The sequence below is a fragment of the Podarcis filfolensis genome (genome assembly GCF_964270895.1).
Source record: "Podarcis filfolensis genome assembly, chromosome: 16".
NCBI classification, from domain to species: Eukaryota; Metazoa; Chordata; class Lepidosauria; order Squamata; family Lacertidae; genus Podarcis; species Podarcis filfolensis.
In genome coordinates, this window is record NC_139620.1 from 1852941 (window position 1) to 1911296 (window position 58356).

Genomic DNA, 58356 nt, shown 5'->3' on the forward strand with positions numbered 1-58356 from the left:
AAATCTCACTCAGGGTTCAGCAAACTTTTCAGCAGGGGGCCGGTCCACTGTCCCTCAGACCTTGTGGGGGGCCGGACTGTATTTTGAAGGGGGTGGAAATGAACGAATTCCTATGCCCCACAAATAACCCAGAGATGCATTTTAAATAAAAGCACACATTCTACTCATGTAAAAGCAAGCTGATGATGATGATGATGATGATGATGATGATGATGATAATTTATTATTTGTACCCCACCCATCTGGCTGGGTTTCCCCAGCCACTCTGGGCGGCTTCCACAGAGACCAAAAATACACTAAAATGTCACACATTAAAAACTTCCCTGAACAGGGCTGCCTTAAGATGTCTTCTGAATGTCAGGTAGTTGTTTATGGCTTTGACATCTGGTGGGAGGGCGTTCCACAGGGTGGGCGCCACCACCAAGAAGGTCCTCTGCCTGGTTCCCTGTAGCTTTGCTTCTCGCAGTGAGGGAACCGCCAAATTCCCGGACCATCTGCGGGCCGGATTTAGTAGACAATTGTCCCAGATCCGGCCCCTGGGCCTTAGTTTGCCTACCTATGAACTAAATGTTAGTAAGGACTGTCTGATGGTAAGGGCTGTTCATCAGTAGAAGAGACTACCTTGGAAGGTGGTGGACTCACCTTTACTGGAGGTTTTCAGAGCTTGGATGACCACCTGTCCTTAGCCGTGATTCCTACATTGCAAGGAATTGGACAAGTTTATCCTTGGGGTCTCTTCCAAATCTACAATTCTATGATTCTATGACTACATGATATGAGCTAAAAGACTCAATGGGCAACCTCTCTCCCCAATGCAATTATCTAATTCAGTGACCTGGCTCTCACTACATGCTGAGGAAGTTGAACTCAGGTTTCTGTTTCTGCCAAATTCTTTGATGCATAAATATGAGCGGTGCCCAAGCAAGGCCAGGACTAAAGGTGCTGCAGGTGAATTGGGAGGCAAAAAGGGAGCTGAGATGTTGACTCACCAAGATCCACTCTGCCTACCTCTGCCTAAGGAAGGGCGGGGCAGCCACAAGCCTTAGCATGGCAAACAACAGGCATTTCTACTCTGGGCAAGCCAACCAGAATTTCTGTGAGTGCCCTGGGCCTGTAAGGCTTGTTCATGCCCGTTCTGGTGCCTCCGTATTCTTGGCAATGGAAGTGCTGGCTCAGTACCTGACATAGACTCTCAGGTGTCTCCTCTGGAGGAGACTCCCTAATGGCAGGAGGGCCTGCAGAGGCTGCTCTTTAAGAACTGCCTGACAAGAGGTGTCTGATATGACAAGGCCATGACGTGTTTCTTCTGACTCTCTTGATCACTGGCCTCTTTCACCAGTTCCATCATAAGAACCTAGGAAGAACCTTTTGGATCAGGCAAAATGGCCCATCTAGTCCAGCATCCTATTCTCACAGTGCCCCACCACCACCTGCCAGATGCCCAAATGTTATGAAAGTCTCATTTTATGCAGGTGCCAAGTTGTGGAATCAAGATGTTTTCGAGTAGGTCTGTATATGGCAAATATGGCTATTTACTCATTTACAGTGGTACCTCGGGTTACAGATGCTTCAGGTTACAGACTCTGCTAACCCAGAAATAGTACCTCGGGTTAAGAACTTTGCTTCAGGATGAGAACAGAAATTGTGCTCTGGCGGCGCAGCGGCAGCAGGAGGCCCCATTAGCTAAAGTGGTGCTTCAGGTTAAGAACAGTTTCAGGTTAAGAACGGACCTCCGGAACGAATTAAGTTCTTAACCAGAGGTACCATTGTAATTATAAATGTGAGTTACTCATTTTCTTGTCCTGCATGGCAATGACCTCTCCCCACATTAAATGGGGGGGTGCCCTTTGTGTGGTCGCACGCAGCCCCCTGGACCCTATGCAGCACCATTAGCACAGGCTTGGCTTTGCCTTCCCCAGGTGGGATACCTGGAGGTCTCCGCCTACCTCAGCCAGTTGCCCAATCCCACCTGGGGAGGCATTGCCAAGGTGAAACATAATAAAGTTGTGGTCAATATTCATCCCATAGCACGTTGTCTTGAGTCGTTATTCCACATGGGGGCCGCCCAGGGTTTGGGGGGACTCCGCCTGTCCACGCAATGAGCTGTGAAGGTGGATTGTATGGTCCCGGAATTCTTGAACTGAGGACTCTCTTATGAGTGATTTGGGATGAAAGAAAAGCTGTCCGGGGCTCAATTATAATAACATAAGAAGAGTCACCTGGATCAGGCCAATGGTCCATCTGGTCCAGCATCCTGTAATCACAGCAACCAACCAGATGCCTCCATGGGAAACCAACAAGAAGGATTCAATCCATAGACACGGGTTCTTTTCAAAGCCCCCCTCCCATTTTTGAGGCCAAATGCAGAGCTGAGTGTGGAGCGACATCAGGACATTGAGCGATGTTGTGCATGAGACGTCAGCACATCGCGTCAGGCCCCCTCAATGTTCTTTAGAAGATGGTGCCTCTGATTCAAGTACAAGAACACTCTCCCCTCTCGTGGTTTCCAAAATAATGAATGGCTAGCACCCATACATGAATGGCTAGCACCTCTGCTGCAGGGATTTGTCCAATCTTTTTTTTAAAAAAGCCATCTAGTCTGGTGGCTATCGCTGCTTCCTATGGGAGTAAATTCCATAATTTGACTATGCTCTGCATTTCTTGAGGTGCCAATTTCACCTCCCTCATCCTGCACATACCCTCCCTTGGGTCATCTAGCTCCCATTCCCCAATCTCTTCCCCCCACCTTTTTGGAATCCATTCATCTCCACGGGGCTCATGGCATTCAGGAATGGGGAACCATTAGTCTTGTGGATCTTCTAGGACTCCAACGTCCATCAATCCCGGGCAGAGTGGTCAATAGTCAGACACAAGAGCATAGGAAATCACCTTATATTGAGTCAGATCCTTTGTCTATCCTGCTTGGTACTGTCTACAGTAACGGGAAGGAACCCTCCAGGGTTTTAGCCACAAACCTTTCCCAGCCTTCGCTAGAGATGACAGGAATTGAAGTCAGGATATTCTGCATGCAAAGCAGATGTTCTACCACTAGGCTGTGCCTCCACCCCACCCCTGAGAACAAGCCCAGATGCAGGGATTCTGATGCAAGGAAAGGTTTATTGGAGGGGAGGAAGAATGAAGACAAGAGGTCCAGCTGAATGAAATGCCAATGCACCAAAACCAACGAGTATGAATGTCTCAATAGTCCACCATTCCTTGAACATGCAGAGGAACAAGGAAATTCTTGCAAAAAGTACACAAGGTCTTGTGGTGTTATCAAGATAATTGCACAGGTGTAAGTGCAGGGCAGGGGAAATATAGGATATGAATGGCCAAGGTCATTTTTCCTCCCCTCCAAATATTGTTGGACTACAGCTCCCATCAGTCCAAGCCAGCAGGGCCAGTGCTCAGGGGTGATGGGAGCTGTAGTCCATCATGTTGGCTAAACTTGACATAGAGTAAATCATAGATCCATCAGGTCTCGACTGGTGTTGAGGACCCTCAGCTTTGACAGTCTTCGGTCAGAAGCTCAGGTGCTCAGCATTTCTGAAGGACAGGTCCTTAAGCTCCATCAGGTGTTCATATCATGATTGTCAAAACATAGCTGAGTCTAGTCTTTCCGGGCTTAACAAAAAGACCGCAGATACTGAACCTGTTTTGGCTGGCAAATGCTTTTGTAGCCCCCACCAAGATACCCTCCATAAGACCCCACTCCATAGCCAGAATATCCAGAAGCACATGGACTGTAGCCTCCAGATGCCTCAGTGGGAGAGCTGGAAACAAGATCTGAGCTCAACAGCACTCTCCTCTATCACGATTGCTGACCACTTGGATAGCTCAGCTGGTTAGAGCATAGAGCTGGTGAGTTGCAGGTTTGATCCCCTTATGGGACAGCTGCACATTCCTGCTTTTCAGGGGGCTGGACACTAGATGGTCCTCAGGGTCCCTTCCAACTCTACAGTTCTTTGATTCTATGAATCCACACGGCCTCCAATGGATGCAGATCATAGTGATCATGTCTATTAGACATCTAATCTTCTTTTATAGCCATCCAGGTTGGTGGCCATCAATGCTATTCATGGGGTTGAATTTCCCAGTTTAACTGTCATTTTAATTCCTTCCGTTTGCAGTCTTCAGTGTCTGAGTGCCACGCCTCATGCAGAGAAGTTTAGCACCCACATGCAAGAGGGAAGTGGAACAAGGCTCGTGGGCAGGGATGGTCTATACTGCCTTTTCTTGTCAGGTTTCAGTTTTACTGGCACTCCAATTATTGGTCTAGCTTTTCCTGTGGAGTTTTTGAAAGAATGTAGAGAAACTCCACACTTAAAAAGCATGCCTGGGGTACCCACCTTTTACATAACATAAACATCTCCAAACCTTTTCAATATACTTCATATGGTAGAATACCTACTTTCTTTCCATATTTACTGCAAAATATGTGCAATGTGTAAGCACTTTCTGTGTTGCAGAATCCAAAGGATGTGCACACTGACTAGGAGTTGCATTCTGATCTGCAAGCATGTTTGGAAACATCAGATTGGGTCAGTCAATAGTATTTGTGGTTCTCTACCTTCTATATGGCCACTGCTCTTCACGTGACCCTTGCGATTTGGGGCAGATCTACTTGACAGGGCACTGCTGGGAGTTTGAGTAACAGAGGCATCAGATCATTCTTCCTGGCGAATGAGGAGGCCCCCTGCATGTGTCGACCCTTTGCCAGGATTTCTGAACTCCACTATGGGTTGCTCCACTCCAAGGAAGCTCTAAGGCTTTAGAACCTTTCCACATGAACGTTGGCAGAATTGGGTATTTCTGCACTCCTTTGTGGCAATGGGACACTTCTATTTTGAAATCCCACATTGTGGACCAGACACCTGACTTTCTTTGTTTCTCTCCTACTCTTCCCTCTACCCCATTGTTGTTTTTGGTGGAGTTGAGTGAATCATTGTTCTTTTTTTAAAAAAAAGATACAGGAGTGATTATTATGATGCTGCAAAAGCTTTAATAGTAAATAGGGAAATCAAAAGGATACATATTCCAACAGTAATTTATACAACAAGAACAAGAACAGTGATCAAGCAGAAGGAGAAATAAATTGATGTGCTGTGCTTTGATCCTCTGGCTCTAGCGAGTGCAAGCAAGTTGTACAAACATATTCTAGTAGGGGTGGCAGACACCCGTTCAAGGACAAGCTGTAACCCCTGTCCCCAGGATTCCACCAATTTTGGTGGTGACAGCAAACACAAACATTTGGACGCTGGAGCTAGGTCACTCTGTGTGCCCCATGTTTGTGTGTCCTGTCTATTTTTGTATCCTGTGTGTGTCAATGAATGTGTCTATGTGTAAGCGGGGGTGTTGCCACAACTACCATGGGCATGGAGCCCTCCCACCCTAAGGTGGGGTTGGACAAGGTTGAATGCAGCCCCCACACTGAAAGAAGCAGCAAGGTTATCCACCACTGTGTGACAGGATGAAATAGCAGAGAGCAAGAGACAGATACCTGGGCTTGGTTCACACAGGTGAAGAACACCTTGAACTTCAGCCAGAATTCCAGGTATGTACAACATCTGAAACGCTATGGATTCTTCTTTGTCTTGACAGTTCCTGGTTGTTCAGACCATCATGGCTGAGCTTGAGTTTAGCAGGGGTACTTGCAGATGCTTTGTCTACGTCTTGGTCCACAGATGCTCCCAAGGCGTCCATAGCCCCCTCCATAACCTCCGTAACCTCCATAACCTCCAGAAGCACATGGGCTGTAGCCTCCCACAGCTAAGGGTTCACAGCTGGCAGAGAGGATGGGCCCAGGGATGGTCAGAACATATTGAGGTGGCTGGATCACAACTTCGGATGGTGGGATCTGGGTGGTGCATCCAATCTGGGCACCAGGATAGATGCCGAGACTGCTTGCTGACACACCACCACCACCGATGATGCCGCCGCCAATGAGGCCACCGCCGATGCCAGAGGTAGGCCCACACGGACCAAGGCCAACTACTGGAGTAGAGGCACAGGATGGGATGGCGCAAGAAGGTCCACAAGATGGGATGCAACAAGACATGTTGAGTTCTGGGGATGAATCTGGGGGGAAAGACGCAAACATTAAGGAAGAGTTAGGCTAATTTGGGAAAAACAACAACTAGGGGTTCTGTCCCTGCTTGTGGCACTCTCCAGTCCCCCTTAAATAGCTTGCCAAACTCCCATGTCTATGCAGACCCTGATGATTTGTTACATTCTTATGTATATAAGGAGAAAAAACAGTGTTTCAGTGATGCCACACCAAAACAATACTACTGCTTCCCACCAGGTGGGGCTGTTGGGCTCTGCAAAATTGTTGAATGAAGTGGATTAAGGACATCCACTTTCTCATGAATGGACTACCTTGTTGCTTAAGATCATATACAAAGACTCTTCCTTGCATCCCTGATTGTTTGGACCCTCTTCTGTAGCAACATCTGGACCCTAAGCCTAGAGAGGCCCAGCATGCCTGTTTCTCAGTAGCTGCTGCCCTGACTAATTCTAAGCCCTATTTGGGGCAGTCCCTTAAATAAAAAAAATTACAAAAGAGAGGGGGCAGTCAGTGCCTAGTAAAGAGTGGCAATCTTTTCCAATGTTTCTTGGCTGCATCTCCTATCATCCCTGACAATTGACCTGCTGGCTGGGGGCTGATAGGAGTTGCAGTCCAAGAATATCTCAAGAGTGACAGGTTGCCTACAATTGCCTTAACTCCTCACTCTGAAAAACAAAAACCCGGTGTTTTCACATTCTTGCAAGTTTAATTAGAGTTTTGCCTAAATACCACTTAAGGGGGAAGCTGTTTTAAAAGCTTGCCTATGGTAAGTTTGTAAGTTTATAAGTGGAGCTTGCCCTTTTAATATTTCTGCCAGGTGAAGCAGCAAGAGCTGAAGAAGAAGAAGAAGAAGAGTTTGGACTTGATATACCGCCTTTCACTCCCCTTCAGGAGTCTCAAAGCGGCTAACATTCTCCTTTCCCTTCCTCCCCCACAAGAAACACTCTGTGAGGTGAGTGGGGCTGAGAGACTTCAAGAAGTGTGACTGGCCCAAGGTCACCCAGCAGCTGCATGTGGAGGAGTGGAGACACGAACCCGGTTCCCCAGATTACGAGACTACCGCTCTTAACCACTACACCACACTGGCTCTCAGCTACTATGCTCTCTAGCTACTATGCAGCTGTTAAAATCAGAGGAGCTTGGTGGTGGTGGTGGGTTTATCACAATCATCATCTATTTATTAATAGGACATATAAATATAATATAAAGAATTGTCTAAGCATTTGCTACTTTTGTTGGATGGTATTGTTAATTTTTTTTAGATGTTATTTTTTCTGGAAGTAGTTTTTTCTAATTGTAAGAGTCCCGCCCCCCGCAATTGCTTTTTAATGTTGCATTTTAAATTGTTGTAAACCACCATGGATTATAGGATGAAGGGCAAGTAATAAAGTAAAGCAATACTAAGAATAGTAATAATCACCTTCTAAACCATCGTCACAATGCAATTTATGTATAAAATAATGAAAAGTGTTAAAATGCTATTAAAAAATAACAAGAATATAGACTCAGTTACAGATAGGTAGCCGTGTTGGTCTGCCATAGTCAAAACAAAAAAAAATTATTTTTTTTCCTTCCAGTACTGGAAGGAAAATATTTTTTGTTTTAAGAATATAGACTGAAACTCTGAAATCTTGGCAGACAGAAGTTTTCTTTTTCCTTAGAAAGGGAATGTGAGTTTATCTAGGGAAAACCTTCACACAGTTCAAGGGGAGTACAATATAGCCCTCTCTAGCTGTTACTGGAGTCCAGCTCCCATTGCTCCCAACCAGTAGGGCCAATGGCCAAGGATGATGATGGAAGCTGTAGTCCATGGACTGCAGGAAGGTCTGTCAGCTTCCCCCAACAGTGCTTTATATGGAGACAGGACCTGTGTTCTACTACTGGGCTTCACAAAACAGCATCTGCAACAGGGATGATGAACGCTCTCTGCCAGTATCTGCTGCACATTTACTGAACAAGAAGAATTATGCCGGGGAATATGGGAGGCAAGTAAAGAATCCTAAGGAAATCGCATTACCAGCATAGAAGAAGACCCACAAAGGTTTCTGTTTAGCTGGCAATGAGGCACCAGGATTGGGCAACCAGTGGCCATCCAAGTGTTGCTGTGCTCCAGCTCCCATCAACCCCAGCCAGCCTGGCCAAATGTCATGGGAACAAATGTCCAGGAACAATTGGAGGGCCACAGGATCCTCAATGCTGCCCTAGACATACATCCAAACCAATCAGGGACCACATATTAAATGTGCTTACAGAGGTGTAAATCCTGTGGACCTCCAGAGGTGGTTGGGCTCCAGCTCCCATCCACCCCAGCTAGTGTGGCCAACAATTGGAGGGCCAAAGTTTCCCAGAAACCAATGGCCCCACTGTGGAAGGATGTGTGGATCCAGAATTGGATCCACAGTCACTTACGGACTCATTGTTAAAACCGTATTTATGGAAGACAATCTTACTTGGCTAAGAGGGATTGCCGAAGAAGAAGAAGAAGAAGAAGAAGAAGAAGAAGAAGAAGAAGAAGACTTCTGCTATAAACGCAAACACACCAAGCTAAAGATGGAATGAGAGTGAGCAAAATATGGACTTACCTAGTCGACCGAAGAGAAGGAACGAGTGTCTTGTGGTGAGCTGTTGCTGAAGAAATGGAAAAAGATGGAGTGCTTTTATAACCGTTCTGTGACAGGTTAATGATAGGTGACAACATTTCTGCCCAAGGATTTAATTACTTTTTGGCTTGTTTTGCTATCTGTATCTTGATTTCCCCCCTGTGCTAATTGAATAATTTTCTGCTATTAGTTGTTCATCAGGTTCACATATTTTAAACTTCCTTTAATTTCATGTTCAATTGTCCCCTTTCCCATCATTTAAATCATGTCGTAAACAGGAAACGCACACTGGTGAAACTATCTATTCAGCAAATACATCATGAGCCAGAAGCAAAGCTGGTGTTCAAACCAGAGTTTTGCATTCAATGCATTTATCAAACATTCAAAAATAAGATTTTAATTTAGATCTCTCTTCATTTATTTATTGCATTTTTATGCCACCTTCCTCCAAGAAGCTCAAGGCGGCATGTGTGGCTCTCCCCCTCCTCATTCAATGGCCACAACAACCCAGAGAAGTAGGTTAAGCTGAGAGGCAATGGCTGGCCCAAGATCACCCAATGAGTGAGGATTTGAACTTTGGGTGAGCTCCTGTTGCTCGGTCCCTGCTCCTGCCCACCTAGCAGTTCGAAAGCACGTCAAAGTGCAAGTAGATAAATAGGTACCACTCCAGTGGGAAGGTAAACGGCGTTTCCGTGCGCTGCTCTGGTTCGCCAGAAGCGGCTTAGTCATGCTGGCCACATGACCCGGAAGCTGTACGCCGGCTCCCTTGGCCAATAAAGTGAGATGAGCGCACAACTCCAGAGTCGGCCACAACTGGACCTAATGATCAGGGGTCCCTTTACCTTTACCTTTACCTCTGCTAGGTCCAACACTCTAGTCACTACATCACATGCTAGGACATTGTACAGATGAAATGAATATTCACAGAGATTCAGAATTTGCAGGAATGAGGAGGGATGAATCCAAAATTGAGCTCTACATTCAATTTTTTATTTTGCATGTAGCAATTTTGACCTTGAAATGCAAGGGCTTTAAACTTGAAGGGATCTGTTGATCATTCTGGCAGATATTCAATACCTCATCTAATGCTATCATGGATGGACCTGCATTTCTAAACCCAGGGTTTACCGGGATCCAACTTTACCCTACACCAGAACATCTGTTACTATATAGCAGTGGTGAGCAATCTGTGGACCTCCAGATGTTTTTGGGACCCAGCTCCCACCAGTCCCAGACAGCATAGCCAATTGTCATGTAGGAGGAGAGATGGGGTCCTGCAACACCCAGAGGACCACAGGTTGTCTACCCTGGCCTAAAACTAATACATGCAACTGCTGAATAAGTATGGTTTTGTCAAGGCCTAGGTGGAAGTTCAGCTGGGAACCTTCAGCACCTTTCAAAGACCAGAAGCGTTGTCACATTCTCTGCCGCCATGGAGGGCACAGTTAGATCTAATGGGTGGTGTCCAACATTAGTGACACCCAGAACAGACCCATTAAAATTGGGTGGGAGGCAGTAACGCTTCTGAATATCAGTTGTCCGAAGCCATCAGAGGGGAGACTGGTTCTTGTACTTGGGTTCTGCTTGACAATTTCCCAGAGGCATTTGGGTGGCCACTGTGAGAACAGGATGTTGGACTAGATGGGTCATTGGCCTCATCCAGCATTTATGTTCTTAAATTAAGAGGCATCACTAACTAATCCATCAATGTCAGTGAGTCAACTCTGAGTAGAATTAAGCTGACTACAACCCCAGTTGCACATGGCTTCCTCTGAAGAATCCTGGCAGCGTGTTAAGTGCACAATGAGGACGGGACGTAGCTCAGAGTGAACCTTGTTTGCATGTAGAATGTCCCAGGATAAATCTCTAGCATCTTCAGGTATGGGTGGAACACTGAGGAGCCACTACCAGTCAGTGTTGGTTAATACTGAGCTGAATGGAGCAATGTTCTGGCTCAATATAAGGCTGCATCCTATGTTCCCAAATGGAGAAGATACCTGAAATAATCCATAATAGCAATCAAGCTTAACAGAATGGATTGGATTGTGGGTCACAATTGTAGAATGATAGAGTTGGAAGGAACCCAACGTGTCAGCATCTAATTCAACCCCATGCATTGCAGGAATCATAGCTAAAGAATCCCTGACAGATGATTGAAGCAAACTAAGTTTCATTCAGGAACGTGGGTGGCGCTGTAGGTTAAACCACAGAGCCTAGGACTTGCCGATCAGAAGGTCGGCGGTTCGAATCCCCAAAATGGGGTGAGCTCCCGTTGTTCAGTCCCAGCTCCTGCCAACCTAGCAATTCGAAAGCACGTCAAAGTGCAAGTAGATAAATAGGTACCGCTACGGCGGGAAGGTGAACGGCGTTTCCGTGCGCTGCTCTGGTTCGCCAGAAGCGGCTTAGTCATGCTGGCCACATGACCCAGAAGCTGTACGCCAGCTCCCTCGGCCAATAAAGCAAGATGAGCACTGCAACCCCAGAGTCGTCCATGACTGGACCTAATGGTCAGGGGTCCTTTTTAAGTTTCATTCAGCCAAGTTCTACTCCAAGTTAGGGATGCATACAAAGTTCACCCTTTATGAAATCACTTAGGAACTATTGCACGATTCGCTGTTCCATGCCCTCAATGAAGCGATTGAACATTGAAAGAGTATTTGTGAGATTCCAGAGCCCTGGACCATACTTTCCTCCAAAAATTATGTAAATATTCTAATGTCAATTCTGCTATGGTAGGCTCCCTTTATGCCTCTGAATCACTTGGCTGTTCTCACCCCTCTAGGCACACACAAGGATTCTCTCTGGTTTTCCCAGTAGTGATGTATGGAAGTGAGAGCTGGACTATAAAGAAGGCTGATCGCCAAAGAATTGATGCTTTTGAATTCTGGTGCTGGAGAAGACTCTGGAGAGTCCCATGGACTGCAAGAAGATCCAACCTATCAATTCTGAAGGAAATCAGCCCTGAGCGCTCACTGGAAGGACAGATCCTGAATCTGAGGCTCCAAGACTTTGGCCACCTCATGAGAAGAGAAGACTCCCTGGAAAAGACCCTGATGCTGGGAAAGATGGAGGGCACAAGGAGAAGGGGACGACAGAGGATGAGATGGTGGACAGTGTTCTTGAAGCCACCAGCATGAGTTTGACCAAACTGTGGGAGGCAGTGGAAGACGGGAGTGCCTGGCGTGCTCTGTTCCAGGGGGTCACAAACAGTGGGACACGACTATGGTGTGTTTGCTCATAAATGTGAAACTCATTTATCTGTTTATTGCATTTATATCCCACCTTTCCCCCCACGGTGCTCAAGGCACTCATGGTTCTCCCCCCTTCTCATTTATTCCCCCAATGAGCCTGTAAGATAGTTTGGCCTGAGAGGCAGAGGCTGGCCCCAAATTCACACCCAGTGAGCTTCATGGTTAAGTAAGGATTTGAACCCTGTTCTCCCAGGTCCTAGTCTAACACTCTACCCATTCCACCACACTGAATATACTAAATTTAAGGACTTTAATGTTTAAATTACTTGGCAAGTGATTGCTATATAGGTGGGTATTACTTCTGATAGCAGTTATGAATCCTATCTCAGTGCACTGGGACAAAAGACCACCAGAATTTCTCAAGAAATATGAAGTGGGATAAGTTCACTAAATCACAGAAACTGAACAAAGTGAGATGAGATCTCTAATTACATCACTACTGAGAATAAAACCATTGAAATGCATGAACCTAAGTTAGTCATTTCAACTAGAGTTGCACGCAACCCAGTGGGTTTAAGACACCAATGGGTAGATTTCAGTTTGAACGTTACAAAACACCTTCTTGATATGTGCTGATTGATATTGGCATCGCCTATCTAGAGGAGTGCTGGATTTGCCCTTGTTGAAGATCTTCAAACAGAGGCTGTGCAGCTCTAGCTAAGGATCTTTCTGAATTCAGGAGAGGTTTAAAGAGTATAAGCTACAAGGACCTCTCCAACTTACTGGTTCCACATAAGCCACTTTGAGGTCCATGCTGGAAAAAAGTGGAATATAAATCTTGTAAATTATAAATGGTACTGTAGACTTAGAATTGTATCCAATGTTAGTCACACGCATAGTAGATCCAGGAGAGGGCCATAGCCCAGTGGTACAGCATGTGTCTTGCATGCAGAAGGTCTCAGGTTCAACCCCCAGCATCTCTAGATAGGGCTGGAAATGCCTGCTATCCGAAATGATGGAGAGACACTGCTAGAGAATATTGAGATAGATGGACCAATGATCTGATTTGGTTTCAGACAGGTTCCTATGTTCCTATAGGTACATCTTCTCTTGTACATGAATGGATGTATACATTTTATTGTGAAATCTGTTAACTAGGTCAGTAATTGGCTGGTTGATTCACAGGTTGTTCTGAGGAAGCCATCAACAGCTCACTAGGCTAACTGCCTGGTGAAATCAGAGACGCAGAGAATGTCTTTCAGTTCTTTTATTTAAATCAACAGAAATACATGGAGACCATGGAATGTGCTTCCCCAATCTTGAACTGTTGCTCAGAGTGCCTGCTCCCCATCCCCTCAGGTACTTCCTATCTCTCAGACCCGTCCTGCTGTCTATGGTGGCCACTAAGGGAATCCCTCTGTCTCTGTTTGGCTTTCTGCTCTGTGACATGCAGGAAACGCCTGGTTCTAGGGTTCTAGGGTAAGGTCTAACACAGTGTCCAGAGAAAGCATGTGACTTGGCTGCTGTACTGTTTCTAACACATCTGACTCCTGTCTCTGTTCAGGGCTAGTGCACCTGCTACCCCTTCTCCTGTTCTTCACCTGACATTGTTTCCCAGCTCCTTTCGTCTTCTGAGGTTTGACCTGTCTCAGACCTTCTCTGGAAGCCTCTTGAGGTGGCAGTCTCCACTAGTCCTCCTCACCTGCCCAGTCCCTGACACAGGTGGGATTCTTTCTGGGTCTGCACCTGCCAAGTTTTAAGCTGTCATTCAGTGGTCTCCCTTAGGAGGTTGTGGACTCTCCTTCCTTGGAGGTTTTTAAGCAGAGGTTGGATGGCCATCTGCCATGAATGTTTTGGTTGAACTTCCTGCATTGCAGAGGGTTGGACAAGATGACCCTTCCAACTCTACAAGTCTGTGATGTAAATGGGATCAGAGGTCATAATGATAGAATCCAGCAAGGCCATCTAACAAAGATGAAAGTTGGAAGATACAGAGAAAACACAAGAAACACAACTCATAAGGAATTTGGTTCCACATGAGGCAGTGATGGCCACCAACCTGGATTGCTTTAAAAGAGATTCAACAAATCCATGGAAGCTAAGGCTACTGGTCATGATGACTAGATTCTACCTCCACGGTTGGAGGCAATATGCCCCTGAATGCTAGTTTCTGGGGTTCACAAGTGGGGAGAACACTGTTGCTTGTGGTCTTCCCATGGACATCTGGTTGGTCACTGTGAGAAACAGGATGTTGGACAAACTAGGCGTTTGATCTGATTCATCAGAGTTCCATTATGGACTCCCAGAAAAGATGTTTGTCTTGAGTTTCACATAACAGACAACCCATTTGTGCTGTCGTGCAAAAAATTATGCACACTCCAAATCCAGGATGCGGACAATGGTTTTGGTTCCCAGAAGATGTGGGCCGTATAGCCAGTTTGACTTGTAACCTTTTTGCCAAAGGCCAGGATGGATGCCGCACTTTTACGGGAACATCCAAAGCTTGATCATTTAAAAACAGAGAGATAAGCATGGTATAATAGAGGGAAAGAAATAGGTTAGGGTGGAACTAAAATGAGCAAAGGTGGCAAAAACAAAAATCCCCACCGCATAATAATTTGTAACGTACCATTATTTAATGCATAGGGGTTTAAGATTAAACATGCAGATAACATTTTCAGGAAACAACTAGTTGTGAAATAATTAAATCCTCAGGCACAGATCATGTATCACACCCATTAGAATTCCTCTGGAAGGATATAAAAGGCACCATGACATGTTCAACAGCATCCCTGAGCTCTCTACCACTTCTCTTCATTTCAGCACTCTCAAGATTCAGGTAAGTCCATTCACATTCTTTCTATCAGTGGCTGTGATACATTCTATGTTCTATGAATTGGGTTCTGTTCTCTGAAGGTCAAAGCAGTCCACCCAGGGCTGGGGAAACCTGCGGCTCTCCGAATGTTAGGGGCATAGCAAGCTGCTCTATACTGAGTGAGACCATCTGTTTTGATATCATCTGCACTGTCAGTGGCTAGCCAGGATTTCAGGCAAGGGTCTTTTTGTGGGGCAAACCCAGCCTCATATAATCAACATGCTCAACTCTAATTAATGCATGAAGGGGTTAAGACCATAGAGTAAGCTGTCCTGCCAGGCTTAGATAGGTGACACCCCCCCATCTTGGAAGGAAAGGCTCTTTGTTCTGGGCACACAGCTCAGATGGTGTGCCTTTAGCAAGTCATCTTTGTGTTTCTATACAAATAATTTAGAAACTCTTACCATTTTTGAAACTAAGTTGCACTGCCTGCAATTTTTTTGCTGTTGTATGGAAAAGCACAGCTCTGACCTTTTGAAGAGTTTGTAAGTAAAGCATTTTAAACTTATAAAACATGTGGTCTCTTTCTATATTAAGGGAAGTGAAATTTTTTGGAAATAACTTAGAAGGGGATATTTTAAAGCTCCAACAGCCTTTATTTCCATGCTTTACTTTGCTTCATGTTTTCTGATTTTAAATCTCTGCTGGGGCTTTCTCACTAAATAGTACCTGTCCCTAAACCTGGAACTAAGCATCCAGGGAATTTTCATTTTATTCTTTACCCAAATTTACTGCTTTTATTATATACTTGTTGTTATTTACTGTGCCGTTTTAAACTGTTTTTAGCTTATTTATTATATTGCGAGCATTGCCTTGTGACATATATGTGGAAGGTGATGTTGTTGTGGTTTATTTTAATGCATGCATTTGCCCCCTCCCCCCCAATTCTTGTCTATTTCACTGTACGTTAGATCTACTGGGTTGTAGACAACGTTAATTCTACTCAGAGTAGTCCGACTGAAATTAATGACCATATTAGGAGTACGGAGAGCTAAAGAAAAGAAATTAATCAACACGACTAACTTAGATGCAGTAATTTCAATGGCTCTGCTCTGAGTAGAATTTTGTTGGATACAGACTATTGCAGTTCATACTGGGAGCTTTGTTTAGGGGGTGGAAAACAATTACCACACATACACAAAAAAAATCAGGGGTGACTTGATCCATCATCAGCCTCAAGCATTTTGCCTCCTCTTCCCCAAGGACCACCAAATTTGGTGACAGAGGCAAAAATAAAACCAATTTCAAGCAGAAACAGAGTTGGTGTTGGACAAAACCAAATGCCCTGATGAGGATAGAGTCCTCAATTACTTGATGAGGAACAAGGGATGGTTAATGTTGTGCTTGGGAAAAGAAGGAAGGTGTGTGTGTGTGCGTGCGTGCAGAAACTAGCTGTTGAAGAAAACAAGACATCGGCCTCAATTTAGGGATAAAAATCTGCCAATACCACCTTATTTCAAAGCAATATTGCTAGACCACCCAAGTGCACTCCCACAGCACTCTGCCCTAGGCAGATTTCAGACAAGCATAGCTTGTACTCTGCATTCCATGAGCATATTTCTAGATAAGGAATTAACCAGTGGCATTTCCTAGAGAGAGAAAACAAGCAGCTGTCAGCAGCACTGCAGCTTCGAGGGTTACAGGTTTATCAGAACTTCTTATTCTTCTTGTCGTATACACATTTAACCATCTCCCTCCCATAGTCACTTGTGAGTATTTCAAGTTAGATTTGAGGTCTTGGAGGCTTTAGTAATAATAACAATAATTTATTATTTATATCCCGCCCATCTGGCTGGGTCTCCCCAGCCACCCTGGGTGGCTTCCAACAAAATATTAAAATACAGTGGTCTGTTAAACATTAAAAGCTTCCCTAAACAGGGCTGCCTTCAGATGTCTTCTAAAAGACAGATCGTTGTTTATTTCCTTGACATCTGGTGGGAGGGCGTTCCACAGGGCAGGCGCCACCACTGAGAAGGCCCTCTGCCTGGTTCCCTGTAACTTCGCTTCTCGCAGGGAGGGAACCACCAGAAGGCCCTCAGATCTGGACCTCATTGTCCAGGCAGAACGATGGGGGTGGAGACACTCCTTCAGGTATACTGGACCGAGGCCATTTAGGGCTTTAAAGGTCAGCACCAACACTTTGAATTGTGCTCAGAAACGTACTGGGAGCCAATGCAGATCTTTCAAGAAGGTTTAGCTTCTATGCAAAAATCTCTACCTGCAAAAAATGTAAGGATTACAATTTCAATTCAGTACAAGAAAGTACTTATTGAAGGAGCACATAGTTAAACTATGGAACTCACTCCGACAAGAGGCAATGGTGACCACTGATCTAGATAACCTTAAAATAGGATTAGACAAATCCTCTTTTACGGCTTTTTGATGATTACAAGCCATGCTAGCTATGATCTGCCTTCAATGTTGGAGGCAGCAAAGCTTCTGAATGCCTGTTGCTAGAAACTACAGGAGAGAGAGGGCTGCTCCTTGCTGGTTTCCTACAGAGGCATTTGAGTGGAAAAAGTGAGGGCAGGATGCTGGACTAGTTGGGTCATTGGCCTAATCCAGCAGGCTCTTCTCATGTTATAAATGAGCCCCCACCTCCAAACAGCTTTTCTTTCAACCCAAATCACTGACCAGAGATCCGTCAGTTCAAGAATCCCAGAACCATACAATCCATCTTCATAGTGTACCACCTTGGGTGGCAGGAAGGTGAGTAACTCAGTTTTATAATTTAATAATAATAATAATAATAATAATAATAATAATACTTTAATAATAATAATTTATTATTTATACACCGCCCATCTGGCTGGGTTTCCCCAGCCACTCTGGGTGACTTCCAACAGAACACTAAAATACAATAACCTATTAAACATTAAAAACTTCCCTAAACAGGGCTGCCTTCAGATGTCTTCTAAAAGTCTGGTAGTTGTTTTTCTCTTTGACATCTACTAATAATAATTTAAATGAGTAAATATCCATGTTTGCCATATATAGACTTACTCTAAATTATGTCTTGATTCCCCAAATGGGCATCTGCTTAATATGGGCCTTTCTCAACATGTCCTTTCAGATTCACCTCCCGTGCCAAAACATGTCTTGCTGCATCCCATCTTGTGGCCCATCCTGCGCCATCCCATCTTGCGCCTCAAAACCTGTCATTGGTCTCGGACGGTGTGGTGTCGGCTCTGGATATGGGGGCATTGGCTATGGAAGCCTTGGAGGCGGTGGCGCAGTCTCGGCCAGCAGCCTCGGGGTGCTGTCTGGAGTCCACCCCTCGTGCGTCAACCAAATCCCACCATCTGAAGTGGTGATCCAACCACCTCAGGTCGTTGTGACCATCCCTGGACCCATCCTGTCTGCCAGCTGTGAACCCTTAGCTGTGGGAGGCTACTCACCATGTGCTTCTGGAGGTTATGGAGGTTATGGAGGTTACGGAGGTTACGGAGGGGGCTATGGACGCCTTGGGAGCATCTGTGGACCAAGACGTAGACAAAGCATCTGCAAGTACCCCTGCTAAACCCAAGCTCAGCCATGATGGTCTGAACAACCAGGAACTGTCAAGACAAAGAAGAATCCATGCCTGAATCCATAGAGCTTCAGGTGTTGTGCATACCTGGCTGAGGTTCAAGGTGTTCTTCACCTGTGAGAACCAAGCCCAGGTATCTGTCTCTTGCTCTCTGCTGTTTCATCCTGTAACACAGGGGTGGCTAACCTTGCTTCTTCTTTCAGTGTGGGGGCTGCATTCACCCTTGTCCAACCCCACCTTAGGGTGGGAGGGCTCCATGCCCATGGTAGTTGTGGCAACACCCCTGCTTACACATAGACACATTCATTGACACACACAGGATACAAAAATAGACAGGACACACAAACATGGGGCACACAGAGTGACCTAGCTCCAGCGTCCAAATGTTTGTGTTTGCTGTCACCACCAAAATTGGTGGAATCCTGGGGACAGGGGTTACAGCTTGTCCTTGAACGGGTGTCTGCCACCCCTACTAGAATATGTTTGTACAACTTGCTTGCACTCGCTAGAGCCAGAGGATCAAAGCACAGCACATCAATTTATTTCTCCTTCTGCTTGATCACTGTTCTTGTTCTTGTTGTATAAATTACTGTTGGAATATGTATCCTTTTGATTTCCCTATTTACTATTAAAGCTTTTGCAGCATCATAATAATCACTCCTGTATCTTTTTTTTAAAAAAAGAACAATGGTTCCCTCCACTCCACCAAAAACAACAATGGGGTAGAGGGAAGAGTAGGAGAGAAACAAAGAAAGTCAGGTGTCTGGTCCACAATGTGGGATTTCAAAATAGAAGTGTCCCGTTGCCACAAAGGAGTGCACAAACACCCAAATCTGCCATCGTTCATGTGGAAATGTTCTAAAGCCTTAGAGCTTCCTTGGATTGGAGCAACCCATAGTGGAATTCAGAAATCCTGGCAAATGGTCCTTACATGCAGGGGGCCTCCTCATTCGCCAGGAAGAATGATCTGATGCCTCTGTTACTCAAACTCCCAGCAGTGCCCTGTCAAGTAGATCTGCCCCAAATCGCAAGGGTCATGTCAAGAGCAGTGGCCATATAGAAGGTAGAGAACCACAAATACTATTGAACAACGCAAACTAATGCTTCCAAACATGCTTGCAGATCAGAATGCAACTCCTAGTCAGTGTGCACATCCTTTGGATTCTGCAACACAGAAAGTGCTTACACATTGCACATATTTTGCAGTAAATATGGAAAGAAAGTAGGTATTCTACCATATGAAGTATTTTGAAAAGGTTTGGAGATGTTTATGTTATGCAAAAGGTGGGTACCCCAGGCATGCTTTTTATGTGTGGAGTTTCTGTACATTCTTTCAAAAACTCCACAGGAAACACTGAACCAATAATTGGAGTGCCAGTAAAACTGAAACAGGACAAGAAAAGGCAGTAGAGACCATCCCTGCCCACGAGCCTTGTTCCACTTCCCTCTTGCATGTGGGTGGTGCTAAACTTCTTTGCATGAGGCGTGGCACTCATCCACTGAAGACTGCAAACAGAAGGAATTATAATGATAGTTAAACTGGGAAATTCAACCCCATGAATAGCATTGATGGCCACTGTAATGGCTTTAGGGGTTGCTTGTGCGTAAGTTGCCGCCGCTCTGGGCTAGGTTGGCTGGTTAAACCATTTCTCGCTGGACAGCCATCCACTCCGTTGCTGTTCAGTCACTGGCAGAATCCGTCAGTGGGCGTTTCTTAAACCTTTTCCAAAATAAAAGTTGTTTGACGCCCAGTCTCCTCCTACTCTCCCTGCGCGGAAGTCTTCTGCGCAGGGAGGGCGTGGGTAGCGGAGGACCTGTGCTCTCCCCGCTGGTGTCCAGTGAAGAGTCCCGGAGCCTGCTCTCTGCTTCCCCCATTGGCCCCCCTCTATCCCTGGTGTTGCGCTGATTTTCTTCCCCAACAGGAGACCTGCCTCTCTCCCTGCTTGGCCCCTCTCCAGCATCGCTGTGGAGCCTCGCCTCCTCCTCCTCTAGTTCCGATGGCAGTTCCCTGACAGCCACCAGCCTGGATGGCTTTAAAAGAAGGTTAGATGGCTAATAGGCATGATCACTATGATCTGCATCCATTGGAGGCCGTGTGGATTCATAGAATCAAAGAACTGTAGAGTTGGAAGGGACCCTGAGGACCATCTAGTGTCCAGCCCCCTGCAAAGCAGGAATATGCAGCTGTCCCATAAGGGGATCAAACCTGCAACTCACCAGCTCTATGCTCTAACCAGCTGAGCTATCCAAGTGGTCAGCAATCGTGAGAGAGGAGAGTGCTGTTGAGCTCAGATCTTGTTTCCAGCTCTCCCACTGAGGCTTCGGGTTGGCTTCCGTGATATGCTGGACTAGGTGGGCCACTGGTTTGACCCAGCCGACTCTTCTTAAATTTATTTGCTGTGTACTTCCTCTACTGTTGGAAGCAGTATCTCTCTGAATAACAATTTCTGGGGAATATGGAAAGAAAGATTTGCCGCTGCGTTCAGGTCCTACTTGTGGGCTCTGCATTGGCATCTGAGTGGCCACTGTGAAAACAGGAAACTGGACTGGAAAGGCCATTGGCCTGATGCAGCGACAGAGCATTTCCTATGTTCCTATTATAGCTAAGTTCAACTGTTACTCTCAAAAGCAGTGGCCAATCAGTGTTGGCAGTACTGGACTGGATGGACCAATCATCAGTCAAAGGCAGCTTCCTATATTCTTGTTTCAAGAGCTCACAGCTTAGGAGTAGAACACATTTTTTTGCATGTAGGAGATCCCTGGTCGAACCCCTGGGATCTCTGAAAGGATTTTAGGTAATGGGAAAGAGAAAGAGACCCAGTCCAACTGAGCAGAACTGGACTAGAATGGATCAGACCTAGAATTATTAAATTCTAGTTCTGACTTCTATAAACTGGAAGCTGAGACAGTTAAGATGAAAGGCTTGTTCACATGTTACATTGAACACAGATACAAGCTGACCCTACATGTGTACAATAGTGTGAAAGAGTGTAACTTGTTGAACAGGTCAATTAATTGTGTACGCGGAGACTGTGCACCCATTGTATATTGCATGTGAATAACTTATGAATGTACAGCTCATCTTGGTGCATACTTGTTTAGTTGTTTAGTCATGTCCAACTCTTTGTGACCCTCTGGACTAGAGCCCACCAGGCACTCCTGTCTTCCACTGCCTCCCACAGCTTGGTCAAACTCATGTTCGCATACAGAGGTACACAAATTGTACACTTGTTGAAGGTTACATGTGAGTAACATAGAAGGGTGAAACTCAACTAGCTGTGTACAGAGGCACACTAGTTGAATGCAACCAGCATTGTTTATCTTTCTATAAGCCAGTCTGAGGTGGTGGTGGTGTTGTTTTTGCAATCAAACGTTGTACACATTTTATTCAATAAAATAATAAATAAGATAACAGCAGACAGGTGTACAGCTCACCTAGTTGGGTACAGAGGTTCACAGCCCTCGCTGAATGCAAAGTGTAACTACTAAGATGTAAAACCTGTACTCAAGTATCGTAAGTGTTCCTCAAGTTGAAGGTGCACCTTCTGCTCCAGGTGAAATGCCTCTGTTGTTCCAGGGAAGCAGCCGAGCAAGTTTAAGGATGTGTGGGCTGTGGAGAATAGCTTGTGTGGGCTGGAGGAGCACTTTGTTTAACTTGAGTGAATTAAGGAAAAAAAGAACTGTCTTTCTTGAAAGTCTGCTGAAGGATTTAATGATCTGGAAAGATAATGTGTAACATACTCAGGGATTAGGACGTGTGAAGACGAGAAGGGGAGAAATGGAATCCAGAGTCCTCTTCAGGCAACTGTGAGGATAGGAATGTGGAACATGGGCCTTTTCATTGGCTACTGGTAGAGGCATGCAGTACTGGATTGGCCAGGGCTGGTGTAAGCAAATATTAGGAGTCTCTGGTTTTTTTACTTGCCTGATCGAGAAGGCAGAAACTCCACCCATCTCCAACCCTTGGTTGCAGTGACCTTTTAAGGATATTCAGTCAATGGAGGGGCTTTGTGCTACCTGCCAATCCTAGGGGGTTGATGTTGAGCATCATCACAATGCTTGTAGAGCCAGGAGAGTCTTCAGGAGGTGCAGCTTCTAACTCCATTTTTTCCTTACACCGGCAGCTCGTTCCTTCAAGGGCTTGACTACTGCAATTCATTCTAAGTGGGGACAACCTCTGGAGGCTACATGGAACTTTAAAATTACAGTACCTAAACCCCGGGTGGCGCTGTGGGTTCAATCACAGAGCTTAGGACTTGCTGAACAGAAGGTCGGCAGTTTGAATCCCCGTGACGGGGTGAGCTCCCGTTGCTCTGTCCCAGCTCCTGCCAACCTAGCAGTTCGAAAGCACACCAGTGCAAGTAGATAAATAGGTACCGCTCCGGCGGGAAGGTAAACGACGTTTCCGTGCACTGCTCTGGTTCGCCAAAAGCGGCTTAGTCATGCTGTCCACATGACCCAGAAGCTGTACGCCGGCTCCCTTGGCCAGTGAAGCGAGATGAGCACCGCAACCCCAGAGTCGGCCACGACTGGACCTAATGGTCAGGGGTCCCTTTACCTTTACCTTAAACCACCCCTCTCACCCCCCAGGAAAGAGAAAGCATTCCAGGACAACAAAGACTGTGCTGCAACAAAAGCTTTAATGGAGCAGGGGAAAGAGCGATATGGGGAGAGGAGATGTTTGTATTACAACAGCATCGAATATAGTTTTACATGACACAACTAGCACGTGGTGAAGTACATTCTGTCCTGCCTTCCTTTGGGGAAGGTTTCCTGCATATAGCACAAAAAAGCAAGCAGAGGGGGTGGAAAATAAATACCAGAGACAATGCAACGTATCTCAGTAAAAGTGCAATGTGTGAATGTCATGGTACAGATTTCAGAGGCAGGGAGCAACTCACGGCTTCTGCTTGAAACTGCAGCAGCTCAGCACTTGTGAAAGCTCAGGTCCTTAAATTCAGTTGCTGGTTTCGGTCACGGTTGTCAGATTCCCAGGTTGCCCCAGATCCCAATGGATAATCTACTTGAGTTTAGCAGGGATACCCGCAGATGCTTTGCCTGCGCTTTGACCCATAGCAGGATTTGCCCAGATGCCCACCTACAGAGCCCCCCAATCCATAGCGGGAAGAACCGTAGCCGTAGCCTCCGGAACCACCATACCCATATCCGCCGCCATAGCCACCGCCATACCCATAGCCGCTAGCACACGGGGAATAGCCGGAGACGGCCAATGGCTGGCAGCTGGAGGACAGGATGGGTCCTGGGATGGTCAACACAACTGGAGCTGGCTGGACCATCACTTCGGATGGTGGGACCTGGCTTATACAGGACTGGGGGACACCGGGGACGACGCCAAGGCTGCTGGATGACATAGCGCCGCCGCCGCCATAGCTGACGATGCCACCGCTGATGCCACCACCAACGCCACCGCCGATGCTACCGATGCCACCGCCGATGCCACCGCCGATGCCACCGCCGATGCCACATTGTCCAATACCATGGGAAGGCCTGCTACATGGGATGGAGCATGATGACTGAGAGAAGAAAGACATGTCTGAAGAATATAGGTGAGCCTGGGGAACAACAGCAAGGAGAAAAGCAATTCATTAATTCGGAAGGAGGTGCAGAAAGGCCACGTAGCGTGGAGGAGAGCTGGCTGAATCCACCACTTTTAAGTTTCTTACTTTTCCAATATAAATTCTAGTCCTCCCCAATTTCGCTGAAAGTTGTAGGTTATTTATTTATTTATTTATTTATTTATGGCTGGCAAATCTTTAGCCTGACCCAACAAGGCAATTATTATGTTATCCACTCTTCTTCTAGTATGGAAATTACATCCTACATTAACTATGACAATTTATCTCTACACAGCGATGTTATCTCGGAAAAATAAACAAGAGCATTAAAAAAAAATTATTTTAATCATCAAAGCAACGATCTTTGGTTTCGAAAGCTTAGGAGGTGAGCCAGAATAGTTAATGAGTAAGCACACACAATCTTAATTGTGAGACCTCAAGGGCAAAATTCTTAACTGATGTAAAACAACAGGCTGGTATGGAACATCTATTCACTGACACCAGGCGTGGCTTTGAGATTCTTTGTCAAGAGATGGTAACACAGGAGCAAATTATCTCTCTCTCTCTCTCTCTCTCTCTCACACACACACACACACGAGAGAGAGAGAGAGAGAGAGAGAGAGAGAGAGAGAGATCGTTCAAGTTCAATCTTCTCACTAGGCCAGATTTAATTTTTGAATAAAGTTTTGTTGTTGTTCATCTCCAACCCACAAGAAATCTACAAACCTCCCAATAAAAAAAGCAACAAATCACAACCACCTGATTATTATGTTTTTTAAAGAAATTGAAACAATTTGGGATTCTTGTTATGAGGACAAGGAATGAGTTATGCCCATTGAGTCTCCCCTGAGTAGTATTAATGTTGCATACAGCCCACTGGGTCTATCTTAGCATGGTTTCTTCTGGTTGATTGACTATGTTCCAAGGGCTCAGCTTCTGTCATCTGAGATCCCTTTGAACTGGGGTGGGGTGAGTGGATTTCCTCTGGGACCTTCAACAGGCTCTATCACTCGCCTAAAAGCTATCCCTTAACTTATTACTGGACTGCAGGCATGGAGAACTTGTGGCCCTCCATATGTTGGTCTCTGACTCCCATCCTTCCTGTCAATTGTCCATATGTTGGCTGGGGGCTGTTTGGAGTTCTAGTCTAACAATATCTGGAGGGCTACAGGTTCCGCATCCCTGGCATATGGTCTCTCTCTCTCTCTCCTTTCTATCTATATCTATCATCTATGTTTCTAGCATCTATCTATCTATATTCTGAACTGAGCAAAGCTTTCTTTCCCTCTCTCATAATTCTTTGCAGGTTCTCACCCCATCAGGCACCTTCAAATCCCTCTCAGAACTTCACTTCAAGCAACATTGAGTGGCAGCTTAAGAACCTAAGAAGAACTCTGCTGATGGATCTGGCCAAAGTCCCATCATCTAGTCCAGCTTCCTGTCCTCACATTGACCACCCAGAATGCAACCACCCAGAAGGCAACCGCCCTCTCCCCACTCACGGTCCCCAGAAATGGCTTTTTAGAGGCATATTGCCACCAACAGTAGAGGTAGAACATTGCCATCATGGTTGGTAGCTGCTGATAGCTACATTCTCCATGGATTTACCTAATCCAAAAAGAACATAAGGACAGCCCTGGTGGATCAGGCCAAAAGTGGCCCATCTAGCCTGGCTTCCTGTTCTCACAGTGGCCAACCAAGGTCCCAGGGAGAAGTCCACAAGCAGCACCTGTGTGCAAGAGCAGTTCTCCCCACTTGCCTTTCCCAGCACTCAGAGGCTTGCTTCCTCTGAGGCAGAACTTGAGAGAGACAGACGGAGAGACTCTCAAGAATGTTCCTCTTACCCGGTTCTCTAGAGTGCAGAAATGAAGAGATGCGCTTGAGAGTTGCTGCTGAAGAGACTGTGGAAAGGCCTGGCCTTTTATACCTTTTTTCCAAGGCGCAGGCCACAGGATGAGAGGCGTACCGCCTTCCACTTTGAGATTTAATTATTTCTCAACAAGCATTTGATCTATTATCTCTGTCTTTGCCCCAATTAATTGGACATATTTATTTTTTGCTTATTATGAAGTATGAGTCGTTCTCCTTCCTGGTATATCATAATCTCTCTCACTCGCTCTTCTTAAACTCCACCCTACATTTTATTTGTCATTTGCCCTTGGTAAAATTCCCATGACTAAAAAACAAAACAAAACAAAAACCCTAGTAAATAGGGCAGCAGTGTATCGCCACCCTTGTTGAGAGAGAGGCAAGTTGAATCAACTTGGTGGCATCTATCTGAACTGGATCTAAAACACATGTCCAAGCGGGAATGTCAACACCAGATTATGTCTTAGGCAACCATTTCTTCATTGGGCTAACTTCATATTCAGCAGGAAAGTGATGGGCAATAGGGGTTTCCCACCTTCCAGACCCATCACTGGCAGAGGAGAGATGGGGAAGAAATTAGATTCATCTCTCAGTTACAGTGGTACCTCGGGTTACATACGCTTCAGGTTACATACGCTTCAGGTTACAGACTCCGCTAACCCAGAAATAGTGCTTCAGGTTAAGAACTTTGTTTCAGGATAAGAACAGAAATTGTGCTCCGGTGGCATGGCAGCAGCAGGAGGCCCCATTAGCTAAAGTGGTGCTTCAGGTTAAGAACAGTTTCAGGTTAAGTATGGACCTCCGGAACGAATTAAGTCTTTAACCCGAGGTACCACTGTAATGGTAAACCAACCTAATCCACACTTTCCAAAAACAGTGTATGAGCCAAAACACTGATGTCCTTTGAAACAGTCATTGACTGTTAACAATGAAGATTTGATTCCATTAGAAACTTGCCTTTCTTTAGGTTTTGCAATGCAAGTCCACAGCCAAGTAATGTGTACCAAAATGCATATATTTGCAGAAAGTGTGAAAATAGGAAGCATGTATCAGTGAAATGAGCTTACAAAAATGCACCGGGAGCCGGTGTAGTGTAGTGGTTAAGAGCGGTAGTCTCGTAATTTGGTGAACTGGGTTCGATTCCCCGCTCCTCCACATGCAGCTGCTGGGTGACCTTGGGCCAGTCACACTTCTCTGAAGTCTCTCAGCCCCACTCACCTCACAGAGTGTTTGTTGTGGGGGAGGAAGGGAAAGGAGAATGTTAGCCACTTTGAGACTCCTTCGGGTAGTGATAAAGTGGGATATCAAATCCAAACTATGGCTGAGAAATTAGCTATGCAAATAATATATACATATTAGGGGAAAGTGTGTCCAATCAATGTGTATATTATGAGAAATGTGCAGAAAAAAATGTGGCTGATGAACTTTCACGAGAGCTTTTAAGAGGGAAAAAAAATAATTGCAAACCAATGCAGAAATGTGGAGAATTGAACTTAAGGCTAGGAAAGATGAAAAAAGAAGAGAAAGCAAAATTGACAGATTTGCCCATCCCTAAAGCAGCTCCTTGGGCAGAGCAGCTGTTACTAGCAACAAAACTGCCAACAAAGTTAAGGTGCAATCTTAAGTATGGAAAGCCAATTTAATTTACACTGGTTTAAGCTGAGCTGCTACAAAGTATGCTAGATACAAACTCCATTTAGGAATGGGGATATTGCTGACTGAGCTGGCCTAACCCTGGCAGAGGGGAACCAAGCCTTCAAAACAGAGTATGGCTCACACCACCATTTTGGCCATGTATGTGGGAGTTTGAGTCCAGTAACAGTTGTCAAGATACAGTGCTGTTCATACCACTTGGGTTACAGACCCAGGCAAAAGTATTATCAAAGCACTTCTGGCCACCATACTGCAGATTGCTCAACTATATCTTAGGATAGTCTTCCCTTATCTGGACTTTAGATGTTGTTGAACTCACGATGCCCATCAGCCTTCACTTGCATGGTCAATGGTGATGGAAAGGTGTGGTCCAGTAACATTTGAAGGACCACAGTTTCCCCATCCCTAACATGGCCAATATGGAAGAAGACAGGCCAGTGTTCTGGTGTGATAAAAGACACCTTCTTTTGCTTAAGAATAGGAAGATATATAAATTCAATAAATGGAAATGGAATGAGATAGCTAAGTGGTAGAGAAACAGCTTTGCACTCAGTCGTCCTTGATTTCAATCCCCAGCACCTCTGGGTAGGTGCTGGAATGACCCCTTCTCAAAACCTTGGAGACCCTCTGCCAGTCAGTGTATACGAAGGTAGATCTGACTTGTTATTAGGCAGATTCTTATCTTTCTGTTGAAACCAGCCCTAGTTAAGTAGGAGAACAGGCATAGCTCAGCTACACAGCCAATATCATCAGTGGTCAGGGAGAGTGTAAGTTGTAGACTGCGGAAGGCATCAAGCTGGGGTAGGTCAGTCTAGAGTGGGAAGCCTTTGACCCTCCAGATGTTTTTGGAGTCCACCATCCTTGACAATTGGCCATGCTGATCAGCTGAGCCTGACAGAGTCTAACAATACCTGAAAGACAAAAAAAATTTTTTTCTTTCCAGTAGCACCTTAAAGACCAACTAAGTTAGTTCTTGGTATGAGCTTTCGTGTGCATGCACACTTCTTCAGATACACTGAAAAAGAAGTTGCCAGATCCTTCTATATAGTGAGAAGGTGGGGAGGGGTATTACTCAGAAGGGTGGTGGGAATGGGTGATTGGCAGATAGCTGTGATGAGCCTGTTGACGACTCTTAACGACTGCAATAGGTCTTATCTGCAACTAATACCTGGAAGGTCATGAGGACCGGGATCTTCCTTGAACAGAGGAACAACCATCACTCAGTGACAGAACACCTCTTTGGGCATGCAGGATGTCCCAAATTCAACCATCAGCATCTCCAGCTAGGGCAAAGGTAAACTCCCTGCCTGAAACCTCAGAGAGCCACTGCGTATCAGTGTGGACATTGCCGAGCAAGATAGAGCAAAGATGCACTATTGGGCCTTTGGTCAATGATCAGGGAGAGCAGGACTCTAACAGTGCTGGAAGGGCACCAAGGTGGCAACCACTGAACTATTTACATTTTTAAAAGAATATAATAGGGGGAACTGAGCAAGGGCACTGTCAAATAACTGGCTCATTGTAAAGCATTGCCAAGGTTTCAACTATCCATGACATAGCCTCCCCATAGGTAAGTATGACTGGCTGGAGGTCTCACACTGACATCTTGTGTGTTTGCATAGTTGATATTAGGGAGCTATACCTTGACAAAATGATCATGTTTCAGTTGTCTGCTAACAACCCTTCTGTGTTGGTTTAAATCAGGCATAGGCAAACTCGGCCCTCCAGAAGTTTTGGGGCTACACTTCCCATAATCCTTGACCACTGCTCCTGTTATCTAGGGAAGATGGGAGTTGTAGTCCCAAAAACATCTGGAGGACCAAGTTTGCCTTTGCCTGGTTTAAATGCCTGGAAAGAGTCAGATCCCAAATGTTCCCTTGTCATCCTTTCAGAGTTGGACCTTTGGGGCTCTTTCCAATGGAAGGTGATATCTAAGTGGGCAGTGGTAAACAGCATAGCAGTTAGGTCTAAAAGGGCCAGAGTAGGACATGGTTTCAACGACTGACCAATAATATTAGAAACGACATTTTAAAAAAAATAAAAAATAAAATCTGATCTTAGGGAGAGAAGCACTTCTTGCTCAAATCTTTTGGTCACCCATGAAACGTATCATAAATCCCAATGGGCCGGTCATACCTGATCAGCCTCTGCTCCACATCACTGTATGCAGGTCAGTTGTGTCAGAAGTTATGGAGGTGAGGAAACCGACACGGAGCTGTTTTCGAAAACAGGAGCCCTTAATTCATGGAACTCTTCGTTCCACCCAACGCCATGTGGGAAAAAGTCATTATCAGCCCACAAAAACCACTGGACTACCACCTGTTTACAACACAGGCCGCTTCTGCAAAAGTTTCTAGAAGCGTTTCCTAACTCTCTTTGAATTTAATTCATATCTCTTTGGATGCCACCGCAGTGAATTATTTGCTGCGATCGTGAGATAGATCTGGAATGTCTTAAGCAGGCATTCCCCCCCTTGCCAAAGAAAATTTTATTGCCATTCATTAGTGGGGTGTTGAATTTAAAATCATTCCATTAGAAGTAATCATAATATTGCAGGCATGGAAAGAAGAAAAGAACTGCCATCTGACTAATTAAAGGGTTCGCAAAGCCGTCTGAAATCCTTTCGGTAACAGGAGGCTGAAAAATTGCAGCCTCCGCCCCACCTCTGGCTGTTGTTCCCATTAATATCTCAGAATCATCCAAGGCTCAGCAAGATGAAGTCATAAAGGGAGTTTGTTGGCAGGAGGGGGGGGGAATATTGTGAAACGTTGTGCAGTGAACCCAGAAACGAGGCATTGCAACATTAAGACATTCATTTTTGAGGAAGTTGACGAACATGAAAGGACTCCGAAGAATTGGTAGGTAGACACAGGGCTTTTTTCAGGCTGGAACTCACCAGAAATCAGTTCCAGCACCTCTCAGGTGGGTGTCATTATAAGAGGACAAGGGAGATGTTCATGGTGAGTTCCTGCACCTCTTTTTCTAGAAAAATGGCACTGGGTAGACAGATACCCTGTCCAGTGGTACCTGAATTAGGTACTTAATTCATTCCGGAGATCCGTTCTTAACCTGAAACTGTTCTTAACCTGAAGCACCATTTTAGCTAATGGGGCCTCCTGCTGCTGCCGTGCCACCGGAGCACAATTTCTGTTCTCATCCTAAAGCAAAGTTCTTAACTCGAGGTACTGTTTCTGGGTTAGCAGAGACTGTAACCTGAAGCGTATGTAACCTGAAGCGTATGTAAGCCGAGGTACCACTGTATATTTTCACATGATCTAGCAAGGGTGCAGGAACCTTACAACCTCCATCAACCCTCACCTTTGACTGTGGCTGATGAAATTCATAGTTCAGCAACATATAGAGGGCCAAAGGTTCTCCCACATATGCTTCATTTCTATGTCTTCCTAACTTTTAAAAAGTATTTATACCCCACCATATAAAAAAGCAAACAAATGCTCAGGAGTTCTTCATGACATTCATAGGTTCTCTAAGAACCTTTAAAAAGAGTAGAGTATAAATAGAGTCAAAATAAGGAGTGAGGACCCCAATGTTCATCATAATCTGGAGGGCCACAGGTTCCCATCCTTGCTTTATACCTCTGGAAGTACATTTAATATGTGATCCCTGATTGGTTGGGACATGAATCTACAGGGATGATATGCCATAGGGTAGAATCCGGTGTTAATCCTACTCAGAAGAGATCCTTTGAAATCAAGGGACATGATTAAATTAAACCCATTGGTTTCAGTGGGTCTACTCTGAGTATGACTTGGTTGGATGCAACCCTTGGTTTGGAAATGGAGTTTTCTAAAAGTGTATCTGAAGTCAATACAATCAACACAAAACTCAAAAAAATCTGTGTATTCCCTGCCCATGGATTCAGATTCAAGCTGGTTTTTTCGACTTGTTGATTTGCCATTTAGGAGGACAGTTGAGTTGAAACACATCTGCCTATGGAAGATATTTGTATAGTGTAAGGTGGATATACCCACCCACCTTAGGTTGGATGGACCATTTGGTCTAAAATTATCTGAATTGTTTTGAATGCATAGTGGATTTTATGTGATTGTGAATGGAGATGCAACATTTGATAGTTCTTGGCTATGTTATTTATTTTATGAAACAGTAGTTTTTAAATTGTGAGTTTAAAATATTTGCACTAAATTTAGAGCCAATCAACACAACTTAGATCCTCTTCATTTTACATGTTGGCAGAGGATCCCTATTAAAGAATTCCACACATACTAATGGATCCCTTTGAAATTATCTAAATTCAAGTGTTTGTACTAAGGGCCAGCAAGTGTAAATTACTAAGATTTTATAATAGCTCTGGTCTGCTATGGCAGTGGTACATTACTCCAGGCTTAGTGGTAATTGTTGATTTGTTGTATATACACTGTAATGCCTTGGAGATATTTGTTCAAATAAAAACAACAACATTGAAGACTTGCTTTGTGGATCTAACAATCTATACTTACCATGGTCACATCACCACATCTTTTAAAAATATTTATATATTTTACAGAGAAACACACTAACCTTCTTTGTCCCTCCTGGAAAGAAGCCAAGTTTTAAAAAGGGATTGGGGGTGCTTAAAATCTGCTCTTGGTAAAATAGTTTCTAACAGTATGAAATATGAAAGAGAGGGAGCGGGAGAAACAGAGACAGAGACAGAGTGAATCAAGGAAACAGAAGGACAAGTCTTGCTGAAGAAGAATCAGCATGGCTTCTGCCAACGGGAGTCCTATCTCATAAATGTTTCTGAATATTTTGAGAATGTCAAGAAACATGTGGATGGGGGTCATCCTGAAGATACTGTGTCCTTAGACTGTGTGCTTTTGACAAGAACCCACCCCCCTCAATAAATGTATCAGTCATGGAATGAGAGGACATGCTGTCTTATGGTAAACATAATGGGAAGCAGAGAGATTAGAAAAAAATGGACACTGCCAGAAAGTGGAATCCCCAAAGGTTCTATGGGATGCCTCAATGATTTAATTTTTTTGAAACTGACCCCTAAGGAAGGACTGGGACCACTGTAGGTGAGGGTATTTCTGAAGCACCTCCACAACAGGTGGTTGCTGGCATCAGGTCTACCAGGGTGACCAAAGCTAAGTCTAAAGTGGCTTGAAATGGGTCTAGATAATCCATTTTCATCCAAGATTCCCTGAAACTGAGGTCCCTCCACAGATTCCAACTTTTGTCCCCAGATTCCAACTTTTCAACTTTATCTATTTGATTTCTTACAATAAGCCATTTTAGTTAAGAATGACACCTTCCCTGAATACGATCTGTAAATGGTGCCAGAGAGCGAACCTCGAATATTCTGAATGGAAACTGTGTGTGCTCTAGTCCTGAGCAGTGTGCTCCCCTCTTCCAATTAATATATGCAAATAAACATGAGAAGTTTCCTCACACTAAGCCTGACCATCAGTGAGCTATTTCAACTGCCACCAGCTATTTGAGTTGTTATTGGCATAAGAGCCATTTGAGTTCTTAGCCTCGGGCAGCAAAATGTCTTGAGCTGCTTCTGAATCTAAGAACAGGATAGTGCAAACATTACCACTACCCCTAATTCCATGCATGGAAGGTGGCTGGACTGGAAGCTGAAACTTATTTTATCCTTGGCAATGTGAAAACAATGTTTCTAGCAACAGGTCACTAGCACGCTAGTTTCCAGCACTGGAAGGCAGCACCATAGTTTAGCAGCAGCAGAACAGTCTGTAGCATACATAGTTCTGGTTTCCAACACAAGGGGTCTCAGGGGGCTCAAGAGGAAAGGCTGGGAGTGGGGGACTGCCACCGCTGCCCTCCAGTATTATTTGCCTCAGGCAATTATCTCGTTCAGTCTCACGATAGGTACAGCCCTGCTTAGGTTGAGGTCAGGGATGACTGGTGCCCTTTGCGAGTGGAGAGCTGGAAGGCAGGAATACTAGTAATAGGTGGTACCAGAAAGCCAACAATAGACAGAGCCAACTTATTTTAGCTTTGTCTCCATTCTCCTCCCTGCCTGAGACTAAGGAAGAGGAAGACTGGCAGGCAGGGCTAAGTAATCAATTGGTTCTAAGTAAAAAGACAGCATCTTAAAAAGCTGAGACATCACCATGCTGACAAAGGTCCGTATAGTTCAAGCTATGGTTTTCCCAGTCGTGGTGTATGGAAGTGAGAGCTGGACCATCAAGAAGGCTGGTCGCTGAAAAATGAATGCTTTTCAATTATGGTGCTGGAGCAGACTCTTGAGAGTCCCATGGACTGCAAGAAGATCAAACCTCTCCATTCTGAAGGAAATTGGCCCTGAGTGCTCACTGGAAGGACAGATCCTGAAGCTGAGGCTCCAAGACTTTGGCCACCTTTTGAGAAGAGAAGACTCCCTGGAAAAGACCCTGATGTTGGGAAAGACGGAGGGCACAAGGAGAAGGGACGGCAGAGGATGAGATGGTTGGACAGTGTTCTCGAAGCCACTAACATGAGTTTGACCAAACTGTGGGAGGCAGTGGAAGACAGGAGTGCCTGGTGTGCTCTGGTCCAGGGGGTCACGAAGAGGCGGACATGACTAAACGACTAAAAAACAACAAGAAAAGGCAGACAGACTGAGACTGGTGGGGCAGTGTCCTCTCCAGGGTTTCAGGAAGGAGTCTTCCCTAGCCATGGAGATGTCAGGGTCTGAACCTGGGACCTGTTAACAGGGTATCCTGTTAAAAGGATCTGGGAGGAGTGGCTCCTGTCCGATGCCCAGATGGGAGCAAGGACCATACTTCTTCTCCAAAGGGGACCAGTTGGGAGATGCTCTGATTTGACGTAGGTCATAGGGCTCATTTCCCCCCACTGGCTTCACCCTTAGTAACACTCCCAGTGGTCGGGCAGGAGTGACACACACAGTTGCTTACCGCAAAGCCTATGACCAAGTCTTCACATCTGTAACCAATAAAGTTGTGGCCGAACCAATATGCCATGTGTTGCCTGGTTAGTTGCACCTTAGGAAACAGGGTGATTACAGGGCCTCGAAACACAAGAGATGCCTGGAGGGCCACGTTTGCACACACCCTTCTCCTGAGGTTCCCTGTCCTGGCTTGCAGAAAAGCCCAGCTGAAAACGCCTCAGGGTTTTCAATAAGTGCAGGAACCCAGAAAGGTTATAAAGTGCAGATCACCGGTGATATGATTTTAGCTATTCATTCATTCATTCATTCATTCATTCATTCATTCATTCATTCATTAAATTTATATCCTGCCCTTCCTTCCAAAGGAGCCCAGAGTGTCAAGCAGTCTGTGATAAAACAATAAAAAACACATCTTATTCATGGTATGGAAAAAGTGGATCGAGAAAACAATGTCTCAATTTCTCATAACACTAGAACTTGTCAACATCCAATGAAGCTGAATGTTGATTGGGACAGGCAAAAGAGAGTACTTCTTCAAACGTCATTTAGTTATACTATGCAACTCACATCTGCTGGAGGAAGCGATGGTCACCGACCTAGAGGGCTTCAAAAGAGCATTGGAACCATTCGTGATGGGCAAGGCAATGGTTTGCTGCTAGCCATGATGGCTATAGTTTGCCTCCATGGTCAAAGGCATTAATGCTTCTGAATATGAGTTGCTGGAAACCACAGAAGGGGAGTAATAATAATAATTTATTATTTATACCCTGCCCAACTGGTTTGGTTTCCCCAGGCAGTCTGGGCGGCTCCCAACAGAATATCAACAACACAATAAAGCATGAAACAATAAAACCCTCCCTGAACAGGGCTGCCTTCAGATGTCTTCTAAAAGTCAGATAGTTGTTTATTTCCATCTGATGGGAGGGTGTTCCACAGGGAGGCTGCCACTACCGAGAAGGTCCTCTGCCTGGTTCCTGTAACTTCACTTCTCACAGTGAGGGAACTGGCAGAAGACCCTCAGAGGTAGACCTCAGTGTCTGGGCTGAACAATGGGGGTGGAGACGCTCCTTCAGGTATATTGGACTGAGTCTGAGTGTGTTCTTATGCTCAAATCCTGCTTGCAGGTTTCCCATAGAGGCATATGGTGGCCACTCTAAGAACAAGATGGCGGACCAGATGGGTCACTGGCCTAGGCCAGTAAGTTCTTCTTAAAAATGATATTAATATGGATGCAGACCAGGAAGCACCTCTGCTCAAAGGTCTTGTTGGAAGAGGAAGGTCTTCAACAGGTGACAAAAATAACAACGTGGAAGACTCTTGTCTCATATTCGAGGGGAAGGACATCCAAAGGGTAGCTGCCAACACAAGGAAGGCCCTGTTTTTACATTGTGTGTAACAGAACTCCTGATAAGAGAGACTGCTGAAATCAAAAGAGAGAAAAATCTAATTCCAGTGACAGATTCTTGAGTTTGCCTCTGTAGGCTTGACAGGGGAGCTGAAAATAATGCCAATATATTTCACATCTGGCAACCCAAGTGTATACTCAATTCTAACCAAACTAAGCCACATAGAGCACAATATACAGCAGGAGGCTTTCGTTTGGTCAGAATTGAATATACACCTCCAGAGTTAACAGTAAATACATTACTTCTGGTAAATGAGACACCAGAGCTGCTGGAGGGCTGTGAAAATTTGGGTCTTGGACTTTTTAGACTTGTCTACCCATGAACTATCTGAAACCCAAAGGGCATTTGGGTTGCCAGATGTCATTTTCTTTTCCAGCTCTCTTACCCCACTATGGAGATATGTTCCTATGGGGAGCTACTAGGCTTTGGAAAAGTTCCACAACAGCCTTGCTGGAACACAAACATGTGGAACACCAATCCATGGCAGTGCAGACTTTTATTGGTTTGCCTTCAGCCTAGCAAACATAGGAAATGGAGAGGTCCCTGGTTCAGAAATTATCCAGAAATTATCTGAATTATCCAGACTATTCCCATCAGACATGAAGGAAAGTAGTATCACACAACTGGTTGCTTCCAAATCAGAGTGGAGAGTTCAGCTCTCCTTGCAGAACTGACATTAAAAATATATATATACTGCAGCAATCATCAATGTGCACATTCCAGCTTGCCAGACAAAATAACCTCCCTTACCTCCTCCTCAGAGCCAATTTTGGGGCTGTAGGGGGAGAAAAATGGGGGAACCCCATTGCGCTAGCTGAAGTCCTTGTGTGGGCTACCACTAGTGGGACTCATTCATTGTATCCAGCCTATGGGTTGCAACCCTCATTTCCCTTCCCACTGACTTCTGAGCCATGCCTTTAATTGCCATTAATTGGTTTATCATGTGCTTAACATTTTTGTTATGACAAGGGTTGGTTTCAGATCCAAGACTGGTTTCAGAGCCTTGCCTCCTACACTGCTTCCTTAGAGTCAACGGGGTGGGAGGAGGGGAGAGAGCAATAATGGGTATGCGTGGCACTGAAGACTGAGGGCAAGGAATGTGGACGTTCCCTACCCAAGATTCTCCCTTATGAAAGAGGTTACAACCTTTGAAGCTATATGTATAAAAAAAGCAAGTAAGTGGGACATAACTTATGGGTGGTGCAGAGAAAGTGAATAGAGAGAAGTTATTCTTTCCTCTTCCATGTATGGGGCCATCCAATGAAGCTAAATGTTGGAAGATTCAGAACAGATAAAATAACACACTTCTTCACACAGCACAGTTGAATCCATGGAACTTGATAGCACCACAATGTATTGATGGCCACCAACCTTGATGGCTTCCAAAGAGGACTGGACAAATTCATGCAGGACAAAAAGCTTACAAGTAGTCATAGTGGCTAAGCTCTACCTCCACTGTTGCAGTATGCCTCTGAATACCAGTTGCCGAAAATAGGTGGGGAGATTGCTTTAGTGCCCATGTTCTGGTTGTGGGCTTCCTAAGGCCATCAGGTTGGCCATTGTGAGCACAGGGTGCTAGACTAGATGAACTTTATCAAGTGGGGCTCCTCATACGCTCTTGTGGGTACCAAAGAGAGAGGGCTCTGGTGTCCTTGCCCTGCATGTGGGTTTCCTGGAGGAATCTGATTGGCCAATGTGAGAATAGGTTGATGAGCTGTGGTGCTCTATGGTCTATGTTATGAGAACTAGATGGGCCTTTGGCTTCATCTAACAGGACTCTTCTAATGCTGAGGCCTCAATGAGATCCTACCTTTTCCACTTTCTGTTGCTGCAATGTACCAATTCCCTTATTTCTTGTTCCTTATTTGGTTGCAAGAGACGTTCTGAGTTGCACATTGTTTGACAAGAGAGGGCATCATGGCTCACATGGTTTCAAACGTTGGGTCTCATGAATGCATCTCAGGTTTCAGGGCCAAGGAAGACCCCTCAGCCCAAGACTAAGGTGCTTCCTGTTAGGCAGAGCAGACAATTATTGGGCTGATGGACCATTGACCTGACTCAGTAGAAGGCAATTAACCTCTGCAATTTTCTTGGGGAGATTAATGCTGACTGTCTGGTTAAAAGAGAAGAGAGAGAAGGAAGCGCTAGGTCTAAATGACAGGGCTGTGGGTAATCATTGGTGGAACCTCAATTAAATCCAAGGCAATTTCACAAAAGATGAGACAGATAAATTCAAAGGTGGAATGTGCGGTTTTCAGATGGCTGATGGAGGCCTGGAATCCAGAACACAACAAAGCAATTTGGGATTTCTGGCTCTCAACTGCTCGTATCATCCCAGATTAATTAAGCCCTCAGGCAAAGATGGGTGTCTCTCTTTCCAGTTCAGGGCCCAAACATGAAACTGTATAAAAGGGACAGGGGAGCCCTGGACTTTTCAGATCGCTCCTTTCCTCTCTACATCCAAACGAAACTTCTTCTAACCAGGTAAGACTGATAATCTATTCATTTCTTTGTTTATTATGTTTGGCAGATTGATTACCAATGTAAGAATTGGTCTTATACCAAGATGGACCGTTGGTCCACCTGGCTAAGTATTGTCTACACTGACTGGCAGTGGCTCTCCAGCATTACTGGCAAGGGATCTACACCAACCCTTACTGGAGATGCTGGGGCTTGAACCCGGGTCTTCTGCATGCAGAGCAGATGCTCTACCCACTGAGCTATGGCCCTTCCTCTGCTGCTTCCAACTTGTAACAGGCAGCCATGGTGCAATATATTTAGGGATGTTTGGGTGTGTGTATAGCAGTCTCCTTAGGCTCTGGCTGTTGATGATACAGTACACTTCTTGACTCAACCTTTCAAAAGGTGTGGTGGCCGAAGGAGCTTCGGTTGCACTCATAGCCTGGTTGAGAGTCAATATCTTAACGCACCAAAGTGGCTCTTCCATTTGTCTTGACGAGGAACTCTTTATTATATATCTACTTACCTCTAATAACCCCATCAATGTCCAGGGAAATGAGGTTTCCGGTCTAAATTTTAACACAAGAGGTTGCAATGGTCACCAGCATGGATGGCTTTAACAAGGGACTAGAGGAATTCATGGAGGATGAGACTACAACCCACGAGGGCTTTGTTCTACCTCCATTTTAGGAGGCAGTATGTTTCTGAAGAGCAGGGGATTCTGGGAATCACAAGTGGGGAGGGTTGCTGTTACTTGTCCTGTTTGTGGGCTTCCCATTGTGGTATCTGGTTGGCCAATGGGAGAACAGGATTCCAAACTGGATGAGCTCTTTTTGGCTTGATCTTGCAGGACTCTTCTTACATTTATCCGGGGGGGGGGGGCAGTGAGAAGGAGGCTCCCAGAGCTTTTTACAACAATCAAAAATAGTTCTAGTTACAGGTAGGTAGCCGTGTTGGTCTGCCGTAGTTGAAACAAAACAAAACAAAATAAATAAAATAAAAAAAATCCTTCCAGTAGCACCTTAAAGGTAAAGGGACCCCTGACCAATAGATCCAGTCATGGCCGACTCTGGGGTTGTGGCGCTCATCTCGCTTTACTGGCCGAGGGAGCCAGCGTACAGCTTCCAGGTCATGTGGCCAGCATGACTAAGCCGCTTCTGGTGAACCAGAGCAGCGCACGGTAATGCCGTTTACCTTCCCGCCGGAGCGGTACCTATTTATCTACTTGCACTTTGATGTGGCAGGAGGTTGGCAGGAGCAGGGACCGAGCAACGGGAGCTCACCCCGTCACGGGGATTCAAACTGTCGACCTTCTGATCAGCAAGTTCTAAGCTCTGTGGTTTAACCCATAGCGCCACCCGCATCCCATAGTAGCACCTTAGAGACCAACTAAGTTAGTTATTGGTATGAGCTTTTGTGTGCATGCGCACTTCTTCAAAAATAGAACACCCTTGCTTTCAAGCTTACAGTCTCAAAAGACATGGCACAAGAAGGAAAGGGGATGAGGAAGGCAGAGGGGGAAAGCAAACCCACTGTTTCTTAGGTAAAGGACCTTCACTTTGGCAGGAAGAAGGGAAGCACCATGACAGCTCCTTCTTTGGCTAATAGACAGGGCCAAGTTGGTCTTCCCTTGCTGTGATGCTCTTGCTGGGAGGGCAGAGGAAAGCCACTGTGACTAGTAGATATTGATAGCCCCATCCTTCATGAATTTGGACAATCCACTTTTAAAGTCATCCAAGATAGTAGCCATCACAGCCTCCTGTGGGAGCAGGTTCATAATACAACTCTGTGCTGTGGACTTTCTTTTATCTATCCTGAATCTTCCAATATTCAGATTCATTAGATGTCCACAAGTGCTAGTGTTAGGAGAAACATGTTCCTTATGCCCCCCACCCACCCCACAAATCCACAATTTATTCCAGACCAAATTTTCTAATCCATTAATATTTATCCTTCCTGTTGTTCTACAGCCAACTTCCAAAACACAGCCATGCATTCTAAAAGTCAATCCTGTGTTGTCCCATCAATTGGCCTTGGACATTGTGGATACGGCGGTGGATACGGCGGTGGCATCGGAGGTGGCATGATCGGAGGTGGTGGCATCGGAGGTGGCATCATCGGAGGTGGTGGCTTCGGTGGCGGCGTATCATCCAGCAGCCTTGGCATAGTCCCCGGGGCCAATGTTTCCTGCGTGAGCCAAATTCCACCATCAGAAGTGGTGATCCAGCCAGCTCCAGTTGTGTTGACCATCCCAGGACCCATCCTCACCTCAAGCGAGCCAATGTCTGTGGGAGGTTACAGTCCATGTGCTTCCGGTTATGGCTACGGGTCTTCTGGTTATGGCTATGGGTCTTCTGGTTATGGCTATGGGTCTTCTGGTTATGGCTATGGCTGTGGGGTGGGTTCCTCTTCTGGAGGTTACCTCGGTGGTGGCTACAGAGGTGGCCAGTCATCCAAGGGTTACCCCTGCTAAGCCATTGTGAGAAGACCAGGACTATCCAGAAATCGCCAACCCACCAGTACGGACTCTGTAGCCAAGTTTATGGGTCTGGGCTTCAACTAATGTTGAGCTCCAGACTTATGAATGGTTCTCCATGTATGTGAAAGATGAAAGCCCTGTTATGTATTCTTTCCTCCCATCTATTTACTTTCCATAAGTGTATATTCCCTTTTCCACATTGCTCTCCAGCTACATAAGGACCAAAGGTCCATCCTACATCTACACGTCTCACTTCTGAGAGATTATTCTCTTGTTGCATAGCTTGGTTGTATGTTTTCTTGATACTCTTCATTTTCTAATAAAGCTTCCTTTGCATCATAAACCGGCTTCTTGTTGTTCTTGTTTGGTAATAATAATAATAATAATAATAATAATAATAATAATAATAAGTTTGACCAAACTGCGGGAGGCAGTGGAAGACAGGAGTGCAACTAAACGACTAAACAACAACAGATATCAGGTCAACATCAGGTAGGGAACCCCTTGTTTATGGGGACTGATGCTACTACAGGTGCAAGCAGGAATACACTTACAAGTCCCTAAAGTAGCCTTTCTCAAGCTGTAGATCCCCAGATGTTGTTGGACTACAACTCCCATCACCCCTAGCTAGCAAGGCCAGAGCTCAGGGATGATGGGAATTGTAGTCCAACAACATCTGGGGACCCACAGCTTGAGACAAAAAGAATGATGGAGAGTTAAATGAGGCAATTGCTCAAAATGTTGATGCCTTTGGAGAGGTTCCTTTATGGCGGAGAAAGTTAAGAGATAACAAGATCAAGAGAGCTGAGTGGGCAGCAAAGGAGGCAGATGCGGTGACAGGGGAGTTTTGAAGTGGTTTTTGTGAAATCAGGGAGACACAGCTTAGAAAACCACCCTGCCACATTCCACGATAACAACTGCAGAGAGGAATTTTGCACCAGGTTCCCAGCCGTGGCATTAAGTCAATCTAGGAGCATATCAGAAGGTTGGCTATCACTTGAAGCCCCGGACGGATCCTGATGTATTTCATCCTCTACCTCCGGGGTGTCAGTTATTAATCTATGGACCCTGGTGACATTTGCTAAGGCAATCGGGGGGTCTTTGTCAATTAAATCTGTCTCTGTTTGTCTGTGTGTCGCATTTCCTTTGGGAGGAGCGTCACTTGGCGATGGCTGATTGGGCTCCAGCCAGGGTAATGGATGGTGAATTTCAAGATCAACCAAGGAGCTACTGGAGTGTCCTGTCTTTGACTTACTTAGGTTGGGCTGGCTTTCTTTATTTAACTGGCCTTTTTGATCTAAAGTTTTCCTCTCCAAGGGAGTGTTACTGTTAAGTTGTGGGCGAACATATCAGACGACACAGCGATTCTTCAGACAGCTCTTGTTTATTCACAGGCCAGAACAGAACTGAGCTGAAGGGCTCAGTCAGCCTGCTTATATAGAGCTCCAGTACAACGTAACTGTAACAATTTTCTAAAACTATCCAATCACTGAACGTCACTTTCGATCCCTTATTTGCATAACTATCTACAGTATCCCCCTGCTGGCCCAGGGTGAGAACTTCAGTACTTAACAGTTACAGCTGGGTGCATCACACGTATCCATCCTTAACGGCCCTGCCGAATGAACCACGAATGAACCAATCCTACTGCAAGAATCTGCAGTCCCTCTAGGGATGGGGGAGAATCCAAAAAAATGTAGAGTTGGAAGGGACTCATATGGTCATCTAGTCCAACCCCCTGAAATGCAGGAATCACAGCTAAAGAACCCCTGATTTGATCTTGTTTAAAGCCAAATCTATCAAGTTTGTGCTTAGAGAACAGAGCTCTCTATCATTTTTTAACTGATTTGAATTTCACAGTTCTGCAACCAATTTTTTTACAGAAATGCAGAGTTGTCCAACCCATGACTTTCCCACCCTTGCCTGGCAGAGCGGTGAGGATTTGTACCTGCTTTTCCTGAAGGGAAAAGAGGGGATCTGGAAAGGATCCCCCCATCGAGTGGAGGAGACGCTGCAAGGGTTTCTTGTGAAGAAGCCCTACAGAGTTTGCCCCACCCATCATGGGGGCAGCAGTGAGGTGTTTTGCCTCAGGTGCTTAAATGCCTCCAGCAGGGCCAGATTTAGGTTGGATGAGGCCCTAAGCTACTGAAGGTAATGGGGCCCTTTATATGTCCAGCTGTCCTTTGTCAACAACAAATTGACAAATTTGTTGTTTTTTGTGTTGAATATGTGCTATATGGTAATTGATGGACCTAACAGGTATCTCAAGCCATTTGCACATAACCCTAGATATAGAAAGGAACAAACCAGTGATATTTTAGGGAGCAGGCTAGCAGGCGGGGCCCATGACTTACATCATAGGAGCCTACACAGCACAAAACACTGTTGCTGTATGTAGATTTTATTTTATTTTATTTGTTTTTTATCTTATATTTTGGAAATGTACACCCAGTTTTTTCCCCTTTAATTTTTTTGGGGGGCCACAAGAGAGTGGGGCCCTAAGCTATAGCTTGTTTAGCTTATACAGTCATACTTCATGTTATGTTTGCTTCAGGTTGCGTGTTTTCAGGTTGCGTTCGGCGGCAGCCCAGAAGTAACGGAAAGGGTTACTTCCGGGTTTTGCCGCTCGCGCATGCGCAGACGTGCAAAATGACGTCACGCGCATGCGCAGAAGCGGCGAATTGCGACCCGCGCATGTGCAGACATGCAGACACGGGTTGCGTTCTTTTCAGATTGTGAAAAGGCCTCCGGAACGGATCCTGTTCGTAACCAGAGGTACCACTGTATGTAAATCCAGCACTGGTCTTCGGCCACCCTTGCAAAAATGCATCGATTAGAGGAAAGGGAGCATGGATATGAATATATCAGAAATGAGACCTGCTTCCTATCTCTCCCACTGAGGGAATCTGATGGGATCTCTGCCTTCTGATAACAACTGAGGGGAAGGGAGGCCTGGTGGATCTGGTCTTCCACAGCAGAGGAATCAAAAGGCTCATTCCATCAGTTTCACCGAAAACTGAGCTCCATCAAGGACATCCTATCCCTGAATTACACTAGCTGGTCATTATAAGAACTGCTCTTTCATATCCTCCAACATTTCTCCAGTGGAAAAACGGGACATCCTAAGGAAAAGAAGTACATTCCAGGATCAAATCAGAAACCGGGACGGCATCTCTAAATCAGGGTCATCCCTGGAAAATAGGGATATTTGGAGGGTTGGCTCTTTCACAATCAGTGCCCAAATTTGTATTTTCCACATTCTCCCAGCAACTCTGGAGAGCCAGATACTAATGCTCTAACTAAATAAATAATTTGGATGCAACCCTTTGCAAAATAAAAAAAATGTGGCTTTTTTTTTTGCTTGTTTGTTTGTTTTTTAAATACTTAATTGGGTTTTAGTTGAACCTATTAAAGTTGAAGCACTTTAAACTTCTTTTAAAGTGCGGTGAGGTTATTCAGCTCTTTTACAGCACTTTCCCAGCCAGGCCAGTTCTGCAGCAAATTATAATTGCAGTAAACTGCTCCCAGTTGAAACACCTTCATGAATAATGCTTCGCTCTCAAGAAACCGCAAGTTTTTCTTGTATCTGCATCATTATTTTGCCATAATGCACCAATTAAGTCTGAAATTGCACCCTATTGAAAAGCACTCTGGTTCTCCTTAGATAAAAATCATTGCCAAAGCGCTTTTTTTCCCCCTTCTCGCCAACACAGAGACGCCGAGATTAGAAAAGATTTCTAACCTTTGTTCAGAAACTTTTAGAGCAGGGTTGAGGAATCAGTAGGGATGGGATAGAAGTTCAGTATAGTTTGCATTTGCAGGCAAACATGTTTCATTTGCATTTTCCAAAACAATTCACAATCCAAAACTCAATCATCCTTCGAAATTCACACTTCTACAAAGTTTACAATGCAGTTATCCAGCCAAGAGAAGATGGGCTGATTCCCTGTGAAGAGGATTTTAAGTTAAACCATGGGTTGGCAAACTAAGGCTTGTGGGCTGGATCAGGCCCAATTGCCTTCTAGATCATGTGCAGGCAAACTAAGGCCCAGGGGACAGATCTGGCCAAGTTGCCTTCTAAATCCGGCCCATGGACGGTCCGGGAATCAGCGTGTTTTTACATGAGTAGAATGTGTGCTTTTATTTAAAATGCATCTCTGAGTTATTAGTGGGACATAGGAATTTGTTCAATTTTTTTCTTCTTCAAAATATCGTATGCCCCCCCCCCCCCCACAAGGTCTGAGGGACAGTGGACTGGCCCCCTGCTAAAAAAGTTTGCTGACCCCTGTGTTAAACCACTCTGGGAATTGTAGCACCGGGGGGGGGGGGATAGGGGTTTCCTAACAACTCTCATTAATAAATGACAGCTCCCATAATTCTTTCGGGAAAGCCATTATTGTTGCATGCCTTCCAACATTTCTCTGATGAAAATAGGGGCGTCCTATTTAAGTAGAGACATCACCTTGCCAACAAAGGTCCGTATAGTAAAAGCCATGGTTTTCCCAGTAGTGATGTATGGAAGTGAGAGCTGGACCATAAAGAAGGCTGATGGCCAAAGAATGGATGCTTTTGAATTCTGATGCTGGAGGAGACTCTTGAAAGTCCCATGGACTGCAAGAAGATCCAACCTCTCCATTCTGAAGGAAATCAGCCCTGAGTGCTCACTGGAAGGACAGATCCTGAAGCTGAGGCTCCAATACTTTGGCTACCTCATGAGAAGAGAAGACTCCCTGGAAAAGACCCTGATGTTGGGAAAGCTGGAGGGCACAAGGAGAAGGGGACGATGGAGGACGAGATGGCTGGATAGTGTTCGTGAAGCTACCAGCATGAGTTTGACCAAACTGCGGGAGGCAGTGGAAGACAGGAGTGCCTGGCGTGCTCTGGTCCAGGGAGTCACGAAGAGGCGGATACGACTAAACGACTAAACAACAACAATTTAATCATCAGCATCATCCAGGGCTGCCTTCAGATGTCTTCTAAAGGTTGTGCAGTTACTGATCTTCTTGGCTTGGGGATCACATAACTCCATACTCTCCAACATTTCTCCAATGAAAATAAGGATGTTCTGGGATCAAATTAGAAACTGGGGAGGCTTCTGTAAATCCAGGACTGTCCCTGGAAATCAGAGGCACTTGGAGGGTCTGTATCAACGCACTTTATGGTGTGAATGTGTCTTTTGATTCTGGATTTGATGGTCTGAAGTGAGGGGGAAGCACTTTAGGTTGCTTTAGCAATCCCCTCAGATACCGTATCAGGAAGTTTTTAATGTTTGACCTTCTATTATGTTTTTATATGTGCCAGAAGCCACCCAGAGTGACTGGGGAAACCCAGCCAAATGGGTGGGGTATAAATAATAAAATTATTATTATTAAAATTACTGCTGTAGCATGGACAATGGTAAAGGTTTTAACCCTGCAAAATATGAAGGGCCATAGATTCCCCTATCAGTGTTCTTCAGGGAAACATGGGCTGTGAGTATAAGCATGCATTTTTATTTTTAGCCTGTGCACATGATGACACATGGTAGGGAAATAAAAACAAGCAACAAGTGGTTCCGATGCTTTAAGAGTTGACTTTTATTGTAAAAAGTGACTTGAACAGTTACAGGATACAAAGCCAGGAGGGGAAAATGTCACAGACGCACCCCGAAGCTCAAATGTCAGCAGCAGATTTGTAATGAAACGGTGGTTATTTAATTATCTCAAGCTGCCCAACCGCTGTGGCAGGGATTCAAATGCTCCACCATGTTTTCCTTGGTTCTGCCTTTGGCTTATGATGGGATGTGAGGAAGCTGAGCAAGAAACCTCACTCAACTTGACCTGTCCATTTTTCTTGTCTCTGGAATGCCAGAATCCTACTTTGGCATATGGTCTGTGCCTTCTGAAGAAGCTAAAGTCCCAAGGTTCTGCCGAGGTGATGACCTTCAAGGTGGGCTTCGTGGGGTAAGGAGGGATAAAAGCAGAGATGGTTCAAGAGAGAGAATTTGCCCTTTTGCCCAGAGAAGCAAAAAAACAAAACAAAAAAACCAGAACCACGTGACCCTATGTTTGCTTCGGATGTTAACAAACACTAGAGCCAACCCTGAGTAGTTGGGGTGTTTGTTAACATTCCATAGCGGCTGAGAACACGGGCTCATTTCAAAGGAAACCGAATCAAGGGCTATCACACAACTTTGGAGGGTTCAGAGAGCTTGCAGCACCCCTTCATGGCCCAAAGGTGGCGAGCTTGCAGCACCCGAATGATCCAAAAGGAAACTGGAAAGAGGTGCAAAATGAATTTGGCCATCAGAGGTCTCAGAAACGGGGAAACAGAAATTGGACCCATAGAAAAACCCAGAAAAGCAGGTTTTTTTGTTTGTTTGTTTTTTTGGGGGGGTTGAGATTGGCAAATCCCTCCACCAAAGAAGAGGGAGATGTTAAACAGAAATCAGAGTTGCTGCTGGATTGGCTGTTTCAAGGATTTTGCATTCCTGCTGGCCTGGAGAGTTGCAGCTGCTTCGTATTTTGCAACAGGAACTTCCTTGCTCACACACCCAGCTTCTCACTTAATAGCAGCCTTTGTAGCAGCTACGCGAGTACGGGTATGAGCACACAGAGCTGGAACCCCACTTCCTGGAGCCGTACCCATAGCTGCCCCATCCACCATAGCAGGGCTCGTAGCAGCTGCCGGTGGCGCACGGCGTGTTTCCTGCCACAGCGGCTGGTTCGGGGCTGGCAGACATGACTGGTCCTGGGATTGTGATGTGGAAAGCCGGGGGCTGGATGACCAGTTCTGTTGGTGGGATTTGGGAGATGCAGGAGGTGTTGATACCACACAGAGAGTTGCAGCTGTAGTTGCAGAGGGCCATGTTGATGCAAGCGGAAGGTGGACCTGAAAGCACACGGGCACAGAGAAAACGGTCAGGGCAAACCAGGACCCCACTCCATTTCCCAGCCTGAGCTCCGTGTAATCACAAGAACAGAAGAGGCCAAATATTGCTGGCCAAAAACTGGAAATCACAAGAAGTACCAACAGTGGAGGAATGGCAGATGAAGATGATGGATTTTTCAGAGCTAGCCGACCTGACCAGAAGAGTCTGCGACCAGAAGGAGGAGGAGCACCAAGAAGAATGGATGAAATTTAAAGAATATTTAGTTAAATATGCTAAGATAACTTATTTGCGAGTACCATATAGGCCTAGGATCTAAATATGTGATGCTGTAGAACATTATGGATAAAAGTCAAGATGAAAAGAAAGAAAGATGTTAATAGGACTATGTAAATTTTATGTGAAAATAGTTTTGGAAAACTGCTACAATGATTTATATGGAAACTCAGCCAGGGGGATTCGTGGAAGTCACTTAACAATGTCAACAAAAGTGGAATTATTATAGTTAAGATAAATGCTTTTTGTTTGTTTGTTTGTTTGTTTGTTTTTGATGTTCTTGTTTTATTTGTTTGCTATAGATTTTGAAATCCAATAAAAAAAATTGAAGGGGAAAAAAGAACAGAAGCGGAGCCTGCTGGGTCAAGCCAATGGAGGACCATCTAGTCCAGCCCTTCAACAGTTCACAGATGGAAATAGGGACACCAGGAAGCTTCTCCTATGTTTGATCTCCTGAGCACATAGACATCATATACGCATCCCACCTTGAGCCAATTGCGACCTCTCAGCCCAACCTACCTCGCAGGATTGTTGTAAAGAAAAAAAATGGGTGAGGGAAGGGATCATGTACAACACCTTCAACAGATAAATGGAATGAGATAAAGTTTTAGCTCTAAGATGCCTTGAGTCCCTGTCAAGGGAAAAGGCATAATAATAATAATAATAATAATAATAATAATAATAATAGAAACTATGAGAATGATCAGGAACATACGAGAGAGTAAACCTTGTTGAACTCAGTGAAACACTGTTCTGAGTAAGAACACTTAGGATTCCAGTGTAAGACTGCACGGTTTTTACCTAGTTTCCTGGAAGTAAGCTCCATTGGCTAGAGCAGGACTTATTTCTGAGTAGACATATAAAGGCTTGCAGTGTGAGTCTCAGTTTGAAATGAAGGAATAAACATGCCGTGCATTTCCTTTTAAAAATGCTGGATGCCGAAGTATTGCAATTAAAGAATTTAAGGTGGATTGGTTACGCTTTCCTTCAAAATTATGGGAAGGGCTTCATTTGGTGCAGGTATTGGGGATCTGATTCCTCCACCACTTTTAATTGTTCTCCGAGACATGGAAGGGAGAAAAAAAGGGAAAACTGGGACATTCCAGGATCAGATCAGAAACCAGGATGGCTTCTGTAATTCCGGGACTGTCCCTGGAAAATGGGGACACTTGGACAGTATGGCATCCTGTTCTCACAGTGACCAGCCAGATCCTAGCTGTCAATGTTTCCCCTTTTTAAGGGAAATTCCCTTATTCCTAATAGGATTCCTCACAAGAAAAGGGAAAAGTTGACAGCTATGAGCCAGATGCATGTAGGAAACCCGCAAGCAGAATCCAAGCACAAGAGCTCTCTCTCTCTCTCCTCCTGCGATTTCCAGCAACTGGTATTCAGAGGCACATCACTGCCCCCAACTGTGGAAGCAGAGCATAGCCATTGTGGCTATTAGCCATTGATAGCCTTCTCCTCCATGAATTTGTCCAGTCCTCTTCTAAAGCCATCCAAGTTGGTGGCCATCACTTTCTTCCCTAAGTTGAGCTCCATTGAAGCAATGCATTTCATAGTTCCATAAGCCTAGGCGTCACATTTTGGAAGACTTAAAAGAGAACTGATGCCCACTACCCAAAAGCATCTGGGGGGCTGGCAGGGGGCAAAGGTGGCAAGTGGCAAATGGGTTGGGCCAATGAGAAGCCCTTCCAAGCCCTTATCTGGACAATGGCTGGTATGAAAGAATTCACTGATCAGGTATGCAGTGGGTCTAGTTTGAAATCTAAGCAATCACATCACCACTGTGTGTGGTGGAGTTGGTTCCTGAAGATGTAAAGTCCTTTTTATGGTTGTAAGAACATAAGAAAAGCCTTCATGGGTTCCTCTGATTAGCACTCTGGAACTCAAAAGGACTTTGTTCACTGAAGCTAAGAGATGGCGGCCCTATCCTCTAGGCCAGGGATGTCCAACACGATCTACTGGTAGATCCCCGTGAGGTTTTGGTAGATCGCGGTCGATCTCTGGCTCCCTTTCCTTAGTGTTGCTAAAACTGACTCCTCCCTCGCCCTCCATTGTCATATGATCTCTGGAAGGGAAGACAGAGTTTTCTCTGTACTGCCGTTTTGATCCACAGTGATCTTTTTGTGAGTGACTTTACCCCTTTGTCCCTTGCCTTTAACCCCCTCAAAAATTGAACTTCTCCCCCCCCCCAAGCTTTTTTTAACTCCTAAAAAAGGGGGTAGATCACTGCCAGTTTTTAATTCTGAAAGTAGATCGCAGTCTCTTGAGAGTTGGCCACCCCTGCTCTAGGTTGAAGCCAGTATGCGATCCAGAAGTTATCACTTGACACATTAACACCTGCATTGCCTCAACCTAGAAGATAGTTCCAGCATCTCTTAGATTCAGTGACTGAAAAAAAGCCCTTCTGAACACCCCATTCTCAAACCTCTACAACTTCCACCTTGGAACACAGCATAATTTTTATCAGAGCAACTGGTGAAGGCAGAATTGCCTGGACCTTTAAACGGAGAAACACATAACAGTAACGTCTGCTCCCCACATTACAAAATGTAGCCCCGTGCTACATCTCAACAGAAACAGAACCACAAGTCAAACACAACGTACCTGAACGGTGAAGGAACAGAACACAATCAAGAGCGATCAGGAACTGAGAAAAGGTGATGGAAGCTCAAAGTTCTTCTTGCTTTTATATTGTTTCTGAAACAGCCCTGAGGGCATCGGAGAGAGCCTTCCCTCATATGAACCACTAATTATTTAACCAAGGCCAGCAACAAAAAATGCGGTTTCTGCATCACATTTTTATTGCCATAGTTTTAACGTGAGGTCTGCCGTCATTAGGACGAATTATGGTCCTCCTCCCCATCAGCAAGTCTTCCCCACCCTGTTGGTTCCTGTGATTCTGAAGCTTTATTGGGCCAAATTATCCCAGTTGACACTCCCTCATCCCTTTGTAGTTGCACCAAGACCATGCAATCCAAGCACCCTCTCTCATTGGGAAGGGCCACATCTCAGCGCGAGAGTCCATGCTTTGCATGCAGAAGGTTGCATGTTCAGTTCCTGCTGGGACCTCAAAGTATCTGAAGTCCTGGAGAGCCATTGCCAGATAGTGTTGACAATATTGAGCTCAATGGACAAATTGAGCTTCATGGCAGCTTCCTATTCTTCTAAATGTTTTATAAAGAAGAGCTGTCGCTCAGTGTTAGAGCCTCTGCTTCCCATGCAGCAGACGCCATGTTGAAGCCCTGGCGTCTCCAGATAGGCTGAGATAGACCTCCATCTGAAACCTAGAGGAGCCACCATCGATCAGTGCAGAAAATACTGAGTTAAATGGAAGTGTTACTCTTTAAATCAGCACTTTATTCAGAACCACAAGGATTGGATTCTTAGAGCTGTGCCCATAGAATCATAGGATCACAGTTGGCCAGTGCTAGTCCTACTCAGAGTAGGCTCATTGAAATGAATGGACCTAAGGTAGTCATGACCCCTGATTTCTTTTTTCTTAATAATTTTTATTTTCTATATACAGATTACATACATGCCAAAAATACAGCTATACAAATAACACAGGCTACCAAATATCAAAAAAGTAATTATTAAGAAAAGAAAATAATACATATCAAAGAAAAAGAAAGAGAAGATAGAAAAAGAAATAGAAAGATTAGAAAAAAGTCAGCAGCAAGAAAACTTATTGCAAAGTATTGGAAGACACAAGATCTACCCACCCGGGAAGAATGGCAGATGAAGGTGATGGACTACATGGAACTGGCGGAAATGACTGGCAGAATCCGAGACCAGGGAGAAGAGTCGTGGAAGAAGATTGGAAGAAATTTAAAGTTTATTTACAGAAACATTGTAAAATTAAGGAATGTTAGAAGGATGTTGGAATGAAGTTACGTGGTTTTAGCAGAAATGTTATAAAAGATTAAGAAAAAATAGATTGTTAATTGGTGAGAATGTAAAGTTATATTATATTAAGAGAAATTATTAGGATAAAAACAAAGGTGGAAAGGATTTGCTGAAATAGCTAATTGAACTAGAACACAAAAAAGGGAGGTGTGAGGAGGTCAAGGAAACAAGCAAATGAAAGATAAGTTATGGAAGGATTGATTTGTGTGTGTTTTTTCTTCTTCTTAATTGTTTTTATTTCTCTGTGTTTTTTTCTTTTCTTCTTTTCTTTATTTTTGTAATCTTTCAAAACCTTAATAAATATTATTTTTTTAAAAAAAGAAAGATTAGAAAAAAGTCAGAAGAAAGGTGGAAAAAATTGACTTCCTTCGACCTCTATATAGTTTATATGATCTCTTATCTTTGGTTGTCTGTAATCATTTTAAGCTTTATGGAGAGACAATTTGTTTACCTGTGGAATTTTTAATCTAGATTAAGCCAATCCTAATTTTGGGAACTGACTTTCTTCATATAGTTTGTAAAGACACCCCATTCTCTCCTGATTTTTTCACTCGGTTGGTTTCTTACTATTTCTGTTAATTTCGCCAGTTCGAGGTATTCGCTTGATTTTAATAGCCATTCTTCTTTTGTAGGAATAGTGTTACTTTTCCAGTATTTTGCAATTTACTATCCTGGCAGCTGTTATTGCGTGGACAGGCGGAGTCCCCAGATCCCGCGCAGTCCCCCCCCCCGTCATGTGGAATAACGACTCATGACAACGTGCTATGGGATTAAATTGGCCACAACTTTATTAAATTTCAAATGTGGGTAGACCTTGGCTCAGGCATTGGGCGTTCTCCCTCCCCAGTCCCCAGCCGGGGACCTAGGGAGCATCAGGGTTATCCAGTGTGTGTGGGGCGGATGGGCCGGCTCTGGAGAACATATGTTCAAGCAGAGATAGCCGCCCCCGTTACGCCGCCGCCGCAGGGGAGAGCAATGACGACCTATCGGCGTACGGTCAAAGCCTCCCTTCAGAAACCCCTTTAACGGGGAACCCTGGTATCGCCGCCGCAAAGAGGAAGATGGACTAAAGGATTCCGCCCAAGGCCTGATACCGCCAAAGTTGTGACGTTTTGCTACGGGAAAGGCGAAACCTGCCAATGCAGGGAAATTCCTTTCCGGCCCTTTAACAGCGACCTTAACGTAGCAGCGCCCGCATACCTGTGAAGAAAAGTTAACCTGTAAAACCTGTGAAGAAAAGTTAACCTGCAAATAAGACATTAACTGAGGGTGGGTCGGGTGGGAGAAGCTCTGGAGCCAAGTGAGGATTCCCAGGTAAGATCCTCCCTCTATTGTGTGGGCAGGTAATCCCTCCCCTACCTGGCCTGGTCTCCTTGGCAACGCTTCCCTCAGGTGGGATTGGACAACTGACTGAGGTAGGCGGAGACCTCCAGGTATCCCACCTGAGGGAAGGCAAACCAAGGCTATGCTGTTGGAGCCGCTCCAGATCTAGGGGCTGTGCGCGTCCACGCAAAGGGTGCCCCCCGTTTTATGCGGGGAGCGGTCATTGCATACAGAAAAAACTCTTTTGTTGTCTTTTGGGGTGTCTGTTATGTCAGGGGTCAGGGGCCAACAGACGTCTCATGACCCCTGCTTTCAATTGGTCTACTAGGAGCAGGGTTTTGGTGATCGTTTCAGCTGGAGATATTATGGATTGAACTTGAGCCCTTCAGCATGAACAGTGCATGCCCTCCCACTGATATGAAACCCTTCCCAGTTGTAAGATGCATATGGCCGTATTTAAAGCACTGTGATGTGGTACCACTTTAAATAGCCATGGCTTCTCCCCAGTAATTCTGGGAGCTGCAGCTAGTTAAAGTTATTAGGAGATCCTCTATTCCCCTCACAAAGCCACAAGTCTCCGAGTCATTTAACAGACAATCGCTCTTCACAAGGAAATCCAGGAATTGCATCTCTGTGCAGAGAAAAAGAGGCTCTTCTGTGAACTCTCAACACCCTTAGCAAACTACAGCTCCCAGAATGCTGTGGGGCGGGGGAACCATGACAGTTTAAAGTGACACCATAGTGCTTTAAAGGCATGTTGTGAATGTGGCCTATGAGACCATGTAAGGCAGGCATAGGCAAACTCGGCCCTCCAGATGTTTTGGGACTACAACTCCCATCATCCCTAGCTAACAGGACCAGTGGTCAGGGATGATGGGAGTTGTAGTCCCAAAACATCTGGAGGGCCGAGTTTGCCTATGCCTGATGTAAGGAATTTCCAATAGGTTGAATAGACTTCCTCCATTCAGCCAAGCATCCATGGTCACTCCCAGAAATGTTCAAAAGCCAACGGGTGGTGCTTTTTTAATCCTCATCTCACCTCTGGTTATTCTTGGGTGAGTCAGCCTCTCAGTTCATAGACCCGGGGTGCTTATTTTCCCATCCATAAAATGGAGGTAATGAGTGACACGCATTTCAAGGGAGCTTTTAGTTGGTGTTTTAGAGGATAATTAGTTTGTGCTTGGGCAGCGTTTAAGTCTCATTAAAACAACATGCAGACTCCTACAGCTCTCGGAAGGAACTGCTGATCTGGGCTTCTGGACACGGCAGCCTTCGTTAGAGGACTGGGGGAGAAGTCAATTTCAGTTTCTTTCAATTTCTAATTTTTCCAGTCCTAAATTCGGTTCTCCACATTCTCACACCCATGTGCAATTTATATGTTTTGTTTTGTTTGGTTTTATATTGAAAATTCACCAGCATTTCAGAGTGAATTTCTTCCAATACACTCATTGTTTTGTAAACATTTTTTGCCTAATTAGGCACATGTTCGCAAAGCCATTTCCCCACAATATAACACATGCTTATATGTTGTTTTTGCTATTATTTGCATTTGTATGAACACGTTAGCATTTTGTACACGGTACCTAGGTTGAAAAACTGAATTACAAAGTCCAGAGCAGTGCAAATTTCAAAGGGTGTCTGGGTCTCGAAATACATATTGTTTAGGGGTGTGAATATTTGATATATCCAGCTTTAAATGTGAATGGAATCAAATTTCTAACCAGTCCCTAACTCTTAGCACGACTAGCACTGGATAACACACATAGAATTGGTCCACACTAAAAACAACACTGTGGACATTCTAGTTCTTAAGCCTGTTTAAATGCAATTTTGGTTTGAAACGCAGTGTAAGGTAGTCTCTGTGGAAGTATATTGTATTTAATTATGGGATACCAGAGTTTTTAGGGGGTTAACCAGACTGGGATAGCTGGGATAGCAGGCTTGTTGGTTTTTGAATGCCTGATGTAAATTTTTTCAATTTTGTTGTTCTGTATGGGACAATGACAATGAAGATTATAATATCATATATCATATCATATCATATATCATGTCATATCGTAAAAATAATAGAACATTTACTGGAATCATATGAATTCATCTTTCTTCCTGCTACTTGGGGAAAGCTTGGGGAAATGGGAAATGGATAAGCCAGTCTTTCAATGTGAACTAACTCGAATCTCACTCCCATCCCTAGAAATTAAAGGAGGAAACATTCAATTCCCACATCAAAAGATATCCGTCAAAGCTCAAGCATATGGAATATGAGTTAGCTGGTTTATTTCTAGTCTATGCCCATATCACGCATGTTCATTAAGATCGTAAGCCGAGCCTGTGGTTCAGGACAATGGCCCATCTAGCCTCACATCCTGTCCTTACAATGGCCAACCAGATGCCTGTGGGTAACTGGCAAGCAGGACTGAGCACAAGAGTTTTCTCACTTCTTGTATCTTCCAGCAACTGGTACTCTAAAGTGTTGCTGCCTCCAACTGTGGCAGCGTAGGATAGTCAATGGAATTAGCAGCCATTGATAATCTTGTCCGCCATGAATTTGTGCGTTCCTCTTTCAAAGGAGCCAATCACTGCCTACTGTGGGAGTGACTTCCATGGTTTAACTATCTTTTCTCTTTTTTCATCCATGCCATTCATTTCCTTCATTCATAAATCCATTTTGTCCCATTTCTGCACCATATGTGATTTTTTTAAAAAGCTGTGATGAAAGAGATTTCCCCCCAAAATGCATTTTTAAGAACATTGTACTTCAGATTTTTTGTATATATTTTATCCTAAAATGTCCACATATATTTTAAACTAAGCTATCCATTTGATATTTGCATTTTGGGTACATTTTAGGCAAGAATTTCACTATAAAATCCAGAGAATTGCAAAAACTGAAGGCAACTTCATACTTTTCTATCCATACTCACTGAAAAGCTTCCTGGCTTCGTAACATGCAAGTTATACTGCCCAGATGACCCAAGAGGAACTCAACAAATGGGTTGAGTTAGGACGCCAGTGACATCAGCAGAAAGGTACTGTGGAATACAATTATTTTGCTTGAGAAATGCTGAGTTGCAAGGGGGAAATATAAATGATTATCCCAAGATGGTGCACTAATAACATGAAGGGTTCTTTAATCATCAAAAACAGTTGTAAAAAATAGGAATGGACAAAAAGATATTGCATAAAACTTGAGGAGCTAATTGGGCATTGGCTAATTAGGACTATCTGTTGTGTTCCAAGGGGTGGTTCCTGGGCAAAAAGAGGTCACCAGCTGGTATAAAAGCTCTTGCTGCTCAACCTTCTTCCAACAACTTCTGTTGACTTCTCTTTCTTCTCAAGGAAGCAGGTAAGTTGAATTCTATTCACCTTTTCCATACCAGCTGTGGGCAAGCTTCGGGTCTGAATGTAGGAACCTGCTTATGCCAAGTCAGTCCATTGGTCATTCTGTTGATGTTGTTGTTGAGGGGTGAAGTCAAACCCTGTGTTAGCAGCACTAAAGAGAGCCAGTGTGGTGTAGTGATTAAGAGCGGTAGACTCGTAATCTGGTGAACTGGGTTTGATTCCCCGCTCCTCCACATGCAGCTGCTGGGTGACCTTGGGCTAGTCACACTTCTTTGAGGTCTCTCAGCCCCACTCACCTCACAGAGTGTTTGTTGTGGGGGAGGAAGGGAAAGGAGATTGTTAGCCGCTTTGAGACTCCTTTGGGTAGTGATAAAGGAGGATATCAAATCCAAACTCTTCTTCTTCAAAGTGACCTCTCTGGGGCACAAACCTGGACAGTGCTTATGGAGGTCCCGGGCTGCCCAGATGACAACACCCTCATCTCAGCCTTGCTGATATGATCCGTACAGTGTAGATAATATGGAACTAGATGAATCAAGAATGCTACTTGGTCTAAGGGCAGTTTCCTATCTTCCTGTACTTCTGCACTGCATCTAAGGGAAGCAGAATTCCTTACACTGTTGGATGCAATGCAGAGCAACAAGGAGTGTGAAGACAGAAGAAAATTGGGGGCAGGTGGACAATGGCTAGATGGGATTGCTAAAGCACATGGTTTAATGAAACAAGTCCTATCTTTGAGTCTCTAGCGTATTTTTCCTACTTATTCATATTCAGGGTAAACCATGCTATTAACTCCCTAACTCTTCATTCCAGACCCTCTGGTGTTCCAGCCAAGATGACTTACTCCTGCAGTGTTGCCTGTAGGCCATGGAGACACCAGTCTTGCTATGACCCATGTGGTTATGGCTATGGTTACAGCGGCTGGTGCAGTTCCCGGTATTGCGCCCCCAGATGTTATGAGCCATGTGGGTATGGCTACGGTGGCTACGGTGGCTACGGTGGCTACGGTTGCTATGGCGGCTACGGCGACTGGTGTGGCTCAAGGTGGGGCTACCCCTACTCCCGCTGGGGGTGTGGTTGGTGAACACAACAATGTCAGCTGGATCACCTGCAGGAAAAGGAATCGCCGGACCTTCAACTGAGCTTGCCTAGTGATAGTCTTGAGAGAAGCTGAGCGACCAGAATGCCAACCAAAGTCAAAAGTAGCTGCAGCTTCTCGACACCTCTAAAGCTTTCCATTAGTTGCATCTTCTGTGTATAATTCCGTCATGCTTAAGCAACCTCACTCTTTCTGTTATTGCATCTACATCTTTGCAAATTAGCATTATATCTTCACCTGTGTGAACTGCAGAACTGTCCTCATTAATAATAAAGCTATTGCATTTTGAGAATTGACCTCTGGTTGTCCTTTTTAACCATCTGATCCTGGTTACGCTTGATGACAGCATCCCATGTATCAATGAGCTCCAATAGGTAACTGGGCTGAGTTTCAGTATCTTCCCGCTTCATTCCTTTTCTTGATCATCCCGTCCACCCAATCTATTTACACCCAAGCCTGAGCCACTGATGCTTCCTAGCTCCTTGGTCTAGAATAGAATAGAATAGAATAGAATAGAATAGAATAGAATAGAATCTCTTGTTGCCATTTTTAACCATCTGATCCTGGTTACAGTTGATGACAGAATCCCATGTATCAATGAGCTCCAATAGGTATAGAATAGAATAGAATAGAATAGAATAGAATAGAATAGAATAGAATAGAATAGAATCATAATGTTGGAAGTAACCCTGAGGATCATCTAACCCAGGGCTGTCCAACAAGTTGATCGCGATCTACTGGTTGATCAACGGATGCCCCTGGTCTATCCTGGTTGATTCTGGGACCCTCTCCACCCCCAAAAAACACAAGTGTGGCTGTCCCCAAAAAAGCTCAACAATCTTGTCTCCCTCAAAAAAGCTCAACAACTTTGGTCAAGATCACTGCCAGTTTTGTTTGTTTTTAATAGTGGTTGTAGATTGCAGTTTCTTGGAGGTTTTGACAGCCCTGATC

The 58356-nt window shown here is 44.8% G+C and overlaps 2 protein-coding genes and 1 long non-coding RNA gene across 3 annotated transcripts; 2 read left to right on the forward strand and 1 right to left on the reverse strand.

Annotated features, from left to right (window-relative positions):
- Positions 1–14585: 14585 nt before the first annotated feature.
- Positions 14586–18916, forward strand: LOC310751862 (uncharacterized protein). Its single transcript, XM_083591609.1, has 2 exons — positions 14586–14697; positions 17807–18916. Exons 1-2 carry the CDS (start codon positions 14635–14637, stop codon positions 18251–18253), a joined length of 510 nt encoding a protein of 169 aa, XP_083447735.1. The 5' UTR covers positions 14586–14634; the 3' UTR covers positions 18254–18916.
- Positions 18917–22883: 3967 nt separating this feature from the next.
- On the reverse strand, positions 22884–25826 carry LOC310751919 (uncharacterized protein). Its single transcript, XM_083591693.1, has 2 exons — positions 25683–25826; positions 22884–23835 (listed from the first exon to the last, which is right to left on the reverse strand). Exon 2 carries the CDS (start codon positions 23812–23814, stop codon positions 23293–23295), a length of 522 nt encoding a protein of 173 aa, XP_083447819.1. The 5' UTR covers positions 23815–23835; positions 25683–25826; the 3' UTR covers positions 22884–23292.
- Positions 25827–37958: 12132 nt separating this feature from the next.
- Positions 37959–40928, forward strand: LOC310751940. The gene is made up of 2 exons (XR_014542698.1): positions 37959–38130; positions 40077–40928. It is a non-coding gene; the product is annotated as an uncharacterized lncRNA (long non-coding RNA).
- Positions 40929–58356: the final 17428 nt, after the last annotated feature.

Coding starts and splice junctions, on each gene's coding strand:
- LOC310751862 (XM_083591609.1), top strand. CDS start 14,635: ATGTTCAACAGCATCCCTGAGCTCTCTACCACTTCTCTTCATTTCAGC. Junction 14,698..17,806: donor TCAGCACTCTCAAGATTCAG/GTAAGTCCATTC, acceptor ATGTCCTTTCAG/ATTCACCTCCCGTGCCAAAA.
- LOC310751919 (XM_083591693.1), bottom strand. CDS start 23,814: ATGTCTTTCTTCTCTCAGTCATCATGCTCCATCCCATGTAGCAGGCCT.